This window comes from Quercus lobata, chromosome 5, assembly GCF_001633185.2.
Source record: "Quercus lobata isolate SW786 chromosome 5, ValleyOak3.0 Primary Assembly, whole genome shotgun sequence".
NCBI lineage: Eukaryota > Viridiplantae > Streptophyta > Magnoliopsida > Fagales > Fagaceae > Quercus > Quercus lobata.
This window is the reverse complement of record NC_044908.1, coordinates 16,443,860-16,515,948: the sequence shown is the minus strand read 5'-3', so window position 1 is coordinate 16,515,948 and position 72,089 is coordinate 16,443,860. Positions and strand designations below refer to the sequence as shown.

The following is a 72,089-nucleotide window of genomic DNA, read 5'->3' as shown; positions in this document are numbered from 1 at the left end:
TTTATGCAAACATATTTTACACCCACTTTCACACTAAGGTATTAAGTTGCAATTGAAGCAATATTACTTTAACATAAGTTCATAACTAAAACTTCTTTTATTATACAATAATTATAACTTGATACTTTAGCATGTTGTGAAAGTGAGTGTGTCCCTACAAGGCATGTTTAGTCAACAATGTACTCATGTCTCTTCTTAAGGGTTTTGGGAGGTTTTCCCTCAACACAGTTGGAACTATTAAAATTATTTTTGTTTTAGGAATATATGATATACCAAAATTTTGGATATCAAAGTAGCTCAAATCCACATATTAAGTATTTGTTGTGGTGTCTTCTCAAAAAAAAAGTATTTGTTGTGGTGACAATGAATATGATTTTTTTTTTTTTTTTTTTGTTTGATGTGGAGAATGAATATGATTAGCGTTACACCGATAACATAATAAATATATTTATGAATTACTTTCTTTAGATTTTATACACATCACTTTATAAGGCTTCTTTAATATAATTAAGAGTAAAGTACGCTTTTACCGCTCGAAGTTTGGGTTCTTATTTTAGCCCTTTAAGTTTCAAATTTTAACTTTTTCTCTTCCATATTTGATTTTTGTTTTTAGATTAATCCTACCATCCATTTACATTAGTAAATTGATCATAAAATGTGAGATAAATTCAAAATAATTTTGTGTCTAAAAAAAAACTAAAAATAATTTTAACAAGGGAAATAGACAATAGATTCAATAAGAAAACAAAATAAAATAGGAAGGGCAAAAATAAAAATTTTGAAACGTAAATGGTCAAATAAAAAATAAAAAATAAAAATAAAAACCTCAAAGTTTAAGGATCAAAACTATATTTTAGTTCAAGAAAAATATAGGCTACCATGTATATTAAGTGATTTTTAAATAATAAAAAATTACTAAACCATAAGTGACATTTGCTAAGGGAAAATTCATGATTGAATGAAAGTATCCCTACATGACTCTTCGCCTTCTAATTATTTTATTTTCCTTCTTGCAGCAATTCACCGTATTCATGTTTTCATATGGTCAAATAAGAAATGCAATGTGATGAATAGCAAGATTAGCTCCAAATTCCCATGTTTTGAGTTTAAGTGTATCCCAAATACATAGAGTATTGCAATAGGCATTGTAGCCTCCATTGTGGTGTTAGTTTTTTTTTTTTTGAGAAATAATTACAACATGCTGCTAACCCTGCAGCTCGAACCCTTTTCCCCCTAAACCTCCAAGCACTTTGTACATGAGAAGGTGTCAATTCAATTACAAGGCCTTTGGCAGTTGTGGTGTTAGCTAGATTGCTTATATCGTCACTTTTGGCATGTGGTCTATTGGCCCTGCCAAGCCTCACCCACACCATTAAGGATTTACCTATCCCTTCCATGGGCAGCATGGGATAACACGTCATGTAGTACCTCTTTTACATGTGGTCTCTTGGCCCTACCTAGCCTCACCCACACACTCAAGGATTTACCTCTCCCCCCCCCCCCCCCCAATAGGCAGCAGGGAGCGACGTGTCGCATAGTACCCCTTTTACATGTAGTCTTTTGGCCATATAGGCAGCGGCTTTACCCACACACTCAAGGATTTACCTGTGTCATACAAAGTGTGAGTCTCCAACTTGGCTTGTTGTCACCAAGACAGGGATATAACCAACATCACAGCACAAGGGCAAAGCCACATCAAAAGCTCACAAGTTCAATGCGTTCAAAATACATCGTTTCCTTCCAAGTAGTTTCATAAGGTATTACAACAACCAAATATCCACAATATTCTCAAAAGTAATTCTTGTCAAAAATGTTTTGCATCAATATTTCCCAAATAATACAAGACAAGATAAATAAGCACCTTTAAGTTTCCAATATACCATGAAGTCATGAATTCCTTATCATAGGATTAAGTCAAAGTTGCTCATATTTTCCATGTCAACAATCCATGCATTTCCCCAAATGCAATACTAAATATGATGCATTTTTATATATAATAATATATAATAGGGTCACAACACAATACTTTTAAGAAAACGTAGATCCATATATATAATTTCTCAAAATGTGTTTGACCCCAAAACAACATTTATGCAACATGATTATTTTCCAAAAAAATCCCATTAAAAGCTACTTACCTTGCAACCCGCAAAAGCCTAATTTTCCAAGTTCCAAATAAGATTAGCTAGACCTAAACAATATCAAGCAAACTTATCACAATAAGCATAAAACTTGAAATTGTATCTAGCTACATATTAGAATTGCCAAATAAGCACTGAAGTAGGCAAGCCTAGATTTAGCCTCACAAATAATATTTTCCACTTTCAAAGTTTCTCAACCAATTACTTTACAAGGCATAGATTCCCATTATACTCATGAATCATTCAAGGTATTATCTTTAACATCAAAACCTCAATAATTTATGAATAGTTTCCACAAGGTTTTCACAACATCATCAAGAGACCCATGACACCAAAATCACAATATCCGTCCAAACAAACAATTTAAATCTTTAACTAGCTCCAAATAAACCATAAAATTATATTCACGATTTATTTCACAAGATATACCTCAAAACCCCTAAATTTTCACCATTCATAAACCTTAGTTAGCCACCACTAGTAAAACCATAAACCCACTCACCAAATTAGTCCACCAAATCAAAAACCCATATACATAATTGCAAGAATATCACCCAAGAAGCTCATAAAACTCATGAACATCATTATCAAAGCTTAGATTAAAATAACCTTAAGCAAAAGTATAAAACCCATTAATAGATTAGAAATTTATACCTTAAATCAAAAGAGGTGAATATGCCTTAGAGGTTCCTAGAGAGCTTTGCCGTGATCTTGCCGGAAAAGATGGTGGAGATGGTGGAGTGATGCACCGGTGGGAGTGTGAGAAGGGAGATATGAGTGTGTTTGTTTTTGTGTGAAAAGAAAGAAAAGAGTTGAGAAAGTGAGAAGTATGGCAGGCCAAGGGTGAGGAAGAGATATTTTATGATGTTTGTGTGGTTGGGAATTAAGGGGGTAGGTGGGTGGGGCTCATGTGTGGGTCAAAATCTGACCCCATTTTTTTTTTTTTAAATAAACCTGGGGCGTCACACTACCGTAATTCCATCTATGCATCTTTAGAAATGGTAGATCTGAAGTTGCTACAGCAAGATTATACATAATTGATGATTTAAACCATCAAGGATGGTCTTGGAGTCACCAGCTGGAGAGTTTATGTTGCTAAACTTTTAAGTTGGATCTCAGAGTCACAAATGGGAAGTTTGTGTTCAACAAATCCAAGATGGAAGAGTCAATAGAGTTAGAGCTAGACGTGGTCATGTTAATAAGTTCAACATGAGGTAGCTTTAGATTTAGAGTTTAAATCTATTATAATCTTCCATTTTATCATAGTGGATTTGTTTACTTTGAGGATAGATAGGTTAAATCCTCCCCAAGTTTTTACCTTGAAACGGTTGGTTTCATTAGTTTTCATAGGTCATCGTATTGCTATCTTCACACTAAGTAATATATTTGCATGTGTTTAACCTAGATCACATAATTAATCTAAGTAAATACTTGGCTAATTCATTAGGTTAAACTAATCTATTTTTAAGGGGGTCCAAAAAAACAAACACATTCTATTATGTTATGTAGCATTATACTTGATATTTTCTAAAGCCAAAAATCTAAGATATTGAATTGCTTTATGCTAGAGCAAAAATTTTCTAAAAGCCATAAGCACTTTTACTTGCTTTGGTGTTACAAAAATATAACAGGAAGTTGATTATATAAATATATATATATATATAAAAGTATCAAAATAAAGAGAAACACTCAGTAAATTGCACCTTTTTAAGGCTAGATACTGTTAAGATAACTGTTATTTAAGTGGCTTATTGACATTTTAGCTTTTGTTTTTTTGTGGTTGGTGACATGGCGATCGTGACTTGATGCTTAGGTAGTAAGCATATTTGCGTCGAGAATGTTTTATTTTCCTAGAAGTCTTAGAAACCTAATCTAGGAATATCATTTATAAAAACTGTCTTATTTTCTTGTGCTAATGGCTATGAAGTTTTAGAAGTTTTAGATTTTAATCTCACCCAAGGTGGAAGCAATTGAGGGAGTAACACCAGCACCTACTTAAGGGTGGAATCCCAGTAATATTTACAAAATGAATTTCAAATGCATGAGGTGTAAGTAAGAATAAAAAATGAATACAATTTCAATGCATAAAGAAAAGGAATCAAGGGGCAAATAGACAATCCATGCCGTTCATAAGGTAAATAGTTTTCATGTTTATATACATTTAGCTAGGAAACATGGTGTGAATTCAGGTTCAGATGTGGGTGCAATGGGGCGACAAGACAATTTTTGAAAAAGTAGGACGTATGTGTGGTAAGATATGTTTATTAATTAATTATTAAATATGTTTTTATTTATATTCTCAATATATTGCTAAGCTTTTTTTTATATAATGGTAAACATATATCAATTTAAAAGCAATAGTAGATAATAAAGTGAATACATAACTATTACATGATGTTCATAAATTAGAATACAATATCAAAAGTTTGAAACTAAAACTAAATAAAAGATAAGTTTGGTATTAACATTTTTTTAATAAGTATTTCGGCCCATATCGTGTCCAATTTCAAATCATTTCAAACCAAATTGGATTGAATCGGACCAAATCGAGACGTGTAAAAAAAAAAATCGTCCATGGAGGCATGTGCAGTCACGACCACAGCCGCATGGCACGTCCACACAAATCCAACTCGGGTGCACTGGCCAAAACAGTCCACATGTGCTTCCTTGATATTTAGTTGGTATTGTTTTGTTGTGTGTTAAGTTTCAGGCCAATGATATTGGAGAATATTATTTGAGAAAGAGAATCTGAATCAGCAATACTTTGAAGGCACAAATCCATTTTTCCTTGGTATTCATTCTAAGCATCTCCACGAAAATCCTAGTTCCAATGCAGAAAACCTTCCTTGCACAACCCCAAAAATCACATAAAAATCCCTCATTTCTACCATCAAGCCAAAAAACCCAGTGTCACACCTTTTTCATAATCCTAACAACCATTGTCAAACCACAACTACTACAGCAAACTCCAAAAAGCAACCTCCTTTCTTCCACAAACCCAAAACAATAGACAACATTAAACAAGCAGATGACCCCATTGCAACACCAAAGACAGCAACTTCAACAAGAAACAAGAGCAAAGGAAGAGAGAAAAGGGGATGGAGCACAACAAACACAACCCAATACCATTCTTTCTTACTTTGTTCTAAATCTTTCATCTTTCTTTTTCTTTTTTTAGCTCAAAACCTAACCTAAAGTTTGCTCATTTTTTCAACTATCAATAGAACACAGAGTAAATAGAACAAGCGGGTAACATCTATTCCTTCTTCACATGCACCTATCACGCACACAAGCTACATTACAGGAAATACACATAGCACACTCATAGATTCATGCTCACACACATAACCACAACAACACATATCAAAACCCCAAAATCCATTGGCAGATGGAATTTTATTTTATTTTATTTTTTGAGAGAGGGGATTTTATTTATATATTAGGTTTGGGTGTAATGCATTTGGGAGTAATTAAATTTAACACCATGGTTATTAAAAAGCTAGTCGAGATTTAATTTTAAAAAAAAAAAAAAAAAAAAAAAAAAAAAAACATAAATTTTTTAAGTGGCACATGTGTAAACCAAATAGTTAGTGTTGTAATGGCTTTCCCGCCATCATTCTCTTATACTTATAATATATAATTTTCTACAGTTTTTCTTTTTGTTCATCCACTTTGTAATTCTTTCTTTTTTTCACAATCTCTCTATGTTATTATGCACTATAGAGATCTCTTCTAGTCATCCCTATAGCTCTGTCTTTCAGGTATTTTCATTTTTCTGTTTCAAGCCCTTTCATAATACTGTAGTTATCACATTCTCTCTCTTTTCTCTCTTTTTTTGCCTTGTTTCCTTTTTTTTTTTATTAGTTTTGTTCAATGTGAAAATTGAAAAATGATGATGGATAAAGTTTCATTTGAATACTTTGTCAAACACCAAAATGGTATTTGACATGACTTTTTAAAACTGGAACTAATAGCTTCTTATTTGCCACGTGCATGTTGAGTTGCCTTGTAACAGTCTTGCTTGCTTCAAATTTCTCCTAGATTGCTCTTTGTTTAGTCGGAGTCTTTGGATTACCAATATGCCTGTGAATCTTGTAGGGAATATTTTAGTGGGGACTTTTTCCTTATGAATAGCAATGATATGTTTAGCTGCTTCTTCCTATATGGTCCTAATCTAAATGGTCCTTGATTTTAGCTTGTGATTTTTGCTTTAAGGAGAGATAGAAATATGGTACTAATTTAACCCAATGTATACAATTATTCATTCATTATTTAATTGCTAGTCGACCATATATATATATATATATATATATATATATATATTTGAGTTTATATCCATATTGATAAAGTATGGTATTAATTAATGTATTAAATAATTATGACATTGTAAAGTGAAAACTCAAAAGTATTAACAACTAGTTTTTAACCCGTGATTCCCATGTTTTTTTTTTTTTAATTAAGTATTTAGTTTAAAGTTTATAAACTTTTATGGACCTTACATATCATCTTCTCAAAGAACTTAATCCTTAAACATTTTTTATATTAAGTATTTAGTTACCAACCTTACGTCTTAAAATTTGAGGTAATATGTTTGTACAACAAAAACTTTTATTGCAATAAACTCCAAATTTTTTAATGATAATTTTAATGCAATGATATATATTGTTGCAATAAACAATTTACTATTTCAAATATCCTGTAAGTATAGGCTATTAATTCACAAAATTTATTGCAATAAATTGCAAATAATTGACTAAAATAAGTCGATTAAATTATTGCAATGATATCTTTATTGTAATAGATAATTACTTCATTTTGTTATTGCAATAGATTATGAAATAATTGATACTAATTTATTTCAACAATATATTCATTGCAACTTCGTGTTTGTCATTGCAATAGATTATAAAAGAATTAATATCAAATTATTGTAATGATAACTTCTTTGCAATAAGCTATTAGTTCAAAATTTTCATTGCAATAGATTGCAAAAATAATTTGTATCAATTTATTGCAATTATTCTTTCATTTAATGTTATTGCAACAATTTTATGTTATTGCAACAATTTTTCCTAATTTATTAAAACTTCTATTGCAACTAAAAGTTATAGGTTATTGCAACTTATTATTGTTGATGCAATATTTTAACACTTTTAAGTTACTATTGCAACAATTTAACTTGTAGATACAATATTTTGTCTAACACTACACTACTATACTTATTTTGTTGTATTAACACTTAATATAATAGACTTTTTTTGGTATAGTGTTAAGATGTTTTAAAAATTAAGAATTAGATGACTTGACAAAAAATGGACACATTAGGGTCACGAAATTGGAATGTGAGAAAATGGAACTTGTTGATGTGGCCTTCGATTTTCAGTGGCAGGCCTATGATGTAAGACATTAAAATTATTTCTTTGATTATATTTTGAGTATAAATGCATTCTAATGATTTCTTTTTGCAGAAAAATGGCAATATATCTAAAGGCCCGTTTGGTAAGAAATTTCTAGTAACGTTATTTGTATTTTTTGGAAATATATGTGGGTGAAAAAGTGTGAAAATATGTATAATATTGTTTAAACACTGAAAACTGTTATTTAAACAACGGTAACAAACGGCCCTAAAGAATTTGAATTACTGCTAATGTGTGCCTTGAGTTCAACGCTCCCAAAAGTGATACCACAGAGCAAGCTGCAATGTTGGGCTTGAGGGGATATTTTGAAGTGATGAATGGTTGAAAGAGTTGATCTCATTACATCTTTCTATATTACTACTACTAATCAAGTCTTGCAATATGACACATAATGGTGGACTGAAGCTATTTTAGATGATACATAATTGTTATATATAATATTTTCCAAGAAAACTCTATGTTGGCTTATAGATTTAGACTAAAGCTATTTTGAGAGCTTTTAATGTTATATTAATTAAAAGTAGGAACCTAGCTGCTATGGCAGCAAGGCAAACTCCTAATATTATGATGTAATCCTTTAACTTCTTTGCCTGGTATTAGTAAGAAAAAAAAAGTCTTGGAATAGGATTTTACAGTTTTTTTTTTTTTTTAAAACCATAAATGATATGCAATAGTATGTTTGGATTGGAATGTATGAAACATTATTGTTTATGAAAAATCCCAACATAGTTTCATAAAAATAAGTGGAATGTATAGCTAACAACAATCAGAATCACCACAAATATATCAATAATCAATTATATCACCATCTTCACTCTGTATAGAGTCTTGACCACAAGTACCAAAGAAATTTCAAAGTTTACAATCATTAATTGAAAAAGAAATTAAAAATATAAAGATATAGAAAGGTTTTAAAGAGTAAATACTAAATAATGAAAGGAGGTTTTAAGGATATAGTAAGGGTATGTACATTATAATAGCTCTTGTAATTGAATAGTTGTTCATGTGTAATATCCATTCAGTCATTTAGTTGCATTTTACTACATGAATTAGTTATTACATTGGAATAACTATTCTTTAAATTGAAGAATAGCTATTCTTCTTTGAATTGAAGAATAGCTATTCTTCTTTAAAATGGATGTAATAGTTATTCCTTAGAGCATATAATAGGTATTAAAATTAATATATTTCTAAAAATATAAAGTTTCCTTATATATCATCTTTTACAAGCTTTCCATACGTAACAACCAAACTTATGAATAGTAATAGTTATTCCATTACAATGTCTTCTATTTCCAGTAATAAAAATTATTATTCCTAATGTAATCTTCATTTAGTGTACGAAACGTATCCTAAGTATAACCACATAATTATAACGTCCACTATTTTACACCTCCTTTATTTTGCTTTACCAATTACAAACTCTAAACTTTTCCCTATCCCAGTCCTTTCAAAAGCAAACCTATTGCTCAGCATAGAAGATAAAGCTATCAAGAACGTTATGCAGAAACCTACTTTTGGTTTTCTAAATCCCAATGGCCATTGAAATATAAAGAATTTCAAAGTTCTATTATCTTCAATTCACTGTGTTTAGAGCATTAAACATACAAATAGTTCACATTATCCAATGTGGGAAAGTATTTATTCCACGATAAAATATTGCTTCAAATTCTAATCTTGTAAAAGCTTAAGCCACCTCTCCATGCAAATGGTGATCCCAATCCAATCTAAATTGAATCGCATGATTTCTGTCAAGGGTAGGCAATATATCAAACAATGTCTTGCAATTAAGAAGCCTCTCATCTTCAATCCTAGGAATACAGATGATCTTTGCTCCTTTTAAATGATGTCACCAACATTTCGAATGACAAGAACAGCAATAGTCTAAATCTTCTCTATTTAGTACTTTCTTACATAGCATCTAGTGTTTTATGTAAATTAGAGTTGAAGCAATTAGTTCCAGCAAGAGTAATAATTCTGAGACAAATTAGAATTATTCCTAATCATCATTGCTTTACATAATCTAAATAATTGCATCCATAGCCACAACTCACATCTTCACACCTGGCATCAAGTAACTACGTTCTCTTTAAGTAATAAAAATAAAAATAAATAAATAAAAAACATAGTGAGGATATTTAAAACAGAGTCTTGGGCACAAAATGGAGGGTATTTATTACTGCCTTCTGGGAAGCAAGTGTAACTGCTAACTAGGTCAAGCGTTTGCAGCATGAGTGTTGCTTGAATTCTATTTATAGAGGAATCTGCCTGTTTGGTTAAAGATTTAAAACAACAATTTTCAATGTTTACATACTGCAAACTATGGGCCTATTTCAACATATTTGGTAGGAAAGTTTAACAAAGACAGTGTGAGTCACAATTCTCATTTTAGAGTATTTAAGCGTTGTATTTTAAGAACATCTCAAGAGGAGTTTTCAATTTTTAAGTCAAAGTTCTAAGTGACGTTGTAATTATTTTGAAAACCATGAACCCATATGATGTTAACAACAAATAAAACAAACTTTTTCTTTAAAACACATACTCATACCAAACACTCAAATTGTATTTTTTTTTTTTTTTCACTTTTGAAAATATGTTATTAGAAACATAATACCAAGCACTTTTTTTTTTTTTTTTGAGTACTTTAAACACTAGTTCAACACTTTTAAACCACAGTTTTTACATCATTTTGAAAACCAATACCTAAACTCTCTTACCAAATGGGACAACTGTTCGGTTTCTCCATTCGATAATGAGATATAGACTCATTCATCACAATCATACCCCACTCACACCCCCAGAAAATAAGAACTGTCTTGATTTTTTTTCAAACTAAATGATAGACTTGCAAAAAGTAGAAATTTTTTATGTTTCAGACTAATAAATATTTATTTGAAAGTTAATATTTTCCTAATTTTAACTTACAATTCAAATGGAAAGGTTCTCCAACAATTAAAAAGGAACCACATCAAACTTGAGCGCTAGCTCTTTATATTATCATAAATAAACATCTATAGTATTTCTCCAATGCTTGTGGGAACTGAATGTACAATTGTTTGGTTTCTTTATTTGGAATTGAAATACTTATTCACCAAAAAAGAGTAATTATGGAAAGTAAGCTTGTGCATATTTCTAACTAATTGATAAATTATGGGATTTATAACTTTTGGTTGTATAAGACTAATTGATATTTTATTAAATGTTTCAATTTTTCAAGTTTTAAAGTATATTCACATCAAGCTTGTGATAATGTATTGTGTGAAACAGAAGAAAAAGGTTTGTGAAAACTTTGGCATAGGATTCACATTAGGTTTGAGTATTGAAATTTTATATTATCATATTCTTCAAATAAAAATAGAGTCAAGATAATATAGAGATATAATGAGAATATCATACACAAGCTCATTAATTTTGTTCTTCCATATAATTCTTAAAACTTATACCTTTTAAGAAAATTTACTAGCTACTAGAGTTTTCTCAATAAAAATTGATTTTGGACAAATTCATTGTTCTATAAATATTCCCTCGCTCTCCCAACTCTTATAGGCTTGTTTAAAAAAATCATTAATTCAAAAACTAGATAATGCAAACGGACACCAATGGTCTCAAAGTTGATGTCTCTTGAATGGATTTTTTTTTAGACAGACCTATTAAGGGGTTTTAAGTCTCAAATCCCCCGACTATGGCTTGTGGCAAACGAGGCAAGGTTTAGGGTACAAATCATTTAAAATATTAATAATAATAATAATTAGATTTACATTTATTTTATGCAAATCTATTACCAAGCACCAACTTCTGCAACTTTGTTACTTGGCAAGAATTAACACTAGTTTAAAAAACAGAACAAAAATAAACCTAACTACATTATTACTTTACAGAAATGCAAATACTTTTTCTGAATCTTAATTGTTTGACATCAGGAAGGATAGGTATTTAAAATCAGACACCACTTTTCCCTTATATTTTAATATCTGAATAATTGTATATGTTAATCACTAACATGCAATAGATGAAAACCCACTTTAATCTAATTAACTTGTTAAGTGCAACTTAGGCTAATAGAGGCACTCTAAAATCTAGTAGAAGAAAAATCATACCTTTATGCAGTTCTCCCGGGACTTCAAACTTGTTAGCAATGACAGTTTATTTGGACAACAACTCCAAAGCAAGCCATCTAAGAGACTTCCATGATCTATTGTTTCTATGAATGGTGGTGATATTCGTACATCTGTCGTCATAAGTTCCAGTTCAAATGATGGAGGAAGTGTAATTCCTTTCAATTCTTCAGGACTAAATGCAACCTTTATAATCAATGCAAAGTAAAAAGGTTTCAGAAAACAAAAGGTGAAATTGAAAATTTAAAATCACACTGAAGAAAAATTGGTTGAAAATAGATAAACTTGCATTAGTGGATATACCTCTTGACACAAAATTCTTAGGGTCAAAACTTTTCTTTGATTTGACATTACTACAAATTCCCTCAACTTATGGAACCATAGAGTGTCAATAGAATCTTCTTCGAATAATATAAAAGTAAGCACTACAAAAAAACTCATTCTATTGCAGCGTTTTTTTCCCGGCGCTTTTAAAAACCATTATAATAGAGGAGCTTGTAGCAGCGCTTATCGAAACCGCTGGTATAGGAAATCCTATTATGGCAGCTCAAAACCGGTGCTTTATTAATCTTTGCAATAGGAGGCCTATAGCAGCGGTTTCCAAAAACGCTGGTATATGGAAACCTACTGTAGCGTTTTACAATCGCCACTATAGGTTAGGTTTATCATTTTTTTTTAATTACTTTAATTTTTGAAAGTACCCTATCCCAACGCTTCAAAAGCGCTGGAATATGGTCGTCCTATCCCAGCACTCTAAAAGCGCTGGAATAGGGTTTCTCATTTCCCTTATGGCAGAGACCTATCCCGACGCTTTTGGAAACGCTGGTAGAAGGTTACCCTATTCCCTTATGATGGAGACCTATCCCGGTGCTTTTGGAAGCACTGGAATAGGATTACTCCATTCCCTTATAGGAGAGACCTATCCTGACGCTTTTAAAAGCGCTGGGATAAGGTTAACCTATCTTGGCGTGTTTGAAAAGTGCTGGAATAGGTCTCCTATAAGGATTTATTATCAAATGACTAAAATGCCCTGTAAACACAAAAATATGTCCAAAACACCCCCGATACCTAGAATAAGAGCGATATACCCCCAAAACCTAATAAATGACTGAAATACACCCCCAAAACATCAAAAATGACCCAAGCACCCCCTTAGACATCGAAAATGACCAAAGTACCCCTTGTGCCTAAAACAGACCAAAATGCCCTTGATTACTTGAATAAGACCAAAATACCCCTATAAGTCTGATAAATGACCAAAATTTAAACACACCTAACACCCAAAACACACCCAACACCCAAAAAAAAAAACTTATACACCCCCAACACATTAAAAATGACCGAACTACCCCCAAAACATCGAAATGACCGAAATACCTCCTAAAAGCTAGAAAATGACAAAAGTACCCCCCATGCCTGAAAAAGGTGGAAAACCCCTTGATTACTTGAATAATACCAAAATAGCCCTATAAAAAAAAAAAAAAAAAATGACCACAATTCCCTCATAACCACAAAAAATGTCCAAAATATACCCGATATCGAAAAAAAAGACCAATGCACCGTAGAAACATGGAAACCGACTGTAAATATCCCCCTACATTTGAAAAAGCCCAAAATACCCCTTAATGACTAAAATAAGACCAATATACCCCTATAAATCAAAAATTGACCACAATGCCCCCATAATCGTTGGAGCTGTCTAAAATACACTCGAAACCTAAAAAATAACCAATACACCCCTAAAGTGTAAAAAATGATCAAAGAACTTGTGTAGGCAGCGTTATAATGACAGAAAAATTAGAGAAACGTTATAGCATGACCGAAATAGCCCCCAAAACATAAGAAATGATCCAATACCCTTTAAACATTTTAATAATTTTTTAAGTTCCAAGGGCATTTATGTCATTTTTTAGGCTTAGGATGTATGTGTGTAAAAATTTTTAATGCATAGGGGGTATTTGGATAAATTTTTTTTAAGTCTTAGATGTCTTTATGCATTTAATGGATGTTAAACGAAATAAATAAAAAATATATATATTTCATGCCATATCAACTGCCAACTGTATTTCCTGTTAGATAAAAAATAAAAATAAAAATAAAAATAAAATAAAATAAAAACTCTTTTGATGCTCACACATGAAATCAGTTTGGGGGAAAATTCTAAATCCCTACTCCCTCTCTCTAGTTAGATTCATCTCCCTCACCCCCTCACTCTCACATGAGTCAAGATCAAGTTGTAGACAACAAGGATTCCAACAATAGAAAGTTCATTCTCTCTCTCTCTCTCTCTCTCTCTCTCTCTCTTGAATTCTTTCTCTCTATTAGGGGTGTGTAGAATATCCGCTTGACCTGCCAACCCGCCCAATACATAGCCAACTCGCCTGCGCCAGGCGGGTTATTAAATTAGGTGGTTTGGGTTGGGTGGGTTAGACCCCTAAAATAGCGAATTAGGTTGAATAAAAAATTGAAACATTGCCTACTCGCTACAACCCAACCCGCCCAGTTAATTATAAATAAATAGAAAAATATATATTAGTTCAAAAATTTTAACCATATATTTTTTATTTAAAGTTAATCAATTTACCTAATCAATTTTTACAACTAATCAGCAAAAATTTTTTAAACAAAATATAAAAAGCCAACCCTTAAACGCACTCTAGCTATAGACTACATACACCCTGCATTTAGCCTTCACCTTCAGCCAACATTGAAGCCTCTTTTTTTTTTCTTTTTTTCTTTTTTTATCCTTTCAATTCTTCACTTTCCATCAATTGCGTACTCTCCTAGACAACAACAAAGGTAATTGTTTTTTTTGTCTTGTATTGTTTAATGTTTGTATCTATATTTTTTTGAGTATGTTGTTTATCTTTTCAATTTGGGCTCCATATATTCTTGTAAATCTACAGAATATTTTGTCTTTTGATCCATTATATATATTATAAAAAATGTTATAGTATGACATGTAAAGCCAGCTATACCTACAAACTCAAATCAATCCACTAAAGATGCAAACAAATACAAAACAACATGTAACATTAGATTGAAAAGCTAAAGGTCATTTAGTTTCTAATAATAGAGTTAGTTTTACTGTTGTGCATGTGTAATACTCTTAGTGGTTCTTAACTTCTTACAATTTGTAATACGGTTAGTTTAGGCACCAATGTTGGTTATCCTTATATGTAAGTATATATACTCTTTAGTTTATTAAAAGAATAATATCAACCTGCCTAACCCATCGAGTTGATACTGCAAAAATTTGTAACCAATCTGCCAGATTTAGAATTCGATGGGTCACTGGCAGATTGAAATTTTCCCAACCCACTAGTGGTGGATTGGATAGAAATATTGAACTTTACCCACCCAATCCGACCCGTGCACACCCTTACTCTCTATGTCTTGGCTGAAATGGGTTTGATTTGTGCTTAGGTTTAGTGATTTAGAGATTTGGTTTTTGGGGTTTGAAAAAGGGATCTTCATTTGGGGATTTTCAATTGAGAAATTAATCCGTAGGTCATCATGCCCTATGCCAACTCAATTGTCTCCCAGGTTTGTCTCTCCATTCCTCCTTCTCTTTTGCTATTAGTTCCACAAGTATCAATTTTTGTCCTTTGTAAGTTGTAACTCAATTACGAATTACAAATATATAGAAGTTAAGTTTAGCAACAACAACAACCAAAAAAAAAAAAAACACACACACACACACATATATATAGTCAAATTCAATTACACGTGATTATTGTTATTGCTTATATTTCTTTTTCTTTCTTATTTCTTGTTTTATTTCTATCTATCACCGTTTGCTTCGTTTTGAGGAGGTCAATGAAATAGAGGAAATTTTTGGTGAACCGTACTGAGTCCAAGATTGCTAGAATCTAGAAACATAGCATTGCCAGTTCACATAAATGCAAATTGGGTTTTGAGTGTTCAGAATGAATAACATCTTGCAAGGCTTCGAAGGAGTTAGTACACAAGAAGCACTAGAGGAGACTTTTATTTAGCCTTTGTTGTCAAGACTCAAGAAGAAAGCAAGTGGATTAAATTTCACAACTTTACATAATGTAAATTTGCCGAACAAGTGTGATTGTAAATTAATAATGAATCAAACATTATTGGTCTCCCTTTTTTTGTGTGATAAAATTATATATCTTCTGAAGTTGGGTCTTTCTACTTTTGATCTCCCTTTTGTTTTTGTGAAAGTTTTTTTGCTTATTTTCCCTCTCTTCCATTTTTTTTTTAATGCGCTGCCGTCTTTGCCACCTTCTACAACTTCAATGATTTTATTGAGATGGAGAAAAGGGAGAGGACATGGAAATGATATTGGATAACGAGAGAGAAACTTATAATGATTTTAGAACCATTTAGTGAGATGGTATTGATCTCACATACGTGTGAACATCTGAAATAGGTTTTTTTTTTTTTTTTTTTTTTTTTTTTTTTTTTTTTTTTTTTTTTTTTTTAAATCTAATGTGGCCATACAGTGGGTAGATGATGTGGTATGATTTTTTTTAATTATTCCATTTGACACATCATATTTTTCCATCCAAATGATAAAGGCGTGAATTAAATTAACACACTAAAAATATTGGAGATCAAATTGATACAATTGAATTGTTAGGAACCAAATTAAGATATGGTGTAAAAAATAGAAACCAACTTTGTAATTTATCCTAATAATAATTAATAAATAAATAAAAGAAGCAAGAAGGTTGCATGGCATTGCAGAGTGGCTTGAGTAAGTGGGCTGAAAGTCTAATACAACTTCTTCTTTTTAAAAGAAAATAAATAATAATTTTTTTCCCCCCACAAACTTATCATTTTTTTAAACACTAAATTATTTTTTTTCCCACCTCCACATTTTTTTCTCACATTAGTAGCCAAGTACTAATACAACTTCTTCTTAAAATAAAAAATAAAATAAAATTGCCATGAATAAAATGTGTAAACCCAAAAAATAAATAATAAAAAGCCGCATTACACACACGAAACATGTGTGATGAGACTATTATATAATAATAAAAGTTAAGTTTGGAAACCGCGATTGTGCCAAATGATTACTTTTACTAATTAGTAAATTAATTTTATATTACTTATTAAGATATATTTCCTCAAATTAAGGGATAATATTTAAAAACTATTAAATTTAGGAAAAAATTTATCATTTATATTTTATTTAAACTAAAATTTTATCATTGAAATTCTATTTTGACTTGATTTGACCAAAACTAACCAAAATTAATCCTGACCATTCGATAAGGATTAATTTAACCTCATGTTGTAGAAAATTTAATTCCCTTCAACATGATAGCTCATGAACCAAATTGGATTTAAAATTAACAAGATATCGTAATAGCAATGATGACTTATGCCAAGGATCCAAAACACCATTGTAGAACCAAATAAATTGACATTCTATTTTACTACACTTGCAATATTATTACACAAGAAAAGTTGATCATCCAACATATCTCCACTAGCAGGATGGTAGTCAATCCACTTACTAAGGTCACTACTAAATATGTGTTTTTGCTAAATATGTGTTTTAGACTCATCGTAGGAGTTTGGAATTTTGTTGGATTTGATATGTTTTTTTCGATAACTTATAGACATTGTGATTATTCATATCATATGCAACAATGAGGTTATTAATTTTAATTCATGTTGTGATGTGATTGATATTGCATAATAGGCACATTATTTGAGAATATGTCACCATGCTTAGATTAATCTACTCACATGAATGATCGCCATGGTGCTTGAGTAGTGAGCGGGATGAAACATAGCGATCACTTTGGCATTTTGGAAAGTGAGCAAGTGATCATCTTGAGTAGTGAGTGGGAGCTTTGCCATAGCATACAAATTATACTATAAATGCTGTAGTCAACAAATTAAGGAAGTGCTTGTGTAAATCCCTACATTGTCACTATATGAGGCTTCATTTACCATTACATGATCTATTTTATTCCCTTTTTGACTTAGAACTATGCCATGAAGGCTTGATGTCACTACTTAGCATGTCATCTTAGGGCCATGATAAAATACAATCTCACAAAGCATGTCTAGGAAAGCAGTCAAGTGCAAATGAATTATCATGAATGTCTCTCAAAGATTATTTAGAGCACTATTCATTCTATGACAAGTAGTCCTAATGATTATGATGAATCTTTGAATTTCAACATAATCATGAGCATATTATATGCTATGGGATCAAATGTTGCTTTGAGTTTTGAACTCATAGGGTATTAAAGAAACTTGAACTAGTGCGATAAAATAATTTGGGACATAGATGAGATATTATGAGTGATGTACTATGTTAGTTTAGATGATGACTTAATTTAGTACTCATACCCTACATACTCTATTTTTTGTATGAAGAAAGGATTGAATTAGAGATTGATAGGATCCAGTTCTGACTATAGTTCCCAATATGGATGGGTGGAAGATATTAGTAATTAGGTCAAATTCGACTCGACCCATAACCCATGGCCTAAAAATTGTCCACATGGGTTATTAAATGTATTTAACTTTGAGCTTAAATTTAAACTGATCTTATATGAGTTGTCAAAATTAGTAGTGAAGTGTTAAGATGAGCGATTGAGTGTTTGAAGACCACTCATCCTAATAGTGGGGTTTATCCCTATCTACTTTTATTTTATTTTATTTTAAAGAAAATTTCAACTTATAACGTCCGTTTCTGATAATAGCTCTTTATCATCAGACCAAGACACCAATTAGTTTTTGGTGTAGGTGGGGATTAAATCTCAGATATCATATTCAACCATAAAAAATTTTACCAGTTGAGCTAATTGGAACCCACTTATCTACTTTAAATATTCCTACAACAGTCAGAAAACTGAAGACTAAGGGTGTGTTTGTTTGGAGGTGAAATAGGGTGATGAAAAATTTTGGAGAGAAAATGGGAAGGAAAACTTTTTGGAGTGTATTTGGTTAAGAGGGGAGGAAGAAAAATAAATGGTAGGGTTCGTGTGTTTTCTCCTCAAGTCTACCAGTTGTTTTGTTTTGTTTTGTTTTTTTTTTTTTTTTAAACTAGACATGATTTTTATTTTTTAATAAATTGAGTAATTGCTTTTTCTTTTTTAGTTGTTTGACATTTTTTTGTTTTAATTGACCATCATTTTTTAACAAGTATATATGAGTAAATTTATACAAACTCACTTTTTCTATCTCTCTATTTTTCCACTCCCAACCAAACAAAAATAAGAGAAATTAAAACTTTTTCTATTCTCCCACTTTTCCATCCCCTAAACTGTTAATGCAATACCCACAATTATAGGTAAACGTCAACCACTTTCACCGTAAAGCCTGTGTTTTCCTTGGCTTGGAGGTTAAAAATACGAGATCAATGTCATTTAAACCATTGGTGCTGACAACACAGGTTAGGCGATATGTGTTCCAATAAAATTAGCAAGCCTCAGAAATTAAAAAAAAAACCAAAATGAAAGGAAAAGGCTAACTACAAGACGCTTGAATAAGCAGATTCAGACTTGAACCTATGATCAATAGATGGCAGACACATGAAAAACCAAAGGAAAAATTCCAACGCAGATTCGCAAAATCACCAAAAATCATTGCATGAACACTCCCCGTCCTTGAAATGGTGATATCTATTGGCATCTCTGACAACAATTTCCCTCTTCATAATGGTGCTTATAAATTTTAAAACTGTGTGACAGTCTCCACAAACACGAAGATTCTTCACTACCCGAATAACTGTCCCCGGGATAGCCTTAAGCAACCCGGAGGCCACAGCTAACCTCTCACTATGCCAAAATAGCTGTTTTTCCTTCTCTTGCCACTCCATGTCATGTAAAACAGAACTAATATCTGGAACATAACCCCTTCTCCTCATCTCTGCATCCAACTTCTTAAGCAAACCAAAAATCACATCCTTCATAGAATGAGCGGTCTCCCCAGCATAAAACACCATGCTTTCCTTTCCCAATTCAATACAACTATAGCCTGGTTGCTTTTTAACTTCCATGAATGCCATCAACTTTCTCACCTTTGAAACCTTTTCCCACAATTCAGCTCTAGCATAAATATTAGACAGCAGTATATATGTAGATGGGTCTTCTGGTTCTAAACTTAATAGATGATCAGCAACCCTAATTCCCATTTCAATTTTATTATGGTGCTTGCAGGCACTTAGTAAAGCTGCCCAAGTAGGTTCATCAGACTTAAATGGCATTGCATTAATGAGATTCTCAGCCTCATCTAGCTGTCCTGACCGACTAAGAAGATCCAAGAAGCATGTGTAGTGCTGCAGAGAAGGATTAATCCCATAATCCTCCATAGATTTGAATAGATAACGGCCTTTACTTACTAAGCCAACATGGCTACAAGCATAAATCAATCCAACAAAGGTCACTTCATTTGGCTTTACTCCAGCATAAATCATCTCATCATAAATAGCCAATGCCTCCTTTGCTTGCCCATGGTAAGCTGTCCCAACGATTATAGAAGTCCAAGAAACTACATCTCTTCGTTGCATCCTACCAAAAATTTCCTTTGCAGCCAGAATATCACTACATTTGGCATACATATCTACAAGGGCATTACTTATAAATATGCAGGACTCATAACCAAGAGTGATAACTAGGCCATGAATCTGCTTCCCAAGTTCCAGCACTACTAGATTAGCACTTGCACTAACAATGCTTGACAGAACTAATGGATCAACTATGTTGACTCCTTCTCTTCGCATTTCAATAAATAAATAAAACGCATCAACCCCATTCCCACTCTGTACCGACCCTGAAATAAAGGCTGTCCAAGAAAATAAATTCCTGACTGGTACTCTCTGAAATAGGTCACTAGCCTCTGATTTCCTCCCATGTCGAGCATACCCGGATATCATAGCAGTCCAATAAACTGAATTTTTCAAAGAAATTTAATCGAAAACCCCATGTGCAAGTAATCCACACTCGGCATACAAATCAACTAAGGATGACTTGACAACATTGTCGTCACGAAATGGGGACAACACAAAGTGGGCATGCACTTGCTTGCCTTTCCTAATAGCGCCCAAGGTAGTACATGCCTTAACGAGGCTAGCAAGCACAAAATGGTCAGGTCCTTGGTGATGTTTATTGTCTATACCTAATGGAGAATTAAGCAATGGGCTTCAGGTCAAGCAAGAAGAGGTAAGGTTATATGGGCCCCAATCAGAACTGCTCTAACCTTGGTTACCCACAAGAAGACACTAATGAAAGGCCCAAAAGCCCATCACCGAAATCTCTCCTATCTTTTCCCCTTAAGAGGGCTTGACTGCGTGAGGAAATGAGGTATCAAAAAACTTTATGCAAACATATTTTACACGCTCTTTCACACTAAGGTATCAATTTGTGATTAAAGCAATATTACTATAATATAAGTTCATAACATAATTACAACTTGACACTTTATCATGTTGTGAAAGTGAGTATATCTCTAAACTTATTAGAAGTAAATAGGGAACATTTAATTGAAGAACTACAAGGTATATTTAGTCACTAATGTACTTTTGTCCCTTCTTAGGGTCATGGGAGGTTTTCTCTCGACACAGTTAGAACTATTAAAGTTATTATTTTTTAGGAGTATATGATATTAAAGTAGCTCAAATCTACATATTAAGTATTTGTTGTGGTGTCCTTTAAAAAAAAGTATTTGTTGTAGTCATGATGAATATGATTTATTTTTTTGTTTGACGTGAACAATGAATATAATTAGTGTTACACCAATAACATAATAAATATATTTATGAATTACTTTCTTTAGATTTTATACACATCACTTTATAAGGCTTATATAATATAATTAAGAGTAAAGTACATTTTTAGCGCTCGAAGTTTGGGTTCTTATTTTAGCCCTTTAAGTTTCAAATTTTAACTTTTGCTCTACCATATTTGATTTTTGTTTTTAGATTAATCCTACCATCCATTTACATTAGTAAATTGATCATAAAATGTGAGATAAACTCAAAATAATTTTGTATCTTAAAAAAAACTAAAAATAATTTCACCAAGGGAAATGGACAATAGATTCAATAAGAAAACAAAATAAAACAGGAAGGGCAAAAATAAAAATTTTAAAACGTAAACGGTCAAATAAAAAAAACCTCAAAGTTTAAGGATCAAAACTATATTTTAATTCTTGAAAAATATAGGCTACCATGTATATTAAGTGATTTTTAAAAAAATTACTAAACCATCCGTGACATTTGCTAAGGAAAAATTCATGATTGAATGAAAGTATCCCTACATGACTCCTCACCTTCTAATTATTTTATTTTCCTTCTTGCAGCAATTCACCGTGTTCATGTTTTCATTTGGTCACATAAGAAATGCAATGTGATGAATAGCAAGAGCATGAAAAGCATGAAAAGTTTATAAAATTAGCTCCAAATTTCCATGTTTTGAGTCTTAATTGTATCCCAAATACATAGAGTATTGGAATAGGCATTGTTAAAGCGTAGGCATTGTTAAACCGAAATAGACTGAATGGACAAAAGTGGACCAAATTGACTAAAGTAGACCCAATGGACTAAATTGGACCTAAATGGACCAAATGAACTAAAGTAGATCAAATGGACCAAATTGAACCAAATTGGACAGAAGTAGACCAAAATGGACTAAAATAGACCAAAATGGACTGAAATAAACCAAAGTAAACCAAATTGGACCGAACTAGTTCGAATGTCGAACCATAACTAGTACAAACATGGCTGAAAAATTACTAATATATATATATATATATATATATATATATATTTATAAGTTAAAGCGTAGCATTTATTTATTGATACACTTCTATTAAATCACATCAACAGCCACATCATCAACCTATTTACAACTCTCTCTCTCTCTCTCTCTCTCTCTCTCTCTCTCTCTCTTATTTTTAACCCTTTTTATTCTTATTAATTTCCCAAATTATTGTTACACTTTTTCAAACCTTTTCCCTCCGTTTTACCTTTTCATCTCCCTACTACTATCTACTTTAATATTATTTTTCCTCTATCCATTTATCTTCCGTTATATTTGGCTTTTCTTATTCCCATCATCTTAATATAAATTTACAATTCTCTTTCTTATTCTATGCATAGTCTTCTCACACACAAAATGTTATTTCTCTCTCTTTCTCTCTCTCAAATTTTGTTTTTTCAATTTTTCTGTTGATTTTGATTTATCTTGCATCTCTACTTGAGGTCGATGAATTTTTGTATTATTTAGAACTCTATTTTGGGTTGATGTGATTAAGTTTTGTATTTTTATGTTTTTATCTTTTTTCTTTTCTTTGATTTTGTACATGTTATCCTAGTTCTTTACAACAAAGATAGTATATAAGAATACAATGTTTTTTTATTACATAACATGCTTTGGATAAATTGGTATATATAAGAATTAAAATGCTCATTAATCAAATTATTTGTTAAAAAAAAAAAAAAAAGGAATTGTGCATGGTAAAAAGTGTGCATATTTCAAAATAATTGATAACATTTTGGATTGTAGAACTTTTGGTTATTTCAGACTACTTGATATTTTATAAAAATGGATAAAACTCTATCTACTTATGATACTGTGTATTAATAGAAGATCAAAAGTTTGTCAAAACTTCAGCATAGGAATCACATGAGGCTTGAGTGCTAGAATTCTAGAATATGGTCTTAAAATAAAAATAAAGTAAAATAATATAGGAATATAATGAGTATCATTCACAGATCATTATTCATTTATTTGTATACTTCCATATAAATCTTTAATACATAATACCTTCTAAGAAAAATTTCCTATCTACTAAAGCTTTTTAAGTAAAATTTTATTCAAGCTAGACAAATTTATGGTACTATAAATACTCTCTAATGCCAAAGGTCTTGTAACTGAATTGACACGTCTTTATGCACAAAGTGCTTGGAGGTCTAGGGGAAAAAGGGTTTGAGTTGCGGGATTAACAGCATGTTGTAATTATCTCCAAAAAAAAAAAAAAATACTCTCTAATTATCCCTAAGCTTTTAGGCCTGTTTAAACAAATCTTTAATTTTCAAAACAGATAATGTAAATGTACACACCATGGGTCTCAAAGCTACTGAGACCACGCTTTTTAGTTTGTCAGGTTGTGGCAAATAAGGAAAAAGCACAAATAATTTAACAAATTAATAATAATATTTACATTTTTCATCCTATTTGTGCACAACCAAACCGCTACTAATCTACAGCATATTTGCCTTCAACTAAAAATCATGAAAATATTTTATCAAGTACTAACTTCGCCAACCTTTTTTTACAGTTGACGGAAATTAACACTAGTTAGCTGTCATCAATGGGCCCGGTTGGCCCGGTCCGGCCCATTTTTACTTTACCCATGAGCACAATGAGTTAAAAATAGTGGGCTATTAAACAATCATAGTGGGTTATTAAAATCATTCACAAAATGCAACCAAACAAACAAACTACTTTATTACTTCACTGAAATACAAATAATTTTATGAATCCTAATCGTTCGACATCAGAAAGGATAGGTTTTTTCAAAAACGGAAACCACATTTCCCACATATTTTAATCACCAGTATAAATGTATAAAATTCATCACCTAACATGCAACAGATGATATAATTAATTAGAGGCACCTAAAATCTAGTAGAAGAAAAATCATACCTTTATGCACTTCTTCCGGGACTTCAAACCTGTTGGCAATGACAATTGTTTTGGACGACAACTCCAAAGCAAGCCATCTATAAGACTTCCATAATCTATTGACAGTGCCGAGATCCGTACGTATAGCATCATAAGTTCAAGTTCGAATGACAGAGGAGGTGTAATTCCTCTCAAATCTTCAAGATTAAATGGAACCTATAATTCAATGAAAAGTTAAAAAAATGTTTCAGAATACAAAAGGTGAAATTGTAAAATATGAAAAGACGTTAAAGAAAGAAAATAGGTGAAAATAGATATATTTGCATTAGTGGACATACCTTTTCACAAATGACTGTTAGCTTCAAAACTTTTCTTTGATTTGACATTACTAGAACTTCCCTCAACTTGAGGAACCAAAGAATGTCAACAAGATTATCTAATGTAAAAGTAAGCTCAAAAGGACATGAAGCATTCTTTGGAAAAATCATAGGAAATACATTCTCTAAACTACGGTATTTGAATGATGACAGATTTGTACTATCAATTTCAAGCTCCAACAGCTTTAACAGCTTTTCGCATGCATCAAATGTTAACATTCTAAGCCTTTGTGCAGAAATCTTGACCCTTTCCAACATGATGCAGCCACTAACCTCCAAAGTTTCAAGGTGGGGGAATCTAGAAATATTGAAGTGAAGATATTGGTTTGTGTAATGCTCAAAAATCTGTCAAGTATAATTCTTTCAAATTTTGACATGCAATAATGTCCAATAGACATTGGCGTGGAAAAAAATCATACCCTCCCCAGCCAAAACACAAACCGAGCCTTCCCAGTCTAGCCTATTGAAAGTGGGCACAAAGAGACATAATGACAGAAACAACCATGGGAGTGACAAAGTTAAGCATTTCAAGTTCGAGGAAAGCAAACTACAAAATGGATTATCAATGGTGGAGGTTGACAGTACTCAGCCATGCCGATCACAATGATTGTCCTAAGTTGGAACTGTCGGGGGCTTAAGAATCGTCATGCAGTCGAGGTCCTCTCCAAATTGGTGAGGAAAAAAGCTCCCACAATTTTGTTCCTCATGGAAACAAAATTGATTGATAGAGAGATGGAACCGATAAAAAGGGAGTTGGGTTTTTATGGTATGCTAGCTGTGTCATGCAATGGTCGTAGGGGTGGATTGGCACTACTTTGGAGAGCAGATGTGACCGTGGACACACAAACCTATTCACCAAACCATATTGATGTGAGCGTACACCCACAAACTTCACCTGTATGGAGACTAACATGGTTATATGGCCATCCGAAGGAAGAACTCAAACTTGAAACATGGAGACTCATGAGACACCTACATGCTCGACCATGTCTACCTTGGGTATGTTTAGGTGATTTCAATGAACTGTTGGCCTCAGATGAAAAAAATGGTGGCAATAGTAGACTGATGGCTCCAATGGTTGAATTCAGAAACACTCCCCTCCACTGTGGTTTAGTTGACATGGGTTTTAGTGGCTACCCATTTACATGGAGTTTTTCCCTCAAACAAAAGTGAGTCACCTTTCAGTATCCTATTCTTACCACGATCCTACTATGATGGACATGGCACCACCCACCCAACCCTAGAAAAGACGACACAAAATCCAGCAATTTGAAGAGCAGTGGGTGGCCCACATTGATTGCGAGACGATAATCTGGGAGGCATGGAATCAAATACACCCTCATAGTAGCCCCATGTTCTACCTATTTTAGAAAATTAAAAAATGCAGAATGGACCTTATAGCATGGAGCCGTGTCACCTTTGGGAACACAGGAACTCACCTTGATGCAAAAGAAGGAGAACTCACCTCACTGATGGAAGCAAGGTATGGGTAGAACGTAGAGAGGATACATGGTGTGAAGAAGGAGATAAATGAGCTCTTACACCATGAGGAGGTATTTTGGAGACAAAGGTCGAGATCCATCTAGCTACCAGTAGGGGATAAAAATACAAAAAATTTCCATCAAAGGGCGAGCCAACAACGAAGAAAGAACAACATTGTGGGGTTGTATGATAGGGAAGGAGAGTGGCACATCGATGAGGATAAAATTGCCAACATAGTAGAAGACTATTACAAACAGCTATTCACATCTTCCACCTCATTGGATATGGATGCTATAATTGAATCTGTTGATCAGGTGGTGACCAAGGGTATGGCACAATCTTTGACCCGCCCCTATACAGAGGAAGAAGTGAAAACAACTCTATTACAAATGCACCCATCTAAATCACTAGGACCCGATGGTATGTTGCCTTTCCTTTTTCAAAAATTCTGGCATATTGTTAGGCATGATGTTACTGATGTTGTATTATCTATTTTACACTCTAGCAAATACCTAAGAAAAATGAATTATACAAATATCGTTCTTATCCCCCCCCCCCCAAAAAAAAAAAAAAAAAAAGACCCAGAATATATCATAGAATTTCATCCAATTAGTTTGGGAAATGCTGTATCAAGAAGAATTTCTAAGGTCCTTGCCAACCGGATAAAACCCATTTTACCTAATGTAATTTCTAACTCACAAAGTGCTTTTGTGCCTAATAGAATTATAACAAATAATACTATAGTGGCTTTTGAGATGATCCATCGTATGAGAAACAGGAGAAAAGGAAAAAAAAAAGGGCCACATGGCGGTAAAGCTTGACATCAGCAAAGCATATGACCGAGTGGAGTGGGAGTTCCCCCAAAGGATATTGCTAAAAATTAGCCTACTAGAGCAATGGATCAACTTAGCCATGGAAATGGTGCATACTGCATCTCATTAGACTTTAATCAATGGAGAAGCTAAGGGATTCATCACACCATCCCATGGCATCAAGTAAGGGGACCCTCTGTCTTTATACCTATTCCTCCTATGTGCCAAGGGTCTCTCCTTTCTCATTCGGAGAGCCATGGAAAACCAACAATTGAGAGGAGTATTGTCTTGTAATGGTCAAGATCTCACACTTGCTATTTGCGGATGACAGTCTACTATTTTGTGAGACAATAACTATTGAATGCCGACACTTGCTTGACATATTGGAGTCGTATGATAGAGCATCGGGTCAAGCCATCAACAGAAGAAAAACCACACTCTTCTTCAACCCAAACACAAGCCAACAAGTGAAGTTAGATATCCAAAACATGCTAGGAGCACAAATCATGACCAATTGTAAGAGGTACCTCAGACTACCAATGGTGGGAAGCAAATCAAAGGTGAGCACTTTTAGAGAATTACAGGAGCGGGTAACAAAAAGAGTGATGGAATGGAAATTAAAAAAATATCTCAAAGGCAAGAAGAGAGGTATTAATCAAGATGGTGGCACAAGCAATCCCAACTTATTCCATGAGCATGTTCAAAATCCTGAATAGAATTTGTGACGACATTAATTCGGCATTAGCAAAATATTGGTAGGACCAAACATGAAATGAGAAGAAAATCCATTGGATTAAATGGAGTAAATTGTGCAATCCAAAGGATAGAGGGGGAGTGGGATTTAGAGATATTCATGCATTCAATCTTACCATGTTAGCAAAACAAGCATGACGGCTAATCCAAGGAAGCCACTCTCTGTCTTTCAGAGCATACAAAGCACGCTATTTTCCTAATTGCTCATTCATGGAGGCCGAAATAGGGAACAACCATGGACGGAGCCATGGTTGGACTTGTGGGGGGCAATGCCCCCCCCAAATTTTTTTTTTTTTTAAAATGATTATATATATGGGTACTAATTTTAGCAATTTTGTTTTAGAAAATTACACTTTTGATCCCTTAAAAATCTTATTGATTCTTTTAAGAGTATTGTTATAGTCAAAAATTTTTCTATAACATTTTTACAAATGGTTAAGGTAGCAAATTCTTATTGGTTCGCATTTGGGCTTACTACTGACATTATCAGCAATTTGTAAAAAAATTTGTAATTCAAACATTTTCCACATTTTAAAGACCATTAAAAAATGTTTATAAGTCTAAAATCTAAAAAAGAAATATACAAGCCCAAAAAAATTAGTATAACAACAAAAATTATCAACAGTAAGCTTAAAAAAAAAAAAAAAATTAAGCTTAGTCAACCAATTTTACTTAAAACAAACAATTTGAAACTTTAAAAAATTTTAAACAACTAGCAGCTAAGCTACTAAGTAGCAACAAAATTGAAGGCTGAAGTCCCTACACACAACCAACAGCAAAGCCGTCCCCCTCGCTCTAAGTTCTGGCTCGTCTCTCGGAACAACCCCTCATTTGCGTGGAGAAGCTTGCTGAAGACAAGAGACTGATACGGGCAGCCACAGTGTGGAAAGTGGGAGATGGGAGGAGCATCAAAATTGATGACCACACGTGGCTCTCACAACCCCCCCCCCCCCCCCCCCCCCACAATTCAGACCAGATGCAGACAAAAAAATGAGGGTGGGTGACCTCTTCAACCCAGACACAAGACAGTGGCACTTGCAGTTGCTCGTTCATGCCTAACACGGTGGCTGATATTCGACACATTAATCTGGGTACAACAACAAACCGAGACAAACTAATATGGAAGGAGAACAGGAAGGGCATATTCTCTGTTAAATCAGCCTATCAAGTAACAATTCGCACGAGGCAAACTGAACAGGTGGAGCATTGCAAGGCAGGATAAAAAGTTGTGGAACCGTATTTGGCAGCTACAGGTACCTCCCAAGGTTAGAACTTTTATCTAGTGGGCGTGTTCCAACATACTCCCAACCTGCACGAACCTATGTCAAAGGAAGATCCCACTGGACCCAGCATGTGCAGTTTGTCATCAACATGATGAGATGGTGGCTCACGCTCTTTGGGGATGCCCCATGGCTAGAAATGTATGGGCGATGGTGGCAGGAAAGTTGCAGAAACGAAGTTCAGCTGCAGAGGATTTCTATAGCTTGGTGCGAGAACTGATGTCTGTGTTGACGACAAAAGAAGTGGAGGTGAGGGCTATAGTATCATGGGCCATCTCGAATGCACGAAACAGGTACCTATTTGACAGAAAACAAACCCACCCCAGCGACATTCTACGAGGGGCAATGACACTGCTACAAGAATACCAGAGGCCTGACTAATGATGAATTGATGATGTACACCAGTGGTTGTTGTTTTTTCTTGTCTGCAATGTTGCCTTTAGTGTGGCCAACGGCTTCTCGCATGCATACCCAATACTTCAACATTTTGTATTATGTGGGCCTGGCATTAGTTTTTTTGTACCTCTATACTTTTGACTCTATAATATTTCTATCGTTACTGTATAAAAAAAAATAATAAAAAAAAAATTAAAAAAGAGCTGAAATGTTGAAGATTTGCTGCTTCAACTTTGATGTTCTCAACTTCTTGTTCAGGAGGAGTCACCTCAACCTTGCAAAGTTTAGGAAGTTTGGAGATCTCCAAATTTTTCAATCCGTGGCATCCTATAATACTAAAATCTGTGATAAAAGGGCAACAACGAATGATATCTTGGATAATTTCTTCGTTCACACAAATATACCCAAGCAACAACTTCTGTATGGAATAAAATTTCACGGCACTCCCAAGTACATGGTTGCTCTAACTTACAACCATTTGTTGATTTTGCAACAAATATTGTTCTAGGCAAAGTATACCATGAATTCTTTTCAGTGTTCGAAGGCCAACTCTATCCAATTAACAACCAATGAAGCCAACTTGAAGTCAACACGTGTCATGTGAAGTTCAAATTTCTGCATCTTCAAATTATGCTATTGAAATCTATCTTAAAAGATGTATCCACACTATTCACGGACGTGTATCCGGCATGATATAACCTTTACCAAGAGCTTGATCAAAATCCAAAATTGGAAACGAAGACCATACACAATTCCATTTCTTGGACAAAAGACAAATCTTAGTTGCCTCTTTTTGGGTAGGAAGGACAAGATGTGATGCAAGATAAATTCAGGCAAATCCGATGTTCGATCTACAGCATCAATCTTTGATCCATCATGTGTCTCTCTAGGCTCACAATTTTTTAACAAATGTTTTTGTTGAGTAGTGTCTACGTTCAAGTTTCTAGGAAAGAGATTAACATATATATATATATATATATATATATACTAAATTATACCAACAAAATTTATTACAACTATTTCAAAATATAGAGATTTTTAAAAAAAGTAAAATTGACAAAATCTAATTAAGATTGATTATGTTTAGCAAAACTTAAATACAAAAACACAATTAATAATTTGAAATAAAAATTTATAATATAGAGAGTTATATAAATATTATTTGGTTGATATTTAAAAATACTACCAAATAAAAAATATTATTTGGTGGGTGTCTAAGACTCTAAGCTTACCAATAAAAAAATCAATTAAAAATTTCAAGGTGGTAAATTTTTACCCCAGAAAAAGAGCATTTTTTTTTTTTGGGTAAAATTTCAAGGTGTTAAAATCAATAATTATGTACTAAATTTCTTCAATCAAAAGAAATTAACAAGATTTCATGGAGCAAAATATTTGACTCTCCCAGCCAGCTAAACAAAATTGACCGTGGGTTCTAAAAAAAATTGACTTATTGTTTCTGTACATATGTTCACAATGAGATAGATCAACAATTAATCCTTCCTTTCTCAAAAATCATCTCTTTTTAACAAAAATCAAATCTTCGTCCCCTAAAAGCTTCAAGGGGACAAAAATAATTTGATAAAAGCAAGGCTAGTAGCCTAGTTCATAAAAAATTTATCTTAAAAACAAAAAATGAATCTCTTTTCCTTTAAACCTTGAAAAAGACAAATAATTTTTGGGGTTTTCATAACAAATGCTTACTCTGTCCACTTCAGTCCATTTCAGCCTACTTTGTCCACTTCGGTTCATTTCAGTCTACTTCGGTCTAATTCAATCTACTTCAGTCCAATGTGGTCCACTTGGTCCAATTAAGTTCATTTGGTCTACTTTGATAAATTCAGTCCATTTGGTCTACTTTGTTAAATTTGGTCCATTTAGTACACATTGTTTATTCAATCCAATTTGATCCATTCTATCCATCTTGGTCCATTTGAACTAATTTGGTCCATTTGGTACAATTCGTTGTATTTACTTAAGAATGGGACAATGCAAGTTTGGGTTAAGAGTACTATCAATTATTTGAGTAATATCAGTTGTAATTATATGATATGTTTTGGTTATCATAATAATCTTCTTAAGAAAATAAGATTTTAAATAATAATTTAAATTTTAAAAAAAAAATCATTGTACCAAAAGAAATTAGGAAAATATAATGCATAATAACAATAGTTAGAATAATATAAACCATTTCAAAAAAGAATAATATCAATAAAAAATAATTATAAAATTATATATTTGTAAAAATAGAGTTATGGAAATTACATGTTAAAAGTGTTTAATTTTTAGGAAGAACAAATTATCTTTAAAAAAATTTAAAGAATAAATTATAAATTATGTTACAATTATAAAATAATTATCTAATCTCACACATTACGTGTGTTTGCAACTAGTTATTATTATAATAAAGTAAAGTGAAACCATAATCTACCATAAGTAATGGATTCCAAGGTTAAGGAAGTGATTTGTTGTTGAAGTAACATTGATTAGATTTTTTTATCACATTAATATTTTAACTAAATTATTGATCATGCTTGTAAAATTCTATGTGCCCATTGAAGGTTTTATTGAAGTAGAACTTGGTAACATATAGAGAGAGTTTATTTTTTAGAACCATATGTTGATAATGTATTTGTCCAACTCAAAATTTTGATAGAGATTTCAGTCCTAAAATTAAAATTTTTCTTGATTTTAATAGCTAGACCCCCTTTTTTTTGTTGAGTTTCACCAATTTCTATGTGATTGGATAGATTTAGTTAAGCTTTGATTGAAATATAACCATGTGATTGGATTAATTTTAGAGCTATGTTTAAGATCATGGCTTTCCCTTTATTTTGACTAGTAATGGCCGAAAATCAAGTTTGAATTGAACGAGGTATCACTTAATTAATAAAATTACCGAAATTGCAATTCAGTTGTGAAAAAATACGTAATTTTTTCTACGAAACGCATGTTAAATTTTTGGTATGATTTTCATGAAAAATTGGTACCATTTTGGGACTTTTAAAATCAAGCATGCCTTTGAAGATCACACGTTAGAATTGATTAAGAAATTTAATCGATTCACATAAATTCTATGTCTTGTTTTTATTTGGGTCAATTTGATTTGTCATATTTTGGTCCTTTATTTTTATCAAATCATACCTGTGATTTATGTGAAGATCAAGCCAACTAATTATAATTAATGGGCATGCCATTTTTTTTTTTTTTTTTTTGTAAATCATTATATATTGATTTAAAGTTTATACAGTAAAGTGCAGGGCAATCTAGGTTTAAGCGTAGCACAGTCCAAGTTCACATTTTTATCCACTTCTATTCCTATCCACATATCCTAAACTCGGGCAAAATTGTTAAATACCCTTAACTTTAAGACTACGTAGCAAAATACTCATTTTTCCAAACTATTTAGAAAATGTCCATGTTTTAAAACTTGGTTTTAGCAAAATCGAGTTTCATTGAGTATATGTAATTGTTTTTTTTTTTTTTTAAATTTTATAGTTCATTAATATTAGATTCTTAGTATTTTGCACTCATTAACTCACTTGACACAAAGATTAAAAAATTTAAATAGACACATGGCACATACATAAGTGGATAATTATGGTGTAGTCCTCACATAAATTTAAACGTTTGCAAAATTGGATTATAATTTTATATTCTAATTCAACTTTCTCTAAGTTTTACATATTAATATATATATAGATGATTTATAAATTTGAATTTTTTTTTAGTTATATGATTTTTATACTTTATTATATTGAACTCCTCGTTTTCTACACTAAATTAACTAATTTGACACAAAAATTTAAAATTTTTGATTAGATGAGACACGTGACGCAAAATTAAACTTTAATTAAAATTTAATTTTTACACTAAATTAACTCACTTGGCACAAAATTCTAAAATTGAAATTAGATTAAACACCTAACGCAAAATTAGTTTATAATTGAATTTCAATTTGAAATTTAATTGGACTTTCCCCCTACTTTACCTATTATTATATATATTTATATATAGATTAGATTAAAATTCAAAAGTAGGTATAATGATTATGTTATGTTGCCTATAGATCTCATTCGAATGTAGACTTCATGAATATAAACTTTAATTCTTAAGTTGGCCATGTACATGGCCTTACGTTTTCAATGAGGATATTAAATCCTAAGTCTAGAATATCCTGGCTACTGCCTCTCTAATAGTAATATGAGATTATGAGAAGAAAGGGACGGAGCTGTAGTTGGACGTGGGGGTGGGAATTTTTTTTTTTTAAAATGCCAGTATATATAATGTATTAAATTTAGCAATTTGTTTCAATAAATTTTTATTTTACCCCCTTAACAATATTATTTATCTTTTTTAAAAGCTATAAAAAATTGATTGAAAAGCTCAAAAATATTAGCCTAAGAGCAAACTTGAGCCCAAACAACATCCCAAACAAACCCACGTAAGGCGAAAAAAAAAAAAAAAGATCCTAAGCCGATTCTAACAACTAGCCTAGGAGAACACCCACACACACCTGACATTACAATTTACAACACAGAGGACACCCAAAAAAGAAAAGGAAAAAAGAAAATAGAAATAAGAGAAAGGATTTAAGCGGCAGCTAGACACTAAAAAAAACAAAAACACAACAAGCACAGGCACGACATAATAGAGCAATAGCAGAAGCAAGAAATAGATAAACACCACACCACCATCAGTCCACTGCCCCCAAATTTGGTATAATATCTAATCTCTCTTCTTCTTTTTTATTATAGGAATATGAATATCTTATCTCTCTCTCATGTCTGAATCTCTAGTGCAAAAAATTGCTAAATTTTTTTTGGTTGATAATCTTTGTGAAAGAGAAATAGAAAAGAGATGAGAGAACTCTCTCCAGTCTACACTTACCGAAAATATGATAGAGAGGTAGAGTTCTCTCCTTAATGAAGTTAAAGTAATTTAAAAAAAAAAAATAGCTGTGACTAACGCATCACATCACCATGTGCTGTGCATTGCATTTGACAATGTTAAATTTTGTCTGTATTCTCTTCTCTCTTTTTTTGAGCTGATTGTATATGCTGCTTGCCTGTTAAGTGTGTTTTAATTTTCATCAAAAAAAAAGTGTGTTTTAATTAGGCTTGTCTGACGTGTGTAATGAGTGCTTGTTAATGCATTTTAATGTATTAAAAAACAAAAATTTTGTGTATTTGTTTTTCTTGATGGATTGTTAATGCTAAATGAATGTTTATTTGGATTAAAAAAAATTGTTTATAATTTACCCACCTAACTCTAAGTCTTAGCTCCGTCAAGAAACCGCTTTAGCCTAAGAATGACTACATCAATGGCTGAGAAAGAACCATTTTCTCTGTCTCATATTCGCCATCTTTTCTTCTAAATTATTTGATTTTAACAATATTCTAGATTGGTCAGCTAACTGCTCTGTCAACATATAGTAAGACAGCCCACAATGTTATCATGATCTCCTATTTTCTCCCTCATAAATTGATTACATCACACCAACCAAAGGTTTTTGGTCTCAACTGCATAAAACAAAATTGCTACAACCAATTTGTAGTAATTAATTGAGGTAATCTGCAATATTACCACCCCAAAAAAAAAAAAAAAATGCTACCTCTCTGCTTTGCAAGTCAGGATTGATTGTAATAAATAACTCTCTCAACTTCATGCTACCCTTCATTCCTGTCTCCATCATTTTCTTTTGATCATTCTCTTCATTGTGGCAATCTAGAAATTACAGCTTATATTAGTTTTTACTAAACTCATAAAATGAATAAATAATTTCAATTTACAACCATATAATAACCATTAGAGGATATATGTTAGAGTTAAATTTGAAAACATACCAAATTATGAGGTTTGTTAAATAGATTTTTTTCCATATTTTATTTCTTACTCATTTTTAATGAAAATAATAATAAATTAGTACATTAATAATTTGAATACTTAATGATTTTGAAATGTATTTTTTTTTCCTTTTTATTAAAACTTATATTAGAAAGAGAAATTAGATTTAAAACTGTATAATTTAAGAGGTTTAACATAAACTTTACAGAAAATGATAAATTTTTGTACATGTCAAATATAAGAAATACATGACTTTTACATACTCATTAAAATTTAGAAGATGATAAACTCTCTTAGTAAATTAATTTGTATATGTGTGTGTGGAGGATTGTCTTAACTAATATATTAGTATCACAACTTAGCCCCCAAACTAAAATTTCTAGCCCTCCCCCTGCATGAAAGTGCCTTAATATACTAACTCTGAATTATTAATTCCCTTATTTTTAAAAAAAAAAATTAAAAAAAAAAAAAAAGAATTATTAATTCCCTGCAATGATTTTATCTAGTTCAATGCACAAGCAATGAGCAACACTGAGCCATACGATGCAACCCTACTATACCACCTACTCACCATCATGCACGCTAGACCTAATATAACTGAAGAAAAAACAGTAGAAACAATCTAATATCAATCTATTATGTGACTAAATTTTTTCATCTATCCAAGATGTTTCATCAGAAATATGGGCAAGTGCTCTGGACTTGGATTTAGTGGAAAATGATCAACTATTATCCGCTTTGGCCAAGGAAAATAGCAAACCAACTAGTAGATCATTGATCATCAAGTTCGGCGTTGTTAGTACATTTTAACAAATCCCGTTAAATATTCTAACTAAAGTTACTCATTTAAGATCTCAAACTGGTATGAAAATAAATTAATTGCACATAAGAACCACAAGATTTATGTGAAACTATTTTCTCCTTTTAAGGGAAAAACTGAAAAACCATTGACCCAACAATGAAAAATTCATTATAATGAAATCGATTACAGAATCTTATCACATTTATACCTAAAACTTGAGTTCACATCAAATATAATAATATCCTCTCTCTGATAATTAATACAAACTCACTTAAGTTCTTTACTAGCTCTAGATGCTAAAGCTTTTTCCAGTTGCAGCATCGGAGAAACTCTCAATAAACAAAACCCAAAATTCTTAAGATGTGTGTGCAGGGACGGAGCTACTCATTGTGGCTTTGGGGGGAAAAGCACCCCCCCCCCCCCCCCAAAAAAAAAAAAAATATATATATATATATATATATTAGTATATGTGTAATACTAATTAAATTAACTTTACTCCCCTTAACAATACTATTGATCCCTTTAGAATAATTCTATAGCCAAATACCTTTCTACAAAATATTTACAAACTATTGAGGTAATAAATTCTTATTAGTTCACATCTAGATCCACCATTTGTCTCACTTTTTTACTTATCAATAACCACTCACCACATCAACTATTTGTTAAAAAAAAAAAAAAATGTAGCTCTAGCATTTTCCTCACTTTAAAAACTATAAAAAAATTTATAGATCTAAAATTAATAATCTAAAACAAAATATTCAAGCCCCAAAAAATTTGCCCAAGAACGAAAATTACAAATAGCAAAGTTAAAAAAAAAAAAAAATTTAAGCCCAATAAATCAATTTCACCCAAAATAATTTTGTCATTATCTAATAGTAGACGCACACATAAAAAAAATATTTAAAAAACCCTTTTCAAAACTTTTTGAAGATGCACCCCATACAATTGTAGTTTTGATGCATATTAGGCGATGCTGTCTTTCCTAATATTTTTATAGGATTACTAGCATTTTTTATTGTATTAGGTGATGTTGTCAAAATTGTTTAGGATTATTAGCATGATAAGTAACTATAATAAGTAATGCTAGAGAAAAGAAATTTTACAACTTTTGAGATCGCAGTTTATTATTAGTACATCACTTTTAAATTAAGACACCTCTTCATGTAAATGATGTTCCCAATCCAATCTTAATTGAATCTCCTGATCATTTGCAAGAGTAGGCAACATATCTAACAAAGTTTTGCAATTAAGAAGCCCCTCATCTTCAATCCCAGCTATACTTGTTAGCTTTGCACCTTTTAAATGATGTCGCCAACATGTGTGATGACTAGAACAGCAGCAGTCTGGATCTTCTCTATTCAATACCTTCTCACATAGCACCTAGAGATTGAGTAATTTATAGCCAAATTAGTAAGTCCCAGCAAGAATAATTATTCTAAGACAAATTAGATATATTCATAATCATCATTGCTTTTCATAATCAGAATAATTGTATCCATAACCACATGTTGGCAAAATGTTTGTAGCATTAGTGCTGCTTTTTAAATTCTGTTTATAGTGGTAACTGATCATACAACCGCTCTGTTTCTCCATTTAGCAATGATATAGACATTGCAATTGCACAATAGTTAATGGGGATAATTTGCAACTAACCCTTAATTATATATACAAAAGATTAGGGTTTCTATGACAAGTTATTAGGGCTTCTAATTTTTTGGATGGTTAGAGTTTAAGTCTATGTGATGTAAATCACTAAAAATGTTAGATTTTCAAAAATGTTTTGGTGAAAATTACAATTTATAATGACAGCTGAGTAATAATAATACTGGATTACATTCAAATTTAAGTTTTTAACCCAAACTTATGGTAAGATAAATGTGACAAGTTTGGACTTTGTCACAAGGTAGTGTCCCAATTTTTTGTCATACTATTATTCCCTACTCATGAAACACACTAGAAATTTCATTATAGCATGGTGGATGAAACTTGAGATTTTTAGGTTTACAGCACATCTTCAGGTCAATTGCATCCACCACTTTTGTGTTCTCGAAGGCTGTGAACCTCTTAACTTTAATTGTTCATTCAATTCCTATACCATTTTTTGTCCCTTGTGTTGAAATTATAATTTGTTGAACTTCTTTCACGTATATTGTCTTTTTTCTTTTTCTTTTTTTTTGCGATAAAAGCTTGAAAATTAGGTTGTGTTTGGTTCATGTAAAATATTTTCCAGAAAATAATTATTTTCTGGAAATGCTATTTTCTGGAAAGGAAAATATTTTGAAATACTATTTTCGAGAAAGGAAAATATTTTCAAGTGTTTGGTTGCATTATGAAAATTGTTCTAGAAAATATTTTCATATGTTTGGTAACATTCTGAAAATGCTATTTTCTACCACCACCCACACAAAACCCACCACCACACAATAGGAAAACCACCAAAACACCACCACCCACACCACTACAACAACAACAAAAAAATCAAAGATCAAAGAGAGAAAGTAAAAAATCAAAATCACACAGAGAGAGAGATCGATTTGTGGGTTCGTGGCACGAAGGCTCTGGGTTGTCGGCGAAGTTGAAGGCTCTGGGTCGAAGATTGGTTCGTGGGTTCGTAGATCGGCGAAGTTGAAAGCGTGATCTGGGCTCTGGGTTCACCGGCGAAGTCGAAGGCTGCTCTCTCTCTCTCTCTCTCTCTCTCTCTCTCTCTCTCTCTCTCTGTGCGCGAGTTCGAAAATGGTTTGAATTGAAAATTTTGACTGAAACCAATTTCCGGGTCAAAGCCATTAAAACACACGGTCAACTGAAAATATTTTCCGGAAAATTTATTTTCCATGCGCAACCAAACACCCGCATTTACGGAAAAGCATTTCCAAAAGTGATTTGAAGCCAAAACAAATACAGCCTTATATTGATGAAAAAAAAAAAAAAAAAAAAAACACCTTATACAAAGAAAGGACTGCCCCGTAGGCAGAGACAAAAAGAAACAGCACAAATCCCAAATAAGGCAACTTTTTTTTTTTTTTTTTTTGCTGGGTAATTGGTTTATAGGGGGATCGAACCCCCGAGCTTGACAAGGCACTAAGGCCCGGGTACCACTCAGGCACAAGGCCCGGTGGTAAATCCCAAATAAGGCAACTGGGACATTACATTCTTAAAATGTGCAACAAATTGTATATTCTCTAATTTTATAACTCTAAAGAAATGAATGATCTAAAGTTTCAATAGCAAAGTTCATATGATTTTTTTTTTTTTAATTCTAATTTACATTCTAAAAATGTGTAATCAGTTATAGGAACTCTTGATTCTCAAAATAAAATTAAAAAATAATAATAATAAAAATAAAAAGCTATAGGAACTCTTTATATGGAGATCCTCTTGCAAATGATTCATCGCTTTATTGTGATCCTCTTGAAAGAAAACTCTGTACGCAAACAAGATCAGCACCCCTAATCTATGAAATAAATAATAGGGGAGATTTACTTTATTTTTATTTGTTGTTTAATATGTAATATATTTATCAAGAAGTCTGAGTGGTTTAATCGAACCCAAGTTCATTATGACCCATGAGTAGCATTTCAAGATAATTCTACCACATCGTTTTTAAAATTCTACTCATTTAAATTTAAGAATAACATATTTCTTTAAATTCCATCATGAGAGCTCTTTTAATGCTTGGTAGACATAATCTGTGTTTCAGAAAGAGTGTTGAGCCCCATGAACTCTACTAGAAGCCTAAATGATTTTGATTATTTTTTTGGAATTTTTTTAACGGTAAATATTTTATAGATTTGTCAAAATTATTTGGTAATTGTCTAACTTGACAGTGGAATAGAAACCAAGAAGCTAGAGGTTGTGTGTGTGTGTGGCAGTGTGAGAGAGAGACAGAGACACAGAAAGCAAATAAATGAGACAAAGACCATTTGATTTTGGTGTGTGGCAGTGTGAGAGAGAGACAGAGACACAGAAAGCAAATAAATGAGACAAAGACCATTTGGATTTTGGACATACTATGCAAAAAAAAAAAAAAAAAAAAAAAAAAATTTAGTGGTCACAATAAAATCTCACAATATTTTCATAACAAGTGAGTTGTCCAAACAGAATTTAGACATGATAAATGTGCCAAGTTTGACTAACATGACTTTTTCATTTTTTCCAATTTCACCCTTTACATGTTTCTGGAAAACCTGGCTTCTCTTTACATTTATTCCAGTTCTAGCTAGTCCCATTTATTTTTGGTTGTTGGCCTATTTCTATCCATACCACAGTCTTGGAAATTTTTAATCCCTCCCACTTTTGTAATGTGATTGCTCCTGATAGTGTGATGCTTCCCAACATAAAGAACCAGTTATCTGCATCTACTAAGTTGCATTTAAGTTAAAAAAAAAAGTATGTATCAACAAGAAATTAAATATTACTCAATTATTTATTTATCCTTTCTCCACAAATTGATGTTTGCCAAATCCCAGATATATTTTACTTTATCACCTAATTTTCTTTATGTTTTTTTTGAGAAGAATAACACCTATTTTTCAATTTCCCATTGTAATCTAAAGTACTTTATTTTTATTGGTTTATTTTACCTAATAAAATATAAGTTAAAAAATACATTTGTATTTAAAAATCTTAATTTTGGTTTTTTTTTTTTTAAAGATTATTAATATATAGAATTTCAACTTAATGAGGTTCACTTGACAATTTCTCTTTATCAGTTGAGCTAACTAGACCATCAATGATATCATTTTTATTGCACACCAATCACTAACTGCCATCTCAATAATTGTGAATTTGTTGTGAATTTGTTGTTCAGTTAATGAGAAATGTTACTTCCACTATACTTTCACAACAATTTCTTAATGAATCTGAAAAAGTTAGTTAAGATTTAATTTTTTTTTTTTTTAAATGAATTTTTTAAGTACCACGTGGGTGTTAGTGTTGCAATGGAGAAAGTAACGGCTTTCCCGCCATATATAATTTTCTAGAATGTTTTCCTTTTTACCATTCACTTTGCCCTTCTTTCTTTTTCACCTTCTCTCCGTTGATTCTCTTTGCTAGCCATCTCTGTTGGCTCTCTCTTAGGTATTTTTCGTTTGCCTTTCATAATACTGTAATTCTTACATTCTCTCTCCTTTTCTGTCTCATTTCCTCTCTCTTTTCTCTCTTTTTCTGCCTCATTTTTTTTGCTGAATCATTTTTGTTAACTTAATTCACAATTCATGTTGTATTACATATTTTATAGACTTTATAGTTGAATCATTACAACTCTTGTTATTGAAAGTATTGTTTGGCTAGTTAATTTGTCTTCTCTATCTGTTCAAAACCCATAATCAGTTTTCTTGTTACCCAAGAACCAATGAATTTGATATTATTTTCTTTTCTTTTTTTTCATTAAACTTTCCATAAGCAGTTTCTTGGTACCAGAGAAACACTGAATTTGATATTATTTTCTAGTTTTTTTTTTTTTTGTTCATATAGAGGAAGATTTTATTTGTATGTTTTGAACATAATGGTTGTAATCTAATTGAATCAAATTTAATGCACCTAATTACACTAATGAGGGCTTGGCTTAAAATCTATGTTACTTTGGTCCTAAAGATATGCATGCTTGTCTTGTCAATTTAGAATGAGATGGATACATTTCTTGGAGTGCTTTTCATTGGCCTAATTTTCACTTGGCATTTGCAAATGTGGTTTTCTGTTCAAGTTGATATAACAAACCTCTGTAAGTGGAAGATTGGATATTGCCTTTATGAGAGAACCGCGTAGAAGTGTATTTTGTTTCTTTAAAAAATGTACGAAAAGGCAATGAGTATTAAGATGCTATCTCAGATTAGAATGCACCCAATTGGCATTATGTTTCTACATTTTCAAAAGCAATGTGCTTAAACAGGGAATAAATGTGTTCCTTGTGAATAGAAGCCCCTATATTTGAGAATAAGTACCTATTTTAGTTTATACAGTATTATGTCCCTATTATATGCCAGCATTGTTTTATATATGATATTTTTAGTAGTATTTATAAAATATATAAGAACAGTACATGTGAACCCTCTTTACCATGTCAAGGTGTATCTAAATATAAAAATACCCCAATTTATATGAAAATTGGAATACTATGTCAAACACCAAAATGGTATTTGACATGAAGTTTATTTCACAATTTAGATCAAGGTATTTTTGAATAAACTGAAAGCTGATGCTTGATAAATTTGATTTTTTGAAACTAACTTTTGAGCCCTTCTTGTTTCAGAGTTTTGTTTCTGTTTTGTGCTATTATATAGTTGGTTATAGCTTATAAGATCAAAGCAATCCTCACTAGAAATAAATCTTAGATATGGATATGTTATGTGTATTACATATCCAATAGTTGCGTTTATTATGTTTATTGTCTTCTATATTTGATGAGGAAACATGAATTTTTTAAATTGCATTTACTGTCTCATTAGAAAAGAGTGATTGAAGTTTACTTATATCCCAATATTTTCCTATTTCATCAAATAATTCAGCAATTCCCATAAAGCCTTGTTGTTGTTCCTCCTCTCACCAACATTGCAGACGGCTATTGATGAATACGATTGTAGTTATCCCCTGAAGTTGAGGGAATAACAAAAATTATGATTTTCAATGGGTGGAATGACAACCATGATAGGTTTTTGCTGATTCTTCACCGCCAAAACTATGGATTTGACACAAAGCCCATAGCAATTTCTATGCATAACAATTGCGACTATAAAGGACAAACATTTCATATAGTGAAATAAGGTATGTAGTTGCACAAAATTTAAATAAAAAAAATTGTTATATCACTTTTCATTTGTCACTAATAATAGATTTAATTTCAGTGCAGGTGCAAGTCAATAGGAACAGTATGCATCGCAAAGTTATTGCATGGTAAAGAAATGAGAAACAAACAATTGAAAGCAAGGCCGGCCCTAGACATTTTGGGGCCTAAGGCGAGAACTAAAAATTGGGTCTTTTTTATACTTATATATTAATTAGTCAATTTGCATCTCAAAAGGCAAAAAAAATACATTTTAAATGTAATATATTATAATATAAAAATATTAAATAAACATTAATTTAATTAATATATAAGTATAAAAAATGTCTCATTTTTAGTTTTTGCCTTAGGCCCCAAAATGTCTAGAGCCTGCCTGCTTTCAGTTGTTTGTTTCTCATTTCTTTACCATGCAATAACTTTGCGATGCGTACTGTTCCTATTGGCTTGCACCTGCACTGAAATTAAATCTAGTATTAGTGACAAATGAAAAGTGATATAACAATTTTTTTTTTTTTTTAATTTTATGCAACTACATACCTTATTTCACTATATGAAATGTTTGTCCATTATAGTTGCAACTTTTATGCATAGAAATTATTATGGGCTTTGTGTCAAATCCACAGTTTTGGCAGTGAAGAATCAGCAAAAACCTATCATGGTTGTCATTCCACCCATTGGAAATCATAATTTTTGTTATTCCCTCAACTTCAGGGGATAACTACAAATCATATTCAACAATAGCCGTCTGCAATGTTGGTGAGAGGAGGAACAACAACAAGGCTTTATGAGAGTTGCTGAATTATTTGATGAAACAGGAAAATATTGGGATATAAGTAAACTTCAATCACTCTTTTCTGATGAGACAGTAACTGCAATTTAAAAAATTCATGTTCCCTCATCAAATATAGAAGACAATGGACATAATAAAAGCAACTACTGGATATGTAATACACATAACATATCCATATCTAAGATTTATTTCCAGTGAGGATTGCTTTGATCTTATAAGCTATAACCAATTATATAATAGCACAAAACATAAACAAAACTTTGAAACAAGAAGGGGTCAAAATTAAAGTTAGTTTCAAAAAATCAAACTTTATCAAGCATCAGCTTTTAGTTTATTCAAGAATACCTTGATCTAAATTGTGAAATAAACTTCATGTCAAATACCATTTTGGTGTTTGACATAGTATTCCAATTTTCATATAAATTGGGACATTTTTCTATTTAGATACATCTTGACATGGTAAAGAGGGTTCACAGGTAGTGTTCCTATATATTTTATAAATACTACTAAAAATATCATATATAAAACAATGTTGGCATATAATAGGGACATAATACTATATAAACTAAAATAGGTACTTTTTCTCAAATATAGGGGTTTCTATTCACAAATAACACATTTATTCCCTGTTTAAGCACATTGCTTTTGAAAATGTAGAAACATAATGCCAATTGGGTGCATTCTAATCTAAGATAGCATCTTAATACTCATTGCCCTTTCATACATTTTTTAAAGAAATAAAATACACTTCTACATGGTTCTCTCATAAAGGTAATATCCAATCTTCCACTTACAGAGGTTTGTTATATCAACTTGAACAGAAAACCACATTTGCAAATGCCAAGTGAGAATTAGGCCAATGAAAAGCACTCCAAGAAATGTATCCATCTCATTCTAAATTGACAAGACAAGCATGCATATCTTTAGGACCAAAGTAACACAGATTTTAAGCCAAGCCCTCATTATGTAATCAGGTGCATTAAACCTGATTCAATTAGATTACAACCATTATGTTCAAAACATACAGATAAGTCTTCCTCTATATGAACAAATTGTTACGAAGCCAATAATGAAAAAAAAAAAAAAAAAACTAGAAAATAATATCAAATTTAGTGTTTCTCTAGTACCAAGAAACTGCTTATGGAAAGTTTAATGAAAAAAGAAAAGAAAAGAAAATAATATCAAATTCATCGATTCTAGGGTAACAAGAAAACTGATTATGGGTTTTGAACAGATAGAGAAGAAAAATTAACTAGCCAAACAATACTTTCAATAAAAAGAGTTGTAAGGATTCAACTATAAAGTCTATAAAATATGTAATACAACAAGAATTGTGAATTAAGTTAACAAAAATGATTCAACAAAAAAAAAAAATGAGGCAGAAAAATAGAGAAAAGAGAGGAAATGAGGCAGAAAAAGAGAGAGAATGTAAGAATTACAATATTATGAAAGGCAAACAAAAAATACCTGAGAGAGAGTCACAGAGAGAATTAGCGGAGAGAATGTGAAAAGGAAAGAAGGGCAAAGTGAATGGTAAAAAGGAAAACATTCTAGAAAATTATATATGGCGGGAAAGCCATTACTTTCTCCATTGCAACACTAATGCCCATGTGGTACTTTAAAAATTCATTTTTTTAATTAAATCTTAACTAACTTTTTAATGATTCATTAAGAAAATATAGTGGATGTAACGATTTCTCATTAATTGAACAACAAATTCACAATTATTAAGATGGCAGTTTGTTTGTGATTGGTGTGCAATAAAAATGATATCATTAATGGTCCAGTTAGCTCAATTGATAAAGAGCAATCGTCAAGTGAACCTCATTAAGTTGAAATTTTATATATTAATAATCTTTAAAAAAAAAAAAACAAAATTAAGATTTTTAAAAACAAATGTATTTTTTAACTTATATCTTATTAGGTAAAATAAACCAATAAAAATAAAGTACTCTAGATTACAATGGGAAATTGAAAAAAGGTGATAAAGTAAGAAATTGAAAAATAGGCGATATTCTTCTCCAAAAAACCTAAAAAAAATTAGGTGATAAAGTAAAATATGTCTGGGATTTGGCAAACATCAATTTGTGGGGAAAGGATAAATAAATAATTGAGTAATATTTAATTTCTAGTTGATACATACTTTTTTTTTTACTTCAATGCAACTTAGTTGATGCAGACAACTGGTTCTTTATGTTGGGAAGCATCACACTATCAGGAGCAATCACATTACAAAAGTGAGAGGGATTAAAAATTTTCAAGACTGGTATGGATAGAAATAGGCCAACAACCAAAAATAAATGGGACTAGCTAGAACTGGAATAAATGTAAAGAGAAGCCAGGTTTTCCAGAAACATGTAAAGGGTGAATTTGGAAAAAAAGAAAAAGTCATGTTAGTCAAACTTGGCACATTTATCATGTCTAAGTTCTGTTTGGACAACTCACTTGTTATGAAAATATTGTGAGATTTTATTGTGACCACTAAATCTTTTTTTTTTTTCTTTTTTTCGGGATAGCATGTCCAAAATCCAAATGGTCTTTGTCTCATTTATTTGCTTTTTGTCTCTCTCTCTCTCTCTCTCTCTGCCACACGCACACAACCTCTAGCTTCTTGGTTCCTATTCCACTGTCAAGTTAGACAATTACCAAATAATTTTGACAAATCTATAAAATATTTACCGTTAAAAAAATTCCAAAAAAATAATCAAAATCATTTAGGCTTCTAGTAGAGTTCATGGGGCTCAACACTCTTTCTCAAACACAGATTATGTCTACCAAGCATTAAAAGAGCTCTCATGATGGATTTTAAAGAAACATGTTATTCTTAAATTTAAATGATTAGAATTTTAAAAACAATCGTAACAAAAAAAAGGAGAGCAGACTTGAGTTAGGCGGCTAAAAGTTTTTTTTATTTTTTTTATTACTTTTTTTTTCTCAATTTTTTTTTTGGATAAATAATCTAATTTTTAGTTTTTTTTTTATTCAACTATAAGTTTTAGCATTTTGTCACATATTTAAAATAAAATTATTAAAAATCTATATTTTTTAATAAACAATATAAAAATAAACTACCGAAAATAAGCAATTTTTAAATGGATTTTAATGGACGTAACAAATGGTTTAATAAGTAAAAAAAATAAAACATGTATTTGTCACTTAGTAAATTATGCAACAAATTATTTAATCTCAAATGCATTAATTTGATTCACAGAAATAATACATCCATAAAATTTTTACAATAATTTTACAACAAAGTCATTGTATGTTTTTGTAAAATGTTTTACCAAATTTTTTAAAAGGTGAAACTTTTTATAAAAAAATTTACGGTTAATAGAAAATATTTTACTAATTTTACTACATTTTTGCAAACATTTATTTGAAAATGAGAAAAGCTTTTTCTGAAAAATATTTTAATTTAAAACAAACAGAGCATTAGTGTCAACTGTCAAATGCATGAATTTGGATTCAATCTTGAAGCAACGCTTCTTCACCTTGTTGTCTGAGTATTGTGTCACCACTCGAGCCGCCAACCACCAGCATCAATCTTAAAGCAACGCTACTCTACCTTTATAAACTAATGTGACAACAAATGTTATTGATGGATTTCAACCACATCATGAATGAATATTTGAATTGTTTCTTTATAATTGATAACACATGTTGTAAGCTCAATTTAATAAAACTTGTACTACTCAGCACTACTTTTTTTAAAAACTTAGTGTGATCTCTTATAATCTTACATTGTAGATGTGTCATTTTTGCCATGTCACCTAAAGGAACTAAAATCATTCATGGGCTAAACTTTAAAGACCACAATGTATTTAAGTCAATCACTACCGTACTAACTGAATTCCCACTAAAACCATCGAATAAAGTGGAAGTCCAATTCTTATTTACAACTTTTCATTGTGCATTTAAGTTTCTCTGCTACCCAAGAGTTCAGTGTATACTTCTGAGCACTCTTGCATTATAGAATTGATTGTCCCCTTCATCTGAAGGTGTTGTTAGGTTCCTAGGAATACCACGTGTATTGCTAGGCTTGTGGGTTTTTCTTCAGGGGTTTGGGAAACAGAATTCAAGGTAGTGTTTTGGACTCTCGGACAATCTCAATGGAGGACCTTACACAATCTTGGACACGTCTTTCCCTATCTGAAAGAGAAGGGCCAGGTTGCTGCCTCATGACAAAAGAAAGCGTTAAATCTTTCTCCATTGCAGCAAACTTCCTTACTAAAAGAGCTCTCAACGTTGAAGCAATTGCTAGAACTTTTACACCACTGTGGCGGGCAAGGACAGGTTTCAAAATTCAAAATATTGGAGATCATAAGATTCTTTTTTCTTTTGATGACAAGGAGGACGTAGACAGAATCCTAGGCAGCAAACAGTGGAGTTTTGACAAGCATTTGGTTGTTATGCAGCGCTATGATAATGACAAACCTCTCCAAGATATCAAGTATGATAGGACTACCTTTTGGCTACAAGTCCACGGCCTCCCAATAAGGTATATGACCATCGAAGCAGCGGAAAAGATTTGTGACGTTGTGGGCAAAGTTATCAAACAATCTGATTCACAAGTTTATGATGGGGGGTAACTTTATTCGTGTGAAGGTCTCAGTTGACATTACATTACCCTTATGTCTAGGTCACCTTATCTCCCTCAACAATGATAAGCAGGTGTGGGTCTTGTTCAAATATGAAATACTGCCAAACATTTGCTATTGGTGTGGCCGTCTTACTCATGATGATCGGGACTGCAACATTTAGATTGAAAGTGAAGGAACTCTAAGGCATGATCAGAAGGAATTTGGATCCAGCCTACATGCACCTCCATTTGTGGTTTCGAAGAAGAAAACAATTACGGTGTCGGGATACTTTTCTACAAGGAAGATGAACAACAAGGTCGGACATGCTTCTCAGCCAATGGAAGAGGAGCCACTGACTCAGCAGAACCAAACTGAGAAGTTTTCTGAGCCGGTGCATGAACCAATCGGTGAGCCAACTGGAGTTGAACGTTACAGGCAAGGAGAGAAGACGCAGTTATTGAGCAACGGTCAGAATGAAATGAATCCCATTAATCATGTAGGTCTGGAAATTTCGTTCCCATTAACTCCCACAATTAATGAGATATTAAGCTGTCCTAAGGACATTGATACGGTATTAAATGTGGGGAATGATGAGCCACAAAAGTCAAAAGATTCAGAAAAGGGTTTGGATACATCAAGGGTCTCAAAGCCACGTGACAATCCTAGTGTTTCAAGTCCAGGTTAGCAAAATGACTTAACATCTCACGTGATGAATAGGGTTGCACAAAAAATCGGGCAAGGGCATGTTCTCCCCTCTTGGACTTGTAGAAACAAACCAACCACACTTACACTTAGTGAAATCCCACCCACTCAATTCATCATAGGAAGAAAAATACAACCTTTGGCTTTAGATGATTTTTTAGAATTGCCTTCCAAGGGGGTTCAGGCTTCTCAGAAAGTTAATGAAGTTTCTTTTATATTGGCGAAGGCTGATCATCATCCCTGCCAGAAGCAATGAGTTGCCTAGCATGGAACTATCGTGGGCTTAGGAATTTGCATACAAGTAGAGAGCTTGTGGAAATTACACGGGCAAAAGATCCCTCTATGGTGTTTTTGGCCGAAACACTTGCAAATGATGCGAGGCTGGAAATTGTACAAAAAAGTATTGAGCATGATCATCGATGGGTGGTCCCAAGGGAAGGTCAAGGTGGTGGATTGGCTTTATTTTGGAAGTCTTCAATAAATTTGACAGTAATAGGGTCTTCGAAGTATTACATTGATGCAATCATTGATAAGAATTCAGAAGATGAATGGCAATTTACGGGTTTTTATGGTGAACCAGAGACAGCAAGAAGAGGTGAAGCATGGGAACAACTCAAGTACCTCAACTCTCAAACTAATATTCCATGGTCTTGCATTGGGGACTTTAATGAGATCACTAGACAAGATGAAAAGTTGGGTGGTGGAAAGAGGCCTCACAATCAAATGTAGCTTTTTAGGGAAGTATTAGATGAATGTGGATTTATGGATTTGGGGTATGTAGGTCCTAAATTCACTTGGGCTAGGCATTTCGAAAACAACAACTCAATTTGAGAGAGGTTAGATAGAGGCCTAGCCATAAATAGTTGGTTTTTAAAATTTCCTGGCACAAGGGTGTACCATTTACAGTGTGACTCTTCTAATCACATCCCTCTCCACATTATTTTTTTGGGTTTGGATCCTCCCAAAAGAAAGAAGTTGTTTCGATTTGAGAAAATGTGGTTGTCCAATCCTGGTTGTAGTGAGATTGTTGAAGCCGTGTGGCATAGCAGTGGTGTTACTGATTTTGATGAAGGAATTTTACAAAGAATTGAGAAGTGTGGTAGGGATTTGAGTTGGTGGAATATCTTTGGGAATGTAAGAAGGGAGCTGGAAAAATTGAGGAATTTACTCCTTAAGGCTGAGAATGAAGCTGTCCTAAGTGGTGATAATACTTGAGTTAGACAACTAAAGAAGGATATTGAAGTATTGAGGGATAGGGAGGCGACTATGTGGGCACAAAGGTCCAGATTATTATGGGCAAGGCAAGGGGACAGAAATACAAAATATTTCCATAGTTATGCCATAAAGAGGTATAGGAAAAATCTGATTGGGGGAGTTAGAGATGATGAGGGGATATGCAAAGTCCACCTGGAGGAGATAGCACCAGTTTTTGTAGATTACTACAAAACACTCTTTTCTTCATCGGGACATATTGAGGTTTCAAGGGTATTGGAGTGTGTGCCAACGATGATTATGGATGAGATGAATTCCTTGTTATGCCGTGCCTTTGAAGCTAGTGAAGTGAATGTGACTTTGCAACAAATGACTCCTCTAAAAGCTCCTAGGCCGGATGTACTGCCTCCCCTTTTTTACCAACATTTTTAGGGCACTGTGAACCAATATGTCACTTCTTCCATCTTGGAGTGGCTAAACTCAGGTACTCTACCTACTTCCCTTAACCATACTTTTATCACACTTATCCCAAAGATTAATTCCCCGAGTATGTTCACCAATACCGTCCTATAAGCCTATTCAATGTGTTATATAAAATATTTTCCAAGGTTTTAGCCAACCATTTGAAGAAAATATTACCCTCCATCATTACAGAACACCAATCCGCATTTACAAAAGATAGGCTAATTTCTGATAACATTATGGTAGCATTTGAAACTTTACATTGCTTGCAAAGATATAGGTCTAGTACCCATGGCTATATGGCCATAAAACTTTATATGAGTAAGGCCTATGACTGGGTGGAATGGCATTTTCTTGAAAGGATTATGAAGAAGATGGGTTTAAATGAAGAGTGGATTAAGCTTGTTATGGTGTGTGTTAAAACAATTACATATTCAGTTTTGGTGAATGATGAGGCCAGTGGTTTAATCCACCCAACAAAGGGCATAAGGCAAGGAGACCCATTATCTCTATTCCTATTTTTACTATGTACGGAGAGGCTGAATGGGATGATAAAAAAGGCTGAAATTGATGGGAATATCCAAGGGTTTTCCTTTTGTAGGAGAGGCCCAAAAATAACACATTTGCTCTCTGTAGATGATTGTCTTCTTTTTTGCAAGGTAGCTATGGATGAGTGTGGGAAGGTGTTAGATATCTTGAATGACTATAAGGAGGCCTTAGGACACAAAATAAATATAAAGAAAACTGCACTTTTCTTCAGCAAAACCACTAATGCCGAAATAAAGAACAATATCAAAGAAGCTTGGGGAGTTTCGGAAATTATGCAATATGAGAAATATTTGGGTCTACCTTCCTTTGTTGGGAAAGGAAAAAAAGCAAGCTTCAATTACATTAAGGAAAAGGTGTGGTGAAAATTACAAGGATGGGAAGGGAAGTTATTCTCACAAGTAGGTAGGGAAGTGTTGATTAAATTAGTCATCCAAGTCATTCCAACATACACAATGGGATGTTTCAAAATTCCCTTGGGTCTATGCAATGAGATTGAAGCCATGATAAGGAAGTTTTGGTTGGGACAAAGAGATGATAGAAGAAAAATCCATTTGATAAAGTGGAAAGATTTGACGAAATCAAAAGTAGTTGGTGGTATAGGTTTTAGAGATCTTGCCATGTTCAATGTCTCATTACTAGCAAAGCAAGCTTGGTGCCTTTTGCACAACCACAATACTCTCTTCTACAAGGTTTTCAAAGCATGGTTTTTCCCAAACACAACGATCATGGAGGCTAAGGATTCAGGATGGGGCTCTTATGCATGGAGGAGTATACTTGTAGGAAGGGATGTTATCCAAAGGGGTGCTAGATGAAGGGTTGGCAATGGGGAAAAAAAAAATCAGAATTTGGCAAGATCACTGGCTGCCTAGAAAGCACCCTCCCCTTCTATCCGAATGCCCAATAGTAGATTATGAAAACTCTATAATGGATAGTCTAATAGATCCAGATAGTAGACAGTGGAACAAAGAGCTAGTGGAAGAGCTATTTAATGAGGAAGAAGCAGAGTTGATAAAGAAAATCCCATTAAGCCAAAATGCACCTGATGACATCTTGTATTGGCCATACTCAAGCAATGGACTTTACATCTGCAAGTCGGGTTACAAGTTTTTAAAGATGGAGGAAGAATGGTGTGAAACTACACAGGTAACCACGAACAAAGACACACAGGTTTGGAAGCAAATTTGGGCTATGCGAGTACCACAAAAGGTGAAGACAATGTTGTGGAGGGCTTGTCGTGAAGCCATGCCAACAAAATAGTCAATGTATCGTCACAAAATTGTGGAGGACGCATTATGTGTGAGATGCCGAGCTGCTTCAAAAAACTCCCTCCATGCATTGTGGACATGCCCTAAGCTTGACGTGGTGTAGGCAGAATCGGAGCTGTGGAGCTTCTGAAGCTATGTCCAGTTCTTCAACTTCAAAGAACTCCTATCATGGCTAATCACGAACAACCAACAGTTGGAGTTATTTGCAGTAACGGCTTGGTCTATATGGAATCAATGAAACCAAGTCTGTCTCAACCAACAAGCAGATGCCATCCATCAGATCACCCATATATCCAGAACTTGGTTAGTTGATTTCCACGCAAAACAAGTCAGTCACGGGCGCATGTAAACCATACTCAGCCTACTAGTTGTCGATGGAAGCCTCCACCATCAAGTCTCTTTAAAATTAACTTTGATGGTGTGGTTTGCTAGAGGAACAAAAAGTCAAGTATTGGGGTGGTCATCAGAGACAACAGGGGTCTCGTAATTGCATCGTGTTCAAAGGCGGTGCATCAGGTGCTAGGCAGTGCTGACATCGAAGTCATGGCTACGACGTGGGCTTTATCATTCGCATTAGATGTGGGGGTAAAACGTGCTATGCTAGAGGGCGATTCCTTGGCAGTGATAAAAGGCTTAAGGGAGGATGAAAGTCTTTTGGTTCCATGCGGACTACTGTTGGAGGATGCAAAGATTTTGTCTTGACAATTTGATGAGTTGCGTTACTCTCATACAAAGAGAGAAGGCAACGGTTTAGCACATAGTCTTGCTAGATATGCAATTAGCATACTAGATTTCTTAGTTTGGATGGAGGATGTTTCATCACAATTTCTTCCTGTATTACAAACCGATTTATTGGGTTTATTTTAATAAAAGTTGGATGTGCTGTCCCTAAAAAAAAAAAAAAAAAAAACTGAATTCCCACTAATTCCTTTCTCAAAAAAAAAATAATTAAATAAATAAATAATTCCTACTAATTCAAATATGATGTTAGATTATGATCCGTCAAATCTCATCTTATTGAACATTGTCAAATTTTCCACCTGGAAAAGCTTGAATTGTAATTTGCCTAGATGTCCGTTTCTTTAAAAAAAAAAAAAAAAGCGAAAGCACATTTTGGTCCCTACATTTTCGCACAATTCCTACTTTGGTCCCTAAATTTTATTTTTACCGCTTTTAGTCCCTATTTAGAAAAACGCCTTCTGTTTTAGTCCTTTCCGTCAGTGCCGTTAGGGCACTGACCTACATGGCAAACGGAATTATTAAAATAATAATAAAAAATTTTATTTTGTCATTAAAAAATGCCAAGTTAGCATTTAAATTTTTAAAAAAAAATTATTAAATTTAACTAAATAAAAAAATAAAAAACAGAAATAATAATAAAAAATCACATTAATTAAGATTGAAGTGTGTCTTGAGTAAGAACAACAAGAACACACACACAAACCCAGAAATTAAAATTCAAAAATTAAAATTTTCAAAATCATCACATACACATGAAAGTTTGGAAATGTTCCAATCGGGGCCACGTGAAAGACAAAATAAACTACAAAAACAACCCAAACACACACTGTACATGACAACAACATAAAAGAAAAAAAACCCAGTAATGCTTTAAACTTTAAAAAGCAAACCCAGATATAGATTCAAAAAAAAAAAAAATTAAGTACCCAAAGCTTCCAATTGGTGCTTCTTGCTACTAGAACCAGGCGGTCTGCCCCTAGCTTTCTTGAACGAAGTGGGTGGCGCTAATCCTCCAGAAGGAAGCGATGTTGGAGCCGAGGGAGGAGGAGTTGGAGCTGGATGAGGAGATGAAAACCCACCTCCACCACTTGACTGAGTCTGAGCTACAGGTATGAGCTGAGCCGTAGGAGTGAGACCCAAAGCCATAGAGCCATCTGGGCCATACTTTCTGGGTCTCCCTCTTTTCCTCTTAGCTTGCTCGCCGCCAGTCATACTCCCCATATTCACATTCACATTCACAGCCCCACCACCACCACTTCCACCATCAAGCTGGTAAGTCGGTGATGTTGCTGCTGCTGCTGTTGTTGTCGTCGTAGCAGCTGTGGCGTTTGTTGCGGCGGAGATGGGCTTGTAAACAGCGTTGCCGTCGGAACTAAAACCCAAGCGCATGTTCTGAACCAATGGCTGTGCTAGCGGCGGCGACGACAAATGTTGCTGTTGTTGATGTTGTTGTTGTTGTTGAAGTGCACCAACGGCGGCGAAAATTTTAATTTTTGAATTTTAATTTATGGGTTTGTGTATGTGTTCTTGTTTTTCTTGCTCAAGACACACTTCAATCTTAATTAATGTAATTTTTTATTTTTATTTCTGTTTTTTATTTTTTTATTTAGTTAAATTTAATAAATTATTTTTTAAAATTTAAATGCTGACTTGGCATTTTTTAATGACAAAATAAAAATTTTTATTATTATTTTAATAATTCCGTTTGTCACGTAGGTCAGTGCCCTAACAGCACTGACGGAAAGGACTAAAACAGAAGGCGTTTTTCTAAACAGGAACTAAAAGCGGTAAAAATAAAATTTAGGGACCAAAGTAGGAATCGTGCAAAAATATAGGAACCAAAATGTACTTTTCGCCAAAAAAAAATTGCTACCTTCATTAGTGGGTTCTATTTGACCAACTTGCAGTTAACTTATAAGTATGATACAGCTATATACCTCCTTCAATTCTTCTCCTTCTTCTTCTTCTTCTTCTTCTTCTCAATTATTTAGAATAAAATATTTGAGAACAAAAAATAGAGGCCTAATTGATTTTATTATGGATATGAACCGCAAAAGAGCAAAGAATTAAAGATCATATAATTTGTACTAGATTTTTATGTGATTTTGTGCTGCCAGGTAGGGAGCGTTGGATGAGAAGGACCAACGCCAACTCAGAATAGAAAATGAACGAGCAAAAAGGCCCATAGTCTAGGTACCCTTTATAATGGGCCTAAAAGGCTAATCATAAAGTTTGGTGGGAGTACCGTAGCATTACCTTAAAGAAAAATTGCTAGGAAAAAAAAAAAATACTTATGACGTTATAATCCAACTATTGTGTTCAAAAGTTTCTAATAATGCTCTGATGAAAGCGTTTTAATATAACAAATACTATAACTAGCTTAGGATTATTCATTTCCTGACAATGATTTTATCCAGTTCAGTGCAGTAGTGAGCCCATACGATATTATCTAGAGGTGGCAATTTGTATTTGTGTGTTGAATTTGTGTTGTGTCAACTTATGATAGGAATGGATTCACAGCCCCTTGGCCCAAAAAAAAAAAGGAAAAAAAATTGGGCCCCCTCAGCCCAAAGAAAAAAAAAAATTTAATGATAATTTTTTTTTCTAAAGTTGTGCATCACTCTTCCAAAAACTTGGATTCCCTCTAGCTTAGCCCAACTAGCAACTACTCAACTAAAAAATTTAACAAAAACAAAATTTTAAAATAAAAAATCTCAATCAGCCCAGTATTTGAGTACTAGCATTAGGTGTTATAAATGGTAAATATTTAATATTTAGAACACCAAATACCAAAAATGCTACTGTACAAGACATTTCAAATACTATATTAATGTAGCAAAAGTACGTTTTGGTTTGTGAAAATAATTTTTTTTTTGCAACAGTTGATGCTTTTAAGAAATAATATTATTATTATTATTATTTTTGGTAAATGATTGCATCTTAATGTATTAAGAAACAATGATTTTGTGTATTGATCTTGATTGATAGTTTGTTAGTACTATATGGATACCTATTTGGATTTTTTTTCTTCTTATACTTCGGCCCCCCTAACTTGAAATCCTAGGTCCGCCCCTGACTCATGAGTATTAGACTATATGGTTTGTGAAAATAAATTTTATTTTGCAACAATTGATGCTTTTAAGAAACAATATTATTTTGTATTTTTTTTTTTTTTGTCTTTGTTAGTAAATGATTGCATCTTAATGTATTAAAAAACAATGATTTTGTGTATTGATCTTGGTTGATAGTTTGTTAGTACTATATGGATACTTATTTGAATTTTTTTTCTTTTTATACTTCGCCCCCCCTAATTTGAAATCCTAGGTCCGCCCCTGACTCATGAGTATTGGACTATATGGGTCAATACTAACTTGACATGTTTATTAAATGGATCAAGATTTATCAACCCTAATACGGCCCATTTATTAAACGGGTCAGTTATGTCGACCTATTTATCAGATTTTATCAAAAAAAAATGTTAGTATTAACCAAATTATATGAATTATGAAAAACTAAACAAATAAATATTTTTAGTATAAAATTCAAAACTAACAAGTAATTGCATCACAAATAATCATTCAAAACTAAAGAATATCTCAATATCACAAATAATGTATCACAATATGTCAAAGAAAATAAACCACAACAACTAATAAGTTTATATACCTAGGGTTTGAATAGTATATTGGTAAAATATCATTTAATTAAATGGGTCAAATGGGTCAAACAAGTTCCATGAGTTGGATACTAACTTAATCCGTTTATTAAACGGTCATTCCTGCCGACCCAAATATGACAACGAACTTATTAAGTCTCAATCCATAACTTGCTAATTTTGTGTCGTATCATGTCAAATTCGTGAGTCGTGTCCAATTTTACCCCCCTAATACCACCTACTCGCCATCATGCTAATGACACTACGGTTTCTTCACATTTGAGATGCACTAAAAGTTTTGTGGTGTCTCTATCCAAAAATAAATAACAGTTTTGTGGTGACCACTGTCCACTATGCTAGAGTTTAATCATTCTCAAATAAATGAATTAACAGGACTGAAAATAATGGTAAAAAATCTGCATAACATAAGAAGCATCCAAAGAGGAATAGGTTGATGCAGTAGTAATATTTTTTTATTTGGTGTTTTGTACTAAAGAGGAGGATGGAAAGAAGGATGCAAATAATAAAAATATACCTAACATAACAAACATTCTAAGGGTAAGGGAGTTAGGTTGGTTTCACTAAAAAATAAATGAGGTAGGTTGGTGCAATGGTTCTTCTCAAAACAAAAAGTTGGTGCAATGGTAATCCACAACCACAAGAGTATCTATTTATAGCATTATTATTGTATACAAAACAGGAAAAAGAAGAAAGGAAGAAGGATGCAACTTTATCTCTAATGTATTTATAGCATTCTTTTGTACAAAAAAGGAAAAAGATAGAAGCTATGAAGCACGGGTGCGTTTCTCGATTCAGGTGCAAGTGTGAGACTTGGCAATTTTTCAAAAGGTAGGGTGCAGGTGCGAGTGCAGGGGGTGCGGCGATTAAAAAATTATTAAAAATATTTTTATATAATGAATTTTAATATTTTTTTATATAAAAAAATTCAAATAAAGAGGTAGAGTTTATTATTAAAAAAAACAATTATTTATGATTTGTTTTTGACAAAATCAATATTTTTGGTAATTACAAACAAAAAACCACCTTTCAGTTAGGTTCCTTTACTCCTTTTCCAATTCCCAAACCTACCCACTTGAAATAATGACTTTCTCACCTACTTAATTTATATTATTTTATTATATATTTTTATTCTTCTTCCTCACCACTTTAAGTTCTAACCCTTTCTTTGTGTCTTCTCATCTTCTTCTTCCTTCTCTTTTTTTTTTTTTTTTTCCTTTTTTTTTTTTCGTCTCTCACATGACCACATAAAGCAGAAGAATGGCGACCAGCGGCCATTTCGACCTATTTCGACAATCGAATCGGCCGGAACTGGGCCGTATCGGTCGAAATCGAGCCATATTGGCCTGTTTTGTTGGCCGGAATCGGACCGTTTTGGCCCTTTCGGTGGGAATCGGGCCTAATCGAAGCAAATTGGCCGATTTCGGCGTGAATCAAATTATAAAAAAAAAAAAATAAAAAAAAAAAAAGAGGAGAATTGACGCAGCAGATGCCAGATGACGCATCAGAACGAGTCCGGTGCAAGTGCGACAACTCTGGAGCCGCACCTGTGCTTTCTTGGATAGAAGGAGGAAGGATGCAAATGCTAATAAATGGTGGAGAAGTCAATGGTAGGAGCTCTAAAAAAATTTTCAAGTGTGATCATTAAGAAACTTAAATTATACAAAATATAATATAAAAAAAACTTTATTTTTTTTTTTTTAATTACAAATATATGAAGTTTTACAATTTCTTTTTAAAAGTTTTCATGTTTGAAATCTTTGTATAATTGCCTAATTATTAGTGTTGCAAATGCAAATTACGTATTCTTCAAATTTTAGTTCAATAAAATTTTCTTGGGCTTTTTTCTTTTTATTTGAAATGGTCTAATATATTATTAAAGAAAACAAAGTTTAATTTTGTTAAAATTAAAAAATTTAGAATTGTTAAAAAAATTTTAAGGCAAAAAAAATAATATTTTATATTTTATCTATAAAAAGAAAATATTTCTAGTTCTAGGTCAGGGTGGTACTGTGACCACCCTACCTTTTAACATAGAGCCGCCCCTTGGAAAAAGTACGTTCTGACATGCTTATGTGAATTTATTAATGATGTTAGGTGCTTTATGTGTATGCATGTACAATGTATTTGTCTATGAATTCCGAGAACTCATGTTTTGTGTTGTAAGATAATATTTACTAGTTTACCAAAAAAAGATAATATTTACTGGATTTGATTTATTACATTCTACAATCAATTTTTATATCATTTCAGTTGGAAGAGAGAGAAAGCAGATGCTTTTGAAGTACAGTTCACATGTAACCCCAAATCATTAAAGTATATTATTTAATACAAAAATATGAAACAAAGTTTAAAAATCCATGCGAAAAGGTTAAGTTTTCCATTAAGTATTTTGCCTTTATTGTGTGGGTTGTTTCTAGAAAATAAATAAATGAAAAATAATTGTCTCATATTACTTGTGTGTAGTATAACTTTCCATATCGCTTTTTAAAAGTTTTTATGGTTTTTAAGTAGAGTTTGTGGTGTGCACTTTTATTAGAAGTTAGAACTTTATTCCCTTTTTCTTGTGTGTGCAAGCATGTGTTTGTTTTAATACTTCTAAGTTTGAAGGGGTTACTATTCAAATCTAACCAGAAAAATTATGATTGCTCCTACAAAGTATATCAAATCCTCTCATTTAATGTGCTGGGCACAAACTTAGAATAGGCACAAAGTGCTTGAGGGTTTAGGAGGAAAGGGTTCGAGTTACGAAGTTAACAGCATGTTATAATTATTTCTCAAAAATAAAATCCTCTCATTTAATGTGGATTCATCACAAGGGAGGTGTTATAGGTTTAAATCCTAATATATCTATATATCATTTTTCAAAAAAAAAAAAAAATCCTTTCATTTAATGCCAATTTGTCATATATATTTGAAATCTTGAACTACCAAATTCTTTTTCTTGCCATTTTAAATGAGAGGTTTTTAGATAGATTTACGTAATTATCATAAAAATAGAGTTGCAATACTAAGGGCATGTTTGGTAGACTATAATAGGCGTTGGATTTTAATAGTTATTCTCATAGTTTAGTTATTCTTTAGTTTGGTTATGCTTTTATTACAAGGAATAATCATTCCTTATGAATAGCTATTCTTCAAAATGAGGAATAACTATTCATCTTTAAAAGGTTGTAGTAGCTATTTCTTAGTAAGAACAATAATTTCAAAACTTAATATATTTTCAAATAAACAAACTTTCCATATACATCTAACAATTATAAAAATAAAAAATCATAAAAAATAACACATATCTCTCTTAAATTTAAAAATAACAATTTTAATGAGATATAATTGCATGAGTAAGAAATTTCCTAAAATAAATATTAAGTTTAATTCTAATGTTATAACTCACAACCAAACTAATGAATAGGTTTAGTTATTACATTACAACATATTTTATTCCTAATAATAAAGATTACAAATTCTATCGTAATCCTCATTCAATGTACCAAACGTACCCTAAGTACTAACAACCAAAACTCTAAAATGTTGTCATTCTTGGGTGAATTTTGTACCACTAAAAATCTGTATATACACACAAAATGAAAACAAGCTGTGTGAAAAGGGCCTTTTTTATATATATTCAATGTAATAGTTAAGGAGGAATTTAAATTCTAGATGCATTCGTTGGAAAGTAGAAACACCATAAATGAGCTGTGGGCTCTGAGAGATGGGTTGAGATTAGCAGATCATAGGGGAATAAGGCAGCTGGAAGTATAATTAGATGCTAAGGTGATTTTGGGGCTGCTTAACTCAACAATAATCATAATTCTGCTTATGCTCCCCTGCTCTCTGATTGCAGGTATCTCCTGGACAAGCTTTCTCAAGTAAGGGCATCCCATGTGTTTAGAGAAGCCAACAAATGTGCGGATTGGCTGGCAAAATGGTGCAGTGCAATGAAGGAAGATTTTGCTGTTTTTGAATTTCCTTTACTGTTGAACTTGAGACTTTAGTTGCTAAGGATAATAATGGCTTGTATTATGCTAGGTTTGCTGCTGCCAGTATGGCATCTATAACTGTTTAACTCTTCTTTTGTTTTTTTTATTTGAATGCCTTTTAACCAAAAAAAAGAAACACCATAAACTATAATCCACTTGAGTTACGAGAACCTTGGCAAATATTAAAGTACATCACCCATGACCATTGAACAACTAAAAGGGGTTTTTAAGGACATTGGCTAGGGCCACCACACTAGTAAAAATCCATGCGCCCATACGTGATATGACAAAACAAAGTTTGTCTCAATAAAATCACAACAACAATCAATAACCATGAGGAACAAGATCAATGCTGGTTGGTGAGGGGGATCAGATCAATGGATGGACTCTGATACGAGTGGGGCCAATTAGTGTGCAATGGCCATTTAATCTCATCACTGCTGTCCATTGCCATTTTTTACTTTCCTTGTAAAACAATCAAAGTATGCGGATATAAAGTTGATTTTTTTTTTTTTTTGGGCTTAAAGAGAAAAGCATTTACTAGTTACAAAATGAGGAAATTGTGTACTTATTACGTTTAGGATCAATTTAAAGGTTGTTTGTTTGCTTCACATCAGTAACAATACTTTTTATGTTTTTATAGTGGTGCTTGCTTCTAAAGTATGACACACAATCCACCGCCGCACGAAAGAGGTGAAAAAGTTTTCTTCTATTTCTTACATTCTCAAAATCCATTGGTGATTATTCTTCACCCTATCTATAAATTATGAAATGAATAGTTGTAGCAAGCTATTGGTTAATAATTGTAGGAAATCAAGGGAGACAATTTTTTGTTATGCACCGTACCAAACCTATTGTGGTTCAACTTTTTGAATTGGTCAAGTCCTAAATTTTTAACACAAACCAAAATTACTGTTATTTGTTAGGGATTGGAATTATTGACTTGGTACAAGCCTATTTTTATCCGGAAGAGAAACAGTAACCCCAATTTCTCCACCTACACAACAATTTTCACACTAACAATTGAGTTGTTAAATTATTATCAATTTGTTACATCACCTTTTTATCTATCAATAACAATTTAACAACTTATAAATTTTTTTGATAAAATTTTGTATTCTTAGCGTTATTGTTTCTCCCTCAAGTAATTCTAGTATCACATAAAAAATCACAAATTTTGCAATAATTATCTCACATGACAGACTGCATTTGGCTGTCTAATATTTTCATATAATTTTTACAATTTTTTTTTCTCAATTACAGCCCAAGCTCAGGTTGTAATCATGCCCGTGGAGATATTGTTGCCGCGATCATGGCAAGCATGCTCATGGGCATGCTGGCATGCCCAAATAACTTCCTATGGACATGTTGCATGTCCATGGTAGTAATAGCAAATGTTCAAATGAAAACTTTGAAAGCCAGAGGGAAAAGCATGCTTTCATACCGTGGCAGAGCCACATGCATGCTTGGGGGCCTTGGCCCCTCCATTTTTTTTTTTTTTAACAATATAGGTATATTTTATAAATATTTAAAAATTATATGAAAAAAAAGGGAAAAAAAAAAAGGAAAAAAAAAAAGAAAAAAGAAAGGGAGTTGGCTCCCCCAAAAGAAAGCATTAATCAAATAATCTAGTAATCCTTCCCAAAAAAAAGAGAGAGTTTAGAGTTAATATACAATTGCAATAGAATAAATAATTAAGTAGTAAGTTTTGTGCATAAATAGTAGAAGTGTGGAACCCCTAAATTTTAGCTCAATTTCAAATCCTATTAATGCGTCCAAATCATTCAACATTGATAATATATGCAATTTGGTTGAAATTTTCTATTCTTGAGATTTTATCAAGAAAAAAAAAAGATCATATGAGACTTCAATTATAATATTATGATTTTGATTTGTCAAACATGAATGAAATTTTGCAAACAATTTATATATTAAAGAGGAAATTATGAATAATTTTGCTATAAAAATAATAATTGATGAATTTTATTAAGTGAAGTATTATTGTTGAGCATGACTTTGATGAAAGATACTATATTTGTTTCTTTCTTTTTTGGTTCTGTATATTTGTATATTGTATACCCAATTATACAATATTTGTATGCTTATTAGAGTTTAAGAAGATTATGAATTTCTCTTATAAAGAAGATCTTGTGTCTAGGTGTGTATATTGATAATTTTGTGTATATGTATATAACTTACTTTAGAATAAGAAAATTAAAATTTATATTTTCATACACACATATTATGTGAATATTTTTAGGATAGTATCTATTTATGATTTGAGTTTATTTTGACAAAGTATATCAGCTTTCCCATCTCAAAATTCTTGTATTCGTCACTATTTTCATATAAATTTACTATTTTTTTTCTTAATTAGTCACAATCAGCCGCGTGAACGTAAACAATAAAAAGGTATATTTTATATACCTGAGAATTATTGTTTCTCCTTTATCAAAAGTCAATTAGTAAAAAAGAAAAGGATAACTTTAAAAACAACATGTGGGGTATTACAATTTAGCACGTGGGTGGGCTGTGTGACTAATAGTGGCAGCCACTACTTTCAACAGATTCATGGTCGGACTTGACCATATCTTATTAGAGAACACGGGTCTTTTAATATTCGGAAGTCTACAATTCCATATTTTCCTCATTGTTTAAACTGTGCGTCACTTTCATGCTAGTTTTCAACTTCTCCTATAGCCTTTAACCATTCTTACTTATAAAAAAAAGTTAAAGTACTGAAACCCATGTTACCTCCAAAGTTTCTCATAAGCTTTCTTCTTTTATCTTTTCTGCCTGCTACTTTCAATCCCAACTCCCAAGCTCAATTCCCCATAAATCATGAATTTCTCCAAGTGGGTATCTTTGATTTTCATTCTTAACTTGTTTTGTCCAACACTCAGTTTCTCAGATTCTTCTTCTTCTTCTTCTTCTTCAAGCTCAAATGGGCTCACAGAAATCCCCAAAAGGTTTCTCCAGTTTGCCAAGAGACCAGAACTGTTTGATTGGATGGTGGGAATCAGAAGGAAAATACATGAGAATCCAGAACTGGGTTATGAGGAATTTGAGACTAGTAAGCTTATCAGAACTGAATTGGATAAGATGGGTATTACTTACAAGTACCCAGTTGCTGTAACTGGTGTTATTGGCTCCATTGGGACTGGTGGACCACCTTTTGTCGCCATAAGGGCTGACATGGATGCTCTTCCTATGCAGGTTTGATTAAATTTTGTTACTTTATTCTATATAAGCAAAGCAAGTTGTGTTATTGGAGAGTTTAATTGTTGTAAGATTGAGTAATTTTGTTCAAGTTGAGTATGTAAGTGAGAGTTTGGCAACTAGGATTTATATTATAATATTAGAAAAGAATGTATCTTTGTGAACTATGTTGATAGGGGTCTTAAATTTATAGGAAATGGTGGAGTGGGAGCACAAGAGTAAAATTCCTGGGAAGATGCATGCTTGCGGACATGATGCTCATGTTGCAATGCTTCTTGGAGCTGCAAAGATACTTCAAGAGCACCGTGAAGAGATAAAGGTCTGTTGACTTTTTGTTTGTTTGTTAATTTCAAATCCTGTGTAGACAATTTTTTTTTTTTTAAAGAAATCCTGTATAGACAAAATTGTTACTATGTTAGATTACTTTTCACATGACTAAATTACAACTCTCCTTACAAAAAGTTAAAAGGCCAAGTTACTGATCTCCTATTTGCTCAAGTGGTTTTTCACTGCTTGATTTGTGTCTAAATAATCAGCCCAATGATACCATAGAAAAAGCCTCTCTTTTTTTTTGGTAAAAAAATGTATATGGATATTTTACTGGTTTCAGGTGCATCTTTTTTCCAATATGTATAGAGCATATGACCAAGTACTAGGGATTAGAATCCTTGAATGTTGCAAAAGTCAATTTGCTACAGTGATATACCTTTAGAAAGGGGCTCAAAAGTGCTAATAATAGTTGTGAGGTACCAGAAAAGAAATCTGATTCTCCATTACATAATAAGATATATAGTTTGTTACTTTTGGATGGACGATCAATTGCAAGCTTTTCTCCCTTTTTTTTATTTTTTATTTTAGTTGGGAGTGGGGAGCTCCAAAACATGAAATCTGTATGATGGAAGGTTTGCCACCTATTAAGATATTGACAACACAACTAATAGCCCTTGAATCACTTGTAATTTGGATGATTTTCTGAGGTTCATTTTGCCCCCTTTTGGCTTTTGATTTTTTTTTTTTTTTTTTTTGAGAAACTTGGCTTCTGATATTATCCAATTTTTACCAGGGAACAATTTTACTTGTTTTCCAACCAGCTGAGGAAGGTGGTGGAGGGGCTTTGAAGTTGATAGATGAGGGGGTGTTAGAGAATGTAAATGCTATCTTTGGTTTGCACGTTTCAGCTAACTTAGCAGTGGGTGAAGTGCACTCCAAAGCTGGTCCCATAGGAGCTGGGAACGGTTTCTTTGAAGCTGTCATAAGTGGTAAAGGAGGTCATGCGGCCATTCCTCAGCACTCTGTAGACCCAATATTGGCAGCCTCTAATGTGATTGTTAGCTTACAACATCTTGTTTCACGTGAAGCTGATCCTCTGGACCCACAGGTACATCTCATTTCTTCATAATAATTTGGGGTCATTTCCCCTTTTTCTTTATCCAATATTATAGAATGATTTAGCACATGTTTAGAGTCCTCTAGCTTAAAGTGCATCACTATCTACAGAAACTGTTATATTCTATACAGCCTCAACCACCCCTTTTCAAGTTCTAGGTGCATTTGGTGAAAATAAATAAATAAAGGTGCACTGCTTCCGTATCAATAAAAGTAGAGCATCCTATTTTGGCACCTACTAGAGGTTAGTGCCTCATTGTGAAGTGATTTTAACACTTATCTCTACTATGATACGGTACAACCTGATTGGCTGGCAACAAGTGTGATTGTTGTGAAACCATCCTCAAAATCATCATGTTTGCCACATCTATTAATTGTACCTGAAGAATCATGATGAACCAGGGAAAAGTAACTACGTAGCTTGTAAATGAAGCTGTTGTTCTTATTAAAAAATCATATTTGTTGCTGAAAATAAATTAAGGGTTAATCACCATGAACTTGGCATGCCTACAGCATTGATGAGCAGTAAAAACATCAAGACTTAAGAAGGAACTCCCCCCCTTCTCTCCCAATACATGAGAGGTAGAGGCCACAAATTGTATTTTTTATGTAATTAAAGACTTTGCAATAATCTTGGTATATTATCTAAAAATTGTTAGAATTCTCTTGAAAAAACATGAGGTTCTTGAACACTCTTTTAAGAGGAGACAAATAGTACCGATAGGGGCATTAGCTGATGCTGTGATATAACTTTCAGGCTTTCAATGTAAAAGTGCTAAAGGTTAGGACCCTATTTAGATCATACGCTTTTTCCTCTACTTTCAGGGGATTAACCCTTGGTGATAGCCTATAAAACGTGATTAGGTGATGTAAATATGAAAGAAAACTTCTCTTCTGATATCTTTTCCTTAGAATGGTCTGCGGAATTTGCTTCTTCTGTTAAACATTATTGTCATGCAAGCCAGACATTGTGTCTGTGAAATACATCCTTATTGCGACAATCCTATAAATCTGCTTAATGCCCTTGCAGGTAGTTACAGTTGCGAAATTCCAAGGAGGTGGTGCATTCAATGTTATTCCAGATTCTGTAACAATTGGTGGCACTTTTCGTGCATTTTCTAAGGAAAGTTTTATGCAACTCCGATATCGCATTGAGGAGGTATGGAAGTTAAAAGATGCATTACAATATATGTGGCAAAATCTGTGTTTCACATACTTTAGGATTGATAATGAAATTTTGGTAACTAATATACTGCCAAGAAGCAGGAAATCAGCTTTTTCTTTCATGCATATATCCCAACTGAAAATGATTTTTCAATGGTTACTTCCCATTCAATCCCCCTTCTTATCACCATAACAAGTTGATTTACTTCTCGAACAGGTTATCAGAGGGCAGGCCGCCGTGCAGAGGTGCAATGCAACAGTGGATTTTTTCACAGAAGCGAAACTATTCTACCCTCCGACCATAAACCACAAAGGCTTGCATGAGCACTTCCTAAATGTTGCTGGGGATATGATTGGCATTCATAAAGTGAAGGATGTTAAACCGTTGATGGGATCTGAAGATTTTGCATTTTACCAAGAGGTCATACCTGGATACTTCTTCTTAATTGGAATGCAGAATGTGACACGTGGACGGCTAGAATCAGAGCATTCACCACACTACCAAGTCAACGAAGATGCATTTCCTTATGGTGCTGCACTACATGCATCATTGGCTGCTAGGTATCTGCTCGAATATCAACCAGAAGTTTCTTTTTCAGAAAGAAAATTTCACGATGAGTTGTAAATGTTTCTTGACTGTATTGTTACCTGTTCAAATATCATGCCAGCTTTGGCATGGCCAAATTTTCATTAGGCATCAGGTTTAGATTCAAACCTACTTTGGCTGTAGATGACTTGTTGGAAATTGAAATCATCTATGTCATTACTCTTAGGTTCATTTTTGTTATCACTATTGATTTATAGTTTAGTAAAAAAGCTAGTCAATGTCTACTTATCCATATGGGAGAAAAAAATTTAATATCACATTCTTCAAGCATTCTTTTCACGTCTGTCTACATTGTCGTTACTCTTTAAATTCAAAACTTTGAATAATTCAATTATGGTTATACTTTTTATATGATGAAAATTCTTTTAAGTAGAATTTTCTTGCTCCACTTGTTGCTTTATATCAATTTTTTTCATTGCATACAAGTCATGAAATTAGAAGGTTGAAGCTGACAAGAAGTGCACGCAAAAAAACTACAAAACAAACATGACCGTCAAGCATTTGCAATAAAATAAGAATGTGTACAAAAAGAAAGTCTTGATTAATACTTTATAGATGCGTACCCTATTATACCACGTCAGGGAATGAGTCTAATAGTGATAGTGTTATAGCCGGAAGGGTCTACAAATTCTAGGCAGTGTTATATGTTTATAAACTTTTGCATAATTTTTTTAATATAAAATTTCATCCTATAGCATCTGCTCTTGATGATAACTCTTTATCATTAGACTAAAACACCGATTGATTTTTGGTATAAGCGGAAAATGAACCCTATATCTCTTATTCAAATACCAGAAACTTTACCAATTGAGTTAACTAAAACTCACAACTTTTGCATATTAAATATGAATGACATGCTTAAATCACGGTGCTATTAAGTCAGAAATTTATAAATGAGTCTTATGCCAATTATTGCTCTAATTTAATATTTTTCACTGGTTGCAAGTCAATGATAAGAGGAGACCCTTTATTTTTTCTCTTTTCTCTTTTTTTTTTTTTTTTTTGGTTAAAAGGAAATATTATTAAACAACTAAGCCAAAATGGCTAAGTTAGAGGCAGCAAGCCTACATACAATTTTCCCAATAGTATCAAAATACACAAAAGCTGAAATTACATCAGATGGGGGATTATACCAAACTACAAAATGATCTTGCATCACTCCACCTAACTTAGCCATAGCATCAGCAACTCTATTCGCTTCCCTGAATGTGTGTTGCACCCTGTAGTGTTGAAACTTGCCCAAAAGCGACCTACAATTAGCCAGCAAGGAAGAATAAAAAGCATTAGAGGGAGAGTGAGACTGCACCAACTCAACAACCACCTTAGCATCTAATTCAATCACAAGCTTCTGCACTCCCATCTGAACAGCCTGCAATAAACCGTCCCTTAAAGCCCAAAATTCTGCTGTAATGCTGGTTGTGAAGCCAATAGACCAAGCAAAGCCTCTCAACCATCTACCCTCACTATCTCTTATGACGCCCCCTCCTCTTGCCCTTCCCGGATTACCAAAGGAAGCCCCATCAGTATTTAATTTACACCATTCTAAGGGAGGTTTTTCCCACCTGACATTACAAACCACCTTATTCTTTTGACTCCTAACCTTACCCATACAGTAGTAATATTCCAAGGCTTGACTTTTACTAACACTATGTAAGCTTCCATTCACAATATTATTATTAAACACCATGTCATTTCTATGTTTCCACAAATTCCAAATTGCAAAAGAAAAAACATATGACCACGGCACAGAAGAGTAATGCAACGTCTTACTTTGGCAATTAACTTTTAGCCATTCAAGCAAATCCATTTCAGCAAAGGAACTAACCATTTCATGGGGGACCTTAAGTTTAAACCAGAAATCTTTTGCCACCACACACTCTTTCAACAAATGACTAATAGTTTCCGGAAAATTGTTACATAAAGGGCAGCAGCTCTCCCGTGTTATACCCCTCATCGCCAAAACAAATCTAACAGGCAGACTGTTATGCATACACAACCAAAGAAAATTAATAATCCTTGGCAACATATCTATCTTCCAAATCCACTGCCCTTGGAAATTAGTTTCCTCTTGTTGAGATCCATTTAGCCAAGCATAGGTAGAATTTGTAGTAAACTCTCCATCCTTAGTACGCTTCCACATAATCACATCTTCTCCTCTTCCAACCAGCTGCCTTGGAACAGCTTTAATCCTATCTTTAATACTAACTGGCAACTCAAAAGATAGAGCATCCCACTTCCACCCTTGCTCACCCTTGCTCCGAATCAAGAAATAGCTCTGACAACTTCATATCCATCTCCCTTGGAGTCAAAGGACCTTCAATCAGTTCTCTCAATGAGCATCCCCTTATCCAACTATCCGCCCAAAGCTTAATTCTTTCTCCATTCCCAACCCCCCAACAAATACCCTCAGCAAAGGTCTGAAACCCAGCTTTTATGGCTCTCCAATTTGGAGAACATGGCAACTTTTCCAGGTCTCTAGCTCTCCTTCTATCCATTGAACAATACTTCTTTAGAATTACCTTAGCCCATAGACTTTCTTTTTCCTGATTCAGCCTCCAATTTAGCTTTGCTAATAATGCCAAGTTCTTGAATTTAGCAGCTTGGATTCCAAGGCCTCCCTCTTTCTTTGACCTAATAATCTTACTCCACCCTACCAAATGAAGTCTTTTCTTTTCACTTGTTGAACCCCACAAGAAGTCCCTATTAATTTTGTCCAATTTGTCACAAAGGTGAGTAGGAAGGGCAGCGGCCTGCATTACATAATTCGGAATAGTAGACAGTGATGCATGCTATGTGAGTCTATTTTAATATGAGAAATGATATGTCCACAACATTTTCACAACATTTTTACAACAAATCCTAAGTGACAGGTTGCTACTGGTTGTTATTGTTGGGGCAAAAAAGTAATCTTAGTGATAGATTCAAATTTGAACCTATAACAACTAACCACCTGTGATTTGTTGTAAAAATGTTGTGGACATAGCATTTCTCTTTTAATATTTTTAATATTCTCACATGTGTTTATTAAAGACTTTTTTTTATTTAAATCTTTGTATCAATTAAAAAAAATGAATAAAAAAGCCTCCCCTCATGATAAATAAAAGATTCCATGTCAGTGGCAGCTTCAGGAATTTTTTTCAAGAGGGTTATTAAAAAATTTTAATTAAATAAATTTAATACCAAAAAAAAAAAAAAAAAAACCTTGAATATATCTAGTCATAAAAAAATGCAAATATATGAAATTTTACAACTTCTACGAGCTTTCATATTTTAAAATCGTTACATGATAGTTCATTTTCAGTTTTTATTATCTATTGTCAATGTGCTAGGTGTGACCATTTTATTGTGTTAAGTTTGTATAACATTTATTTATATTTATGTAGTTGTCATTATTTTTATAAAAATATTTTAAACTAAAATGAGTAACCAATTGACACTATATTATTTATTGGATTGGCTTACTTCTAATACTTTTTTAACTAGAGGTTTCCTTTTATTTTAAATACACAATGACAAGTGGTTGTAGGTTTTAGTCTCCATCTTATATTTAGTTAGTGAGTGATGTGGTAATTTTTCATTAAAACAAAAGAAGATTCAAGTTAAAAAAGTATTGGAGGTAAGCCAAACCCTTATTTATTAACCTACTCCATCCATATTCATCCATACATAAATATTACACTAAGGGTCCATTTGGATTAAACTTATTGTTGCTGAAACTGAAAACTGAAAACTGAAAACACTGTAGCAAAATAATTTTTAAATGTGTGAATAGTACCGTGAAACCCATTTTTAATATTTTTTAGTATGTGAACAGTGCTGTGAACAGTAATGAACAGTGTGTAAATAGTGATTTTTGTCCGTTGCACAATGAACCCATGTGAGGTTAATGTTCACGCCTAGGGAAAAAAAAAAAAAAAAAAAAAAAAGTGGAAAACGTGAAACGCAGAAATGCTGGTCGCAGACTCAGTTCCCAAACGCTCACTAAGTGTCTACTTAACCAATCAAATATTTGAACAATTGCTAACTTTACTATTTTTTTTTTCTTCAATTAAGTACTAACATAAATAATACACTAAATGTCTAATTGTTGTTTAGTTTTAGGTTGTATTGATCTATGATCAGGGTGTGCAAGATTTCAACTAATGTATGAAAAATATTTTTAAGCATAAAATAAACTAAAAGTGCTGCCCCTATTCCACGTAATTTGCACATGACATAGAGAATTCACTAATGATAAGACGATATTAAAAGAGAAGTCTCATTATTTATAATAAGTTTGTAGCTATTAAGTCAGAAATTTATAATCTTTTCTTATACCAACCATTACTCGATTTAATATTTTTCACCAATTGTAAGTCCATGATAAGAGGTGCCCTGATGCATTCTATTAATGGTCTGTTTGGATTGAGGGGGAGGGAAAGAGAGTATAGGAGAATAGGGTAAAATTGGCCAAAAATTAGACTATTTTTGGTCAACTCTACTCTACTCTACTCCCCTCCACTCTCTCTCTCCCTCCCCCCTCAATCCAAACAGGACCAAAGTCTGTTTTAATATTTTAGACTTTTTTTTTATTTAAATCTTTGCACCGATAAGGGGAAAAAAGAATAATAGGGCTTCCCTTCATGATAAGTAAAAGATTCTATGTAATTTGCGCATGACATAGAGAAAGAAATCACTAATGACAGTTGATAAGAGGATATTAAAGGAGAGGGCTCAATATTCTTAATAATCATGTAAGAGGGCCACTGTTTTGGTTCTTCACTTGATAGCTCCCCTGAATAGTTAATGTTCTTTTCCAAGTTCTCATTATTTTCTTCTCCTGCTTTATGGAGTAGTACTTGTACCCTCTTTACTTTTGTGTTTGGAAAATCATTCTGGGATGCTAATAATTTTGAGGGTCACTTGCATAGTATAGGAAAAACCATAAATACCT

At 32.8% G+C, this 72,089-nt stretch overlaps 3 protein-coding genes, 1 long non-coding RNA gene and 1 pseudogene across 5 annotated transcripts; 2 read left to right on the top strand and 3 right to left on the bottom strand.

The window, feature by feature from the left end:
• Positions 1–1,500: 1,500 nt before the first annotated feature.
• LOC115992846 lies at positions 1,501–2,995 on the bottom strand. Its single transcript, XR_004092697.1, has 3 exons — positions 2,796–2,995; positions 2,139–2,191; positions 1,501–1,605 (listed from the first exon to the last, which is right to left on the bottom strand). It is a non-coding gene; the product is annotated as an uncharacterized LOC115992846 (long non-coding RNA).
• A 16,148-nt stretch (positions 2,996–19,143) lies between these two features.
• LOC115990070 lies at positions 19,144–24,934 on the bottom strand (annotated as a pseudogene). The gene is made up of 3 exons (XR_004092145.1): positions 24,638–24,934; positions 24,350–24,515; positions 19,144–20,790 (listed from the first exon to the last, which is right to left on the bottom strand). The product of XR_004092145.1 is annotated as a pentatricopeptide repeat-containing protein At4g14050, mitochondrial-like (transcript).
• Positions 24,935–51,573: 26,639 nt separating this feature from the next.
• Positions 51,574–51,933, top strand: LOC115990069 (uncharacterized mitochondrial protein AtMg00310-like). The gene has a single exon (XM_031113932.1). It carries the CDS (start codon positions 51,574–51,576, stop codon positions 51,931–51,933), a length of 360 nt encoding a protein of 119 aa, XP_030969792.1.
• A 2,112-nt stretch (positions 51,934–54,045) lies between these two features.
• On the bottom strand, positions 54,046–58,078 carry LOC115990068 (AT-hook motif nuclear-localized protein 10-like). The gene is made up of 2 exons (XM_031113931.1): positions 58,040–58,078; positions 54,046–54,561 (listed from the first exon to the last, which is right to left on the bottom strand). The coding sequence occupies exons 1-2, from the start codon at positions 58,076–58,078 to the stop codon at positions 54,046–54,048; spliced, it is 555 nt and encodes a 184-aa protein (XP_030969791.1).
• Positions 58,079–63,434: 5,356 nt separating this feature from the next.
• On the top strand, positions 63,435–67,428 carry LOC115991797 (IAA-amino acid hydrolase ILR1-like 4). The gene is made up of 5 exons (XM_031115724.1): positions 63,435–63,996; positions 64,193–64,318; positions 65,063–65,377; positions 66,416–66,544; positions 66,767–67,428. Exons 1-5 carry the CDS (start codon positions 63,622–63,624, stop codon positions 67,172–67,174), a joined length of 1,353 nt encoding a protein of 450 aa, XP_030971584.1. The 5' UTR covers positions 63,435–63,621; the 3' UTR covers positions 67,175–67,428.
• Positions 67,429–72,089: the final 4,661 nt, after the last annotated feature.

Coding starts and splice junctions, on each gene's coding strand:
- LOC115990069 (XM_031113932.1), top strand. CDS start 51,574: ATGGGATGTTTCAAAATTCCCTTGGGTCTATGCAATGAGATTGAAGCC.
- LOC115990068 (XM_031113931.1), bottom strand. CDS start 58,078: ATGGCCGCTGGTCGCCATTCTTCTGCTTTATGTGGTCAT. Junction 54,562..58,039: donor CTTCTGCTTTATGTGGTCAT/GTGAGAGACGAA, acceptor CATCAACAACAG/CAACATTTGTCGTCGCCGCC.
- LOC115991797 (XM_031115724.1), top strand. CDS start 63,622: ATGAATTTCTCCAAGTGGGTATCTTTGATTTTCATTCTTAACTTGTTT. Junction 64,319..65,062: donor AGCACCGTGAAGAGATAAAG/GTCTGTTGACTT, acceptor AATTTTTACCAG/GGAACAATTTTACTTGTTTT. Junction 65,378..66,415: donor CTGATCCTCTGGACCCACAG/GTACATCTCATT, acceptor ATGCCCTTGCAG/GTAGTTACAGTTGCGAAATT.